Raw genomic sequence first — 72,089 nt, forward strand, 5'->3', positions numbered from 1 at the left:
TTTTTGGAACTAGTGAAAGTAACGCGCCAATGTATACTGAGATTTATTGATATAAATATGAACGTTATCAAACAAAACATACATGAATTGTGTAACATGAAGTCCTATGAGTGTCATCTGATGAAGATCATCAAAGGTTAGTGATTAATGTTATCTCTTTGTGCTTTTTGTGACTCCTCTCTTTGGCTGGAAAAATGGCTGAATTATTCTGTGAGTTGGTGGTGACCTAACATAATCGTTTGTGGTGCTTTCGCTGTAAAGCCTATTTGTAATCGGACACTGTGGTGGTATTAACAACAAGATTACCTTTAAAATTTTAATTAGGAGATTTCTGTTGTTTTGAATTTGGCGCCCTGCACTTTCACTGGCTGTTGTCATATCGATCCCTTTAACGGGATTGCAGCCCAAAGAAGTTCCAACTTCATTGTATTGCAGTCAAGGCTCATCCTATATAACTACTGCAGTACACACCTTTTATATTCATAACTGTCCTTAATGTCTATACACACCATCACATACATATATATATTGATATTCCAGACAGACATTGCTTGTTCTATATAATATTTATATATTTCTTAATTCCTTTATTTTTGGGATTTGCATGTGTGCACTACTAGGAACATGTTAGGTCACCACCATAAACAATTCACTACACCCGCGATAACATCTGCAAAATACAGTACGTTAGGTATTACTGCACTGCTAGGAACACAAACAATTCACTACACCCGCAATAACATCTGCAAAATACAATATGTGACCAATAAGATCTAATTTGATTTGAATAAGTTCAGGAGTAAAAATGTGCTTAATTAACAAGCCACATAATAAGTTGCATGGACTCAAACTGTGTGCAATAATAGGGTTTAACATATTTTTTAAATGACTACCCCATCTCTGTACCCAACACATACAATTGTCTGTAATGTTCATCAGTCAAGCAGTGAAGTTCAAACACAGATTCAACCGCAAAGACCAGGGAGTGTCACGTCTGCTCCCGCTCCCCCTCTACGGTGCTCGAGGTCACCAGTTCACTCATCATTACGCACACCTGCCACCATCGTTACGCACACCTGCTCTTAATTATGGGACTCACCTGGACTCCATCACGTCATTTATCTCCCCTATATCTGTCACTTCCTCAGTTTCCTTGCCGAGTCAGCATTGATGTTATGTTTCTCCTGTCGAGATACTGTTCTTGTTTTGTTTCATGTCTACGTATTATTAAATCCACACCCTGTACTTGTTGCTTGTCTCCCAGCATCTGTCGTTAGAGAACCGTTACTATACCTTGCAAAGAATGGCATCTATTGGTAAAGTGATTCCAATGTGTATTGATTCAGGGGGTTGAATACTTATCTAATGAAGAAATATATATATATATTAGTTTAATTTTCCATTAATAACATTTTTAAATGAATTTTTCACCCACTGACATTAGAGTATTGTGTGTTGATCATTGACAAGAAATGACAGCTAAATTCATTTTAATCCAACTTTGAAACAACAAAATGTGGAAAAAAGTCAAGAGGTCTGAATACTTTCTGAAGACACTATATAGAATAGCGTGTCATTTGTGACACATCCTCCATTCAAAGATCCTTACAAACAGACCTGAGAGAACTCAGAGGAAAAACACGGTGGAAATCATGTGGATGCTGTAGCAGCAGGTCAGAAGTGCTGTGTACCCTGTGGCAATACCATCAGGCTCATTTGCATGCCAGCCATACTGGCCCTTTGCCCCAGTCACATTAGCATTTCACAGGTGTAGCGTGGCTGCTGCAACCTCAACCGTGACACATCGATATGCCTTTGCTGTTGACCTGAATGGCTGCAATTCTGCACCATCGGTAACAGGTTGTGAGTGTGAGTGCCTCCATTGTAGCCCTAAAAAAGTAAAGAGAGGATAGAAGGCCAGGGAGGCAGACATCCCAGCTGTTTAATTAATTTGACCGACTGAAGAGAGGACAAATAGTGTTAAGTGGCCAGTGATAGATGATGCTGACATCTAGCTTCTTATAAAGGATGATTATTCCACAAGACCTTAAAGCTATCAAAAATATAAACACTCTTTACACAATAGACAAAATTGTTCAAGACCGTGTCAAAATCGAGATGGGAGGGGGCGAGGGGTCCAAGACCAAGTCAAGACCGAAACCAGAAAAATGTGAGTCCAAATTGCCACCATAATAGGAGTTCAAAATGCCCAGTATTTCTGTGTTAATTTTTCAGAAGAACATATGGATTCTTTAGACATTCAGAATGGTGAAAGAATGCATGCTGAGCTCAAATAGCGCCACTACAAACGATCACTAACCCAAAACAAGTCTAAAATTGCTAAAAATACAAAATTTTGTTACAAATTCCCCGTCTCCCCTTACTAATAGTGAGCGTGCAACTTTCAAACAATGTCCCCCCACACTTCCCTACCAGCGAATCAGTGAAATTCTGATGAGTGCGAGTGAGTTTTTCAACAAAAGTAAAGGACAGTGTTGTTACAGGTAAAGTAGGAAGCCCAGGTTTCAATAGGCGATAAGATATTCATGTGTCTTGAAATGTGTGTGGCTATTTGTCCTGGCAAACCGGTTTTATGGGCTGACTGAATGGGAACTGATGTTTTTTTCTTTCAATAAATTACGAGTCGTTATTGTCCGAGACAAGTAAAAATGTACCCGACACCAAGACGAGACCGAGACACTCAATGTGGTCTCAAGACTGGACTACTGTAACTACAGGACAACTACTGTCCGTCTCTCTCTGGTTGTCATTGTTACAGTCCTAATTAGTCAGTTTATTATCTGAAGTATAAGGCAACTCATGTTTGCTAGGTGTTAATGGTTGACATCAGTAGCTTAGGTTGGCTTGTATTACCTGATAGCATATTTATTGCTCATCACCACCTTTGAAGTTGAACAGTTTAGTAAGTATTGCGCTGTTTTTCTAACTTCCACTAGTAGCACAATCCGTATATCCAATTTATACAGGTAATACTCAATCTTTCCCCTTTGAAAGTGAATCTCCAAAAATGTGTCATAGCTTTCTGAATACCTCCCCAGCCTTGAACTTGTCAAGGAGATTTGGAGATGTTACATCATTTATCTCTGTCGAACTTAATGCTAGACGGTAATCCTCCGGTTAAGCTGTTAACCCCATGGTGAATTCACCTCTGTTAAAATTAAGGTTGAGGTAAAATAAGGGGCAGCTGGCAGATGTTACATACAGAAGGCAGAGGGAGAGGGAAGGAGAGAGAGTGTGTGTGTGTCAGAGATCCCTCAAACAGAATTCTGAATCCTGATTTAAATCTATTTCCCTGGATGTAGATGAGTCTTTATACCTTCCTGTCTCCCTCCCACAACACAAACACATATGCTATTGACTAAAAGACATGCCGGCGATGATTCTTGTTCACATTAAGAGTATTGTCATAATTAACCCATCAGATAAACCCAAGTGGGGATGTGTAAGGTTGCTGTGTCATCAACCAGGCTTATCTCTGACCCTCTTTAATGTTAATTGAATAATTTATTAAATCTGTGAGTGCGTCCCAAGTCTCACCCAATTCCCTATCACCTCCAAAATGATTTGCACCCTTGTTAAAATGAGCAAAAAAACTATATAAAATTAACAATACAAACAATGAGCAATATGTTATGCTCCAAAAATGTGCAATTTATAATATTTTATACTTTTACAATTGCTAAGAAAAATATATTTTGTTTAACACGTAATACAAAAAAATCTAAAAAAGATGGGTGTAAAAAATATTGACACCCCTGTTTTCAATTCTTTGTTACTTTGTGCACCCACCCTTGCAAGGATAATGGCTCTTAGCCTTTTTCTATAATGTTTTATGAGATTGAAGAAGACATTGAGAGGGATCTTAGACAATTCCTTCTTACAGAATATTTTCACATTTTTGATATCCTGCAATCCTCTTCAATTCACACCAAATTTTTTCAATGGGGCGGCAGGGTAGCCTAGTGGTTAGAGTGTTCGACTAGTAACCGGAAGGTTGCAAGTTCAAACCCCCGAGGAGACAAGGTAATAATCTGTTGTTCTGCCCCTGAACAGGCAGTTAACCCACTGTTCCTAGGCCGTCATCAAAAATAATATTTTGTTCTTAACTGACTTGTCTAGTTGAATAAAGCTAAAATAAAAAAATGCGGTTCAAGATCGCAAACTGAGAAGTTGAGCATTTTGAAGTCACCTAACTATTTCTTTGTGGATTTTGATGTGTGCTTGATGTCATTGTCTTGTTGGAAGATCCACTTGCGGCCAAGTCTCAGCTTCTTGGCAGAGACAACCAGGTTTTTGTCTCAAATGTCTTGGTACTTGATAGAGTTCATGTTGTAATTGACCTTAACCATGGCTCCAGGACCAGTGGATACAAAACAGCCTCATATATAATCAAATATCCACCACCATATATGACAGTAGGAATTAGGTTCTTGTCTGCATATGCATCCTTCTTTCGAGGCCAAATCTATTTTCGTCTCATATGACAACAGCAGAAAATTCCAGGCGTTTACATTTAGTTGTTTGCTCTCAATAAATACTTTTTTTCTGGCAACCCTTCAAAATAGCCAATTGGCATGGAGGTGTTGTCTAATTGTACATTTGGAGACTTAGTGACGCCAAGATGCAACCAAGTTCTGTAATTGTCCAACTGTGACTCTTTTGTAATTTTCTTTGCCTCCCGAACCATCTTCCTCACTGTGCGTTCGGACAAGTTACACTTGCATCCTCTACCAGGCAAGTTTACACATCTTAATTGATGCCCTAATAGTGGTAAGTGGTATATTTGTTTTTTTCAGTTGGTTTTTACCCATTGCCTGGTTTATGAGTCCACAACCATTTATCTATTTTCTTTTGTGAGTACTTTGCCTTTCCCCATGGTGAAGAATGAAAAAGGGATTTTAGCCATCAGCATACCCCTCTGCATCCCCTGCTAGCTTGCCTCTGAAGCTAAGCAGGATCTGGCCTGTTAGTCACTGGATGGGAGACCAGATGCTGCTGGTGTTGGTGTAGGTGGTAAGACATGTATAATAATTCTAAATTATGAATGTTCAGTAATACGTTCACATTTGACCTTAAGTAACACATTAAACAGATTCATAAATAGATAATTTACGACAAGACCATATATAAACTCAGCAAAAGATCATTCGTAAATATCCAAATAACTTCACAGGTCTTCATTGTAAAGGGTTTAAACACTGTTTCCCATGCTTGTTCAATGAACATGCACCTGTGGAACGGTCATTAAGACACTAACAGCTTACAGACGGTAGGCAATTAAGGTCATAGTTATGAAAACTTAGGACACGAAAGAGGCCTTTCTACTGACTCTGAAAAACACCAAAAGAAAGATGCCCAGGGTCCCTGCTAATCTGCGTGAAAGTGCATTAGACATGCTGCAAGGAGGCATGAGGACTGCAAATGTGGCCAGGGCAATACATTGCAATGTCTGTACTGTTAGACGCCTAAAACGGCGCTACAGGGAGACAGGACGGACAGCTGATCGTCCTTGCAGTGTCAGACCACGTTTAACAACACCTGCACAGGATTGGTACATCCGACCATCACACCTGCGGAACAGGTACAGGATGGCAACAAAAACTGCCCGAGTTACACCAGGAACGCACAATCCCTCCATCAGTGCTCAGACTGTCCACAATAGGCTGAGAGAGGCTGGACTGAGGGCTTGTAGGCCTGTTGTAAGGTAGGTCCTCACCAGACATCAACATCAACAACGTTACCTATGGGCACAAACCCACCACCGCTGAACCAGACAGGACTGGCAAAAAGTGCTCTTCACTGACGAGTCGCGGTTTTTTCTCACCAGAGGTGATGGTCGGATTCGCGTTTATTGTCGAAGGAATGAGCATTACACCGGGGCCTGTACTCTGGAGCGGGATCGATTTGGAGGTGGAGGGTTCATCATGGTCTGGGGCGGTGTGTCACAGCATCATCAGACTGAGCTTGTTGTCATTGAGGGCAATCTCAACGCTGTGTGTTACAGGGAAAACATCCTCCTCCCTCATGTGTTACCCTTCCTGCAGGCTCATCCTGACATGACCCTCCAGCATGACAATGCCACCAGCAATACTGCTCGTTCTGTGCATGATTTCCTGTAAAACAGGAATGTGTTGTCAGTGTTCTGCCATGGCCAGCTAAAAGCCCAGATCTCAATCCCATTGAGCTCGTCTGGGACCTGTTGGATCAGAGGGTGAGGGCTAGGGCCATTCTCCCCAGAAATGTCTGGGAACTTGCAGGTGCCTTGGTGGAAGAGTGGGGTAACATCTCACAGCAAGAACTGGCAAATCTGGTGCAGTCCATGAGGAGGAGAAGCACTGCAGTACTTAATGCAGTTGGTGGCCACACCAGATACTGACTGTTACTTTTGATTTTGCCCCCCCCCCTTTGTTCAGGGACACATTGTTCAATTTCTGTTAGTCACATGTCTGTGGAACTTGTTCAGTTTATGCCTCAGTTGTTGAATCTTATGTTCAGAAAACATATTTACACATGTTAGGTTTGCTGAAAATCAACGAAGTTGACAGTGAGAGGACATTTCTTTTTTTGCTGAGTTTGTATTTCTATTATTTATTTGTCTTTTTGCTCATCTTCATCAATGGTGCCAATCATTTTGGAGGAGACTTTAGTGCACCAGTTTTGACCATTGGGTTATTCATAGAGAATTAGAGTGCATTTCGGATGGAGCCAATGCTACTGCAACACCTGTCTCTTTCTTTTAAAGGTGTTTTCACTTTGGTTATCAAACTGTCTTGTAATTTTTTTATTGAAATTCATGGACTCGCTTTATGCCGGGGTGGGTGATTGCAGTGGGTATAGGAGATGTATCCCGGCTGGAAATGTAATCCTTTCATCTGCTTTAACCTGTTCAGGGAATTCACCCCTCCTTTTTGATATACACACTAATAATGGCAGAAATGGTTGCCACCCCACCCACACACACCAACCTATACATGTTTAAGCCAAGGCTCAGTAGTAAACTTGTGTACAGCAACATTGTAGCCTTGGTTTTAGTACTATTACTTTAACCCACTGAGACTTTTATTGTTAAGCACTTATTCCCAACAGAAGGCACCTGTGTGTGTCAGAGTGAGTGAGTGAAAATAAGCTTTGATGTTGGAGGTGATTCCTACTTCGTTCTACCTACGTTCTTGTTAATGGAAATATTAAAACGAGATCAAATACTTTCTGTTGTTATTTTTATTCTAAGGCCGACCCACACATCCTCGTCATGACACAGATTCACATTTCTGCTGCAATGCAGGTTCTCACATCTCTCACTGTTCTTTGAATCTTCTTTGAATTCACACCGCATAATATCTGAGTTCCACGGAGGGAAGACTTCAGTCCTCATCAGCAAGGCTTACAGAACTCCTGTTGAAACAAAGCAGGATGCATGGGAATCCCCGAGTTGAAAAGGCCTCTGACCTGAACTCAAGCCCAAGATAAAATGCTTATTTCTCAGATGATATTGCCAAAATGCACAGTACAATAAAGTCATGAAATCTATTTGAAGTAAGAACAAAAAATGTATATGTATTTTCATATGGAATATTGATAATGCAAGAGAGAATAAGAAAGGTATAGAGAGGAATGTGGACAGTATACAGTAGCTGCATTTGTGGGGCTTTGTTGTTATCATTGTATCACAGCTGAAAGTTCATCAATCAATGATACGTACTTCACTGACATTGAACAATATATTGCAACAATCTGTCTGCATCCCCATATCAGTTAGTCTACTAGCTCTTTGCCAGTCACTGCCATCCGAGAGTTAGGAGATTGATTGATAAGTCAGATTTAACAACAGGGTAAAGTGTGGATCAGATATTCACAGCACGCATAACCTTCTTCACCTTTCCACTCCGTTTGGAAGGCTACAGTATGTAATGGCCATAAGAAGTCTGTAAAATACTACACGCATATTCCAAACAGGCAGACGTTTTATCTGTGGAGGCAACCTTCATAACCGATACCAAAAAAGAGGGGGGGGGACATGGAGGCCTCTCAATTGGATCATTACCTTCTGCTGTACACATCTGATGCAGCGAAGAAGATGAAACTGATTGTTTGGAAATGAAGAGTGCAGCATGGCAGATACAGCATTCCTCCTAGCTCTATCTCCCCTTCAAGGTGTTTTTTCCAATCTTCACTGGGACACATTGACACGTGTCTATCTCAAATGGCACCTTATTCCCTATGTAGTGCACTACTTTTGACCCGAGGTCTACAGGCCATGGTCAAACTAGTAAGTAAGCTTTATAGGGGATAGGGTGCCATTTGGGACATATCAGCAAGCTCCTTCCAGCCCACGCACCACCTCTGTAAGGAGGTGAAAGAGGTAAAGGTGATTAAAAACACCACTGCCTACTTTGTAACTGTCCACTGAGCCTCTCTATCTCTTAACTTTATGATAGTTTGAGGGCTCACAGCATGTGAATGTTATCTTTATCTCTCTCAGTAGAATTTCTCTGTGGTCCCTAGTAGGCCAAGCAAGACAACATTATAGTACTTCGAAATGCATGGCACAGGTGTCAATCTACTGATGACACCCTGTAAGGACATTACTGCCAACGTTTTACCAATTCCATCACATAATAGATCCTTCTTTATATACAGTAGACCTTTAATTAAGCTATTCAAATGACCAAGTCGATGTTTGGCATTACGGATTTGGGTCTCAAGTTCTCTACCGTGAGTAGAAAGACCCTGTTTATTACCACACTAGATTTGCATGCAAATATTCTAAAATCCCCATAAAGAAAATATGCAAATTTTCACGCCCTGACCTTAGTTCCTTTTTATTGTCTCTATTTTGGTTTGGTCGGGCGTGAGTTGGGGTGGGCATTCTATGTTGTGTATCTATGTTTTCTGTTCTATGTGTTTGGCCTGGTATGGTTCCCAATCAGAGGCAGCTGTCTATCGTTGTCTCTGAGAACCATACTTAGGTAGACTTTTCCCACCTGGTGTTTGTGGGTAGTTGTTTCCTGTTTTCACCTTTCAGGACTGTTTCGATTTTCATTTCTTACATTCTGTCACGACTTCCGCCGAAGTTGGCTCCCCTGCCTGTTCGGGCGGCGGTCGTCGTCACCGTCCTACTAGCCACTACCGATCCCTTTTTCGTTTGTCTGTTGGTTTTGTCTTATTAGTTTCACCTGTGTGTATTTTAGTTTAATTAGCGTCCTTATATATAGAAGGTTGTCCCGCCCTTGTTTTGTGCAGGATTGTTTTTGTTACTCTGTTGTATGGTGGTTTTCGTGTATGTATTCTCCGGACTATTTTGGTCCTGTGGTTTTGGGCTGGTCAATTGTATGCGCCCTGTGTGTTGGCGTGACCGTTTTGTGCGCCGGAGAATAAATTGACACTCTGAACCCTGCTCTCTGCACCTGATTCCACCCACCACTCCTAGTATCTCGTGACAGAATCCCGCACCAAAACAAAGGCATCAGCAGGAGCAGCCGCGTCTCCTCTCCCATCGATGGAGGAGAGGGTCCTCCATCACACCAGCGTGCTTCACAGGATTGGTTCGGCCATGGACCAAATGATGGAGAGGATGGATCGATGGGAGAGGAGTGGCCTTCCCGCCTCATCTCCAGTACCCCCTCCTTCAGCACCTCCTGTTCCTGCAACCACATCTGGCTCCGGGGCTCTTCGGTTGACGCTCCCACGGGAGTATGACGGAACGGCGGCTGGGTGCCAGGGTTTCCTTCTCCAACTGGAACTGTACCTGGCTACCGTGCGTCCTGCTCCCTCCGGAGAGGAGAGCGTGAGTGCCCTCGTCTCCTGTTTGACTGGGCGAGCCCTCGAGTGGGCCAACGCAGTGTGGAATGGTCCGGACTCGGCGAGGGATAATTACCCAGAGTTCACCCGCCGATTCCGAGCTGTGTTTGACCATCCACCAGAGGGTCGGGCGGCGGGTGAACGGCTGTTCCACCTGCGTCAGGAGACGAGGAGCGTACAGGACTTTGCCCTGGAGTTCAGGACCTTGGCCGCAGGAGCAGGGTGGAACGACAGGGCCTTGATAGATAATTTCCGATGCAGTCTCAGGGAGGACGTCCGCAGGGAGCTGGCATGTCGGGACACCACCTTCACACTGGATGAACTCATTGACTTGGCTATCCGTCTCGACAACCTGCTGGCTGCCCGCGGGCGTTCGGATCAGGTCCTGTCGTTTCCACTTCCCAGCCCTCCTGCCCCTATCCCTATGGAATTAGGAGGGGCGACTTCGAGGGGGACCGGAGGAGGAGTGTCCTCCTGCACCAATTGTGGTCGACGAGGGCACACTGCCGACCGGTGCTGGAGGAACTCGTCTGGGAGTCGGGAGGGCGGAGCACTACTCGATCACCCCAGGTGAGTAAGCACCAGACTCACCCAGAGCTTCCTGTCGGTCATATGTATGTGTTGACTTCTTTCCCTGGGTTTTTTCCCTCTCTACAGCATAAAGCGCTAGTCGATTCAGGCGCAGCTGGAAATTTCATGGATCGTGGGCTCGCGTTAAGGCTAGGGATTCCCCTGGTGTCGTTAGACCTACCTTTCCCCGTGCACTCCTTAGATAGCCGACCATTAGGGTCAGGAGTAGTTAGGGAGGCTATGGTGCCGCTGGACATGGTAACGCAGGGGGATCATAAGGAGCAGATTAGTCTGTTCCTTATAGAGGGGGCTCTCAAGGGGTGGTCAGAGGAGTGTTCAGGCAGGTGTATAGGAGTTGCCGTTGGTGCGACTACGGTGGAGAGTCCAGACCAGGTTTCCACCGTGCGCATTCCCTCTGAATATGCCGATTTGGCTATCGCCTTCAGTAAAAAGAGGGCGACCCAATTACCACCCCATCGTCGAGAGGACTGCGCGATAAACCTTCTGGAGAATGCTGCACTTCCTAGGAGTTACGTGTATCCATTGTCCCAGGAGGAGACGGTAGCATATGTCGCTGAATCGCTGGGACAGGGGTACATTCGGCCCTCCGCATCACCCGTCTCCTCAAGCTTATTTTTTGTGAAGAAGAAGGCTGGAGGTCTGCGTCCGTGCATTGATTATAGAGGTCTAAATTCCATCACAGTGGGGTTTAGTTACCCACTACCTCTCATCGCTACGGCGGTGGAATCATTTCACGGGGCGCGCTTCTTCACAAAACTGGACCTGAGGAGCGCGTATAATCTGGTGCGTATCCGGGGAGGAGATGAGTGGAAAACCGCATTTAGTACTACATCTGGTCATTATGAGTACTGCGTCATGCCATATGGGTTGAAGAATGCTCCAGCCGCCTTCCAATCCTTCGTAGATGAGATTCTCCGAGACCTGCTCGGGCAGTGTACATCGATGACATCTTGATCTATTCTGCCACACGCGCGGCGCACAGTCCGTTTCCTTCCTGGGGTATCGTATTTCCACCTCCGGGGTGGTGATGGAGGATGACCACGTTACAGCCGTGCGTAATTGGCCTACTCCGACCACAGTGAAAGAAGTGCAGCGGTTTTTAGGGTTTGCCAATTACTACCGGATGTTTATCCGGGGTTTTGGTCAGGTGGCTGCTCCCATCACCTCACTGCTGAAGGGAGGACCGGTGTGCTTGCGTTGGTCAGCAGAGGCGGGCAGAGCTTTCAGTCGTTTGAAAGAGCTGTTCACCAATGCGCCCGTGTTGGCGCATCCGGACCCCTCTTTAGCCTTCATAGTGGAGGTGAATGCGTCCGAGGCGGGGGTCGGGGCCGTGCTGTCCCAGCGCTCGGGCGTGCCACCCAAGCTCCGCCCGTGTGCTTTCTTTTCGAGCAAGCTCGGTCCAGCGGAGCGAAACTATGACGTGGGGGACCGGGAGTTGTTAGCTGTAGTCAAGGCTCTGAAGGTGTGGAGACATTGGCTTGAGGGGGCGAAACACCCTTTTCTCATCTGGACTGACCATCGTAATCTCGAGTATATCCGGGCAGCGAGGAGACTAAATCCACGTCAGGCTAGATGGGCCATGTTTTTTACCAGGTTTCGGTTTACCATCTCATACCGGCCAGGCTCCCAAAACACAAAAGCTGACGCGCTGTCCAGCCTCTATGATACCGAGGAGCGGTCCGTGGAGCCAACTCTCATCATTCCACCGTCATGTCTCGTGGCACCGGTGGTATGGGAGGTGGACGCGGAGATAGAGGAGGCCTCACGGTTAGAGCCGGCCCCCCCTAACTGTCCAGTGGGGACTCAGTACGTGCCGAGGGGGGTCCGGGATAAGCTGATCCGGTGGGCTCATACAGCTCATCTCCCCTCCTCGGGTCATCCTGGCATCGAGAGGACAGTGCGGAGTCTTAGAGGGAGATACTGGTGGCCCACGCTGGCTAAAGACGTGAGATTTTATGTCTCCTCCTGCTCAGTGTGTGCTCAGAACAAGGCTCCTCGGCACCTGACTAGAGGGAAGTTACAACCCCTCCCCGTTCCACAACGGCCGTGGACCCACTTATCGGTGGACTTTCTTACCGACCTTCCCCCGTCTCAGGGAAGTACTACGATCCTGGTCGTTGTGGATCAGTTTTCTAAGTCCTGTCATCTCATCCCGTTGCCCGGTCTCCCTACGGCCCTGTTTACCCATGTCTTCCGGCACTATGGGGTGCCTGAGGACATCGTTTCTGATCGGGGTCCCCAATTCACGTCCAGAGTGTGGAGGGCTTTTATGGAGAGACTGGGGGTCTCGGTCAGCTTAACCTCAGGTTTTCACCCCGAGAGTAATGGGCAGGTGGAGCGCGTAAACCAGGATGTGGGCAGGTTTCTGCGGTCCTATTGCCGGGACCGGCCTGGTGAGTGGGCACGGTATGTTCCTTGGGCTGAACTCGCTCAGAACTCCCTACGCCACTCCTCAACTAACTTGTCCCCTTTTGAGTGGGTGTTAGGTTACCAGCCGGTCCTGGCCCCATGGCATCAGAGCCAGACCGAGGCTCCTGCGTTGGAGGAATGGGTACAGCGCTCCAAGGACACCTGGAAAGCCGTTCAGGATTCGCTAAGGTTAGCGGGAGAACGGCAGAAGAGGAGAGCTGACCAGCACCGCAGTGAGGCCCCTGTGTTTGCACCGGGGGACAGGGTCTGGCTCTCGACCCGAAACCTGCCCCTCCGCCTGCCCTGTCGGAAGTTGGGGCCGCAGTGTGTGGGGCCGTTCAAAGTCCTGAGGAGAATAAACGAGGTGTGTTACAGGTTACAACTTCCTAGGTATTACCGTATTAACCCCTCGTTTCATGTGTCTCTCCTCAGGCCGGTGGTGGCTGGTCCCCGGCAAGAAGGTGAGGTGCCTGAGGTCCCTCCGCCCCCTCTGGACATCGAGGGGTCCCCGGCATACACGGTTCGGGGCATTCTGGATTCGAGACGCCGGGTGGGGGGCCTACAGTACCTCGTGGACTGGGAGGGGTACGGTCCAGAGGAGAGATGTTGGGTTCCGGTGGGGGACATTTTGGACCCTTCTCTCCTGAGAGATTTCCACTGCCTCCACCCGGATCGCCCGGCACCTCGTCCTCCGGGTCGTCCTCGAGGCCGGTGGCGGCGCGTCAGGGGTGGGGTACTGTCATGACTTCCGCCGAAGTTGGCTCCCCTGCCTGTTCGGGCGTTGCTCGGCGGTCGTCGTCACCGTCCTACTAGCCACTACCGATCCCTTTTTCGTTTGTCTGTTGGTTTTGTCTTATTAGTTTCACCTGTGTGTATTTTAGTTTAATTAGCGTCCTTATATATAGAAGGTTGTCCCGCCCTTGTTTTGTGCGGGATTGTTTTTGTTACTCTGTTGTATGGTGGTTTTCGTGTATGTATTCTCCGGACTATTTTGGTCCTGTGTTTTGGGCTGGTCAATTGTATGCGCCCTGTGTGTTGGCGTGACCGTTTTGTGCGCCGGAGAATAAATTGACACTCTACTGAACCCTGCTCTCTGCGCCTGATTCCACCCACCACTCCTAGTATCTCGTGACACATTCACTTTGTTATTTTGTGTTCTGGTATAATAAATAATCATGGACACTTACCAGGATGCGTTGTGGTCCGATCCTTCCTACTCCTCATCCGATGAAGACGAAGATCGTTACACACATTTTCCCACCAGTGGTGTAATTCCTTCAAGCGGACTTATTGCAGATATTAATTAGTGCGTGGCGATGTAGTGCACACTAAATATACTTTTTCGCTCAAGTTTTCATGTACCAAATATAAATATTAAGTTCAATGTGTTTCCATCTCATTTTCAGCTCTACCGATAGTTTTGTCACAGAGCTGTTGAGTTAAATAGCAAATGTGCCTACTCTGGTCTTGGCATGTGCCCTTTAGCCAACAGCTCACAGATGCAGTGTGGGTAGGCTGTGAGGTTAGGCTAGTTTACATGATCACATTATCATGGATAAGAGCCAGAACAGGTTGTTTATTTGTCAAATGGCAGTCAAGCATCGATCATTCAATATGCTGCCCTGTATTAAGGATCTGAATGATAACAAAGAGAGTGGACATGATGTCAAGATGGCCCTAGAGTGGAGAAACAAATACAAATATTGGACTGAGCACCATAATGGGCTCTTCAAGGGAAAGGACTAGCTGTGAGGCTCAAGGTTGTCTGAATGTGAATGATGGTCAAATCAGACACACAAATACACACATGCTGAACTCATCCCAACAGACACCTACATGAGGGAAACTGGAGCACGGCTGAACAGAGTGGTTATAACCATGGAGTGAATTTACTTTAATGCCAGTGGTGGCCGCTGATTGGCTGATTACCCAGGGCGTGAGCTGGTTGGAGTTGTCAGCAAAGCAACAAGACAGAAATATGATGCCAAGTCTTCAAACTACCGGTAGTTTCTTTGAGAAAATATATAAAGTGATCTTTTGCACTTTTGCATGTCAAAAACCAAATGACCACTGCTGCACATGTTGCCACAGTGTTGAACAGATTGAAATATAATATGTAGAATGAGCAATCAAATGAAATCAAATTTTACAGATGCTATTGTAGGTGTAGTGAAATGCTTGTGTTCATAGCTCCAACAGTGCAGTAGTATCGAACAATACACACAAATCTAAAAGTAAAAGAATGGAATTAAGAAATATATAAACATTAGGACGAGCAATGTTGGAGTGGCATTGATTAGAATACAGTATATATATGACATTTGTAAAACAGTATGTAGACATTATTAAAGTGTCAAGTGTTCCATTATTAAAGTGACCAGTGATTCCATATCTATGTGCATAGGGCAGCAGATTCTCAGGTGCAGGGTTGAGTAACCAGGTGGCAGCCAGCTAGTGATAGTGCCTAAGTTCTGTGCAGGGTACTGGTTGCAGGGTACTGGTTGCAGATTTAACGGTCTGATGGCCTTGAGATAGAAGCTGTTTTTCAGTCTCTCGATCCCAGCTTTGATGCACCTGTACTGAAATCGCCTTCTGGATGATAGTGTCCATGGCTCGGGTGGTTTATGTCCTTGATGATGGCCTTCCTGACATTGGGTGCTGTGTGTCCTGGAGGGAAGGTAGTGTGCCCCTGGTGATGTGTTGGGAAGACCCTCTGGAGATCCCTGCAGTTGCGGGAGGTGCAGTTGCCATACCAGGCAGTGATGCAGCCCGACAGGATGCTCTAAATTGTTCATCTGTAAAGGTCTGTGACGGTCTTTGGGGCCAAACCAAATTTCTTCAGCCTCCTGAGGTGGACCATTTCAGATTTATCAGTGATGCGTACACCAATGAACTTGAAGCTTTCACCTTCTCCACTGTGGTTCCATCAATGTGGATGGGGGCGTGCTCCCTCTGCTGTCTCCTGAAGTCCACAAATAGCTCATTAGTTTTGTTGATGTTGAGGGAGACGTTATTTTCCTGACACCACTCCACCAGGGCCCTCAACTCCTCCCTGTAGGCTGTCTTGTCATTGTTGATAATCAGGCCTACTGCTGTTGTCTGCAAACTTGATGATTGAGTTGGAGGTGTGATTGGCCACGCAGTCATGGGTGAACAGGGAGTACCGGTGGGGGCTGAGCACGCACCCTTGTGGGGCCCCTGTGTTGAAGATCAGCATAGTGGAGGTGTTGTTTCCTATCTTCACCACCTGGGAGCGGACCGTCAGGAATTCCAGGTCCCAGTTGCACAAGGAGGGGTTCAGACCCGGTCCTCGAGCTTGATGATGAGTTTGGAGGGTACTATAATGTTGAAGGCTGAGCTGTAGTCATTGAACAGCGTTCTCACATAGGTATTCCTCTTGTCCAGATGGGATAAGGCAGTGTGCAGTGCGATGGCAATTGCATCGTCTGTGGATCTATTGGGGCGGTATGCAAATTGAAGTGGGTCTAGGCTGTCAAGTAAGGTGGAGGTGATATGATCCTTAACTAGCCTCTCAAAGCACTTTATGATGACAGAAGTGAGTGCTACGGGGCAATAGTCATTTAGTTAAGTTACCTTTCCTTTCTTGGGGACAGGAACAATGGTGGACATCTTGAAGCAAGTGGGGACAGCAGGGATAGGGAGAGATTGAATATGTCCCTAAACACTCCAGCCAGGTGGCAGCCTTGCGAGTGTTAAAACCTCTTAAGTCTACCCCTTCCTTTTTCGAACATTCTGTTAAAAATCGCGCAACTTTTCAGCGTCCTGCTACTCATGCCAGGAATATAGTATATGCATATGATTAGTATGTGTGGATAGAAAACACTCTGAAGTTTCTAAAACTGATTAAATCACGGCTGTGACTATAACAGATCGTGTGTTTCATTGAAAAACGCAAGAAAAACTGCTCTCTGAAAGCTAAAAATAATTTCCATAAGTCACTTTCATGGGTTGTTAAAAGGGCACAAAATGTATTATCGACCTGCATGCAATTCATACAGATTCCACACGATGTCGCCATTGTCGTCATTTTCAATGGAGTTTTTTGTTGGAAAATCCAACTAACTGGATTCCGTTTCTTCCGGTCTCCACCAGGATGTTTTCAATGTGCACATTGGCAGCCATTGATTTGCAGACGAGGAGCTATTGATTATACATCGCCCTGTAATCATTTTGATAGATTATAAACGTTTACTAATACCTAAAGTTGGATTACAAAAGTATTTCGAAGTGTTTTGTGAAAGTTTATCGTCAACTTTTTTAATTTTAAAAAATGACGCAGCGTTTAAAAACAATGTTTTTTTCTGAATGACACAGCTTCCATAGAAAGCTATTTTGGGTATATATGGACCGATTTAAACGAAAAAAAGACCCAATAGTGATGTTTATGGGGCATATAGGAGTGCCAAGAAAGAAGCTCGTCAAAGGTAATGAATGTTTTATATTTTATTTCTGCGTTTTGTGTAGCGCCGGATAAGCAAAGTCTTTGTTTACGTCGCATTCAGGCATTTTGGGGTGTTGCATGCTATCAGATAATAGCTTCTCATGCTTTCGCCGAAAAGCATTTTAAAAATCTGACTTGTTGGCTAGGTTCACAACGAGTGTAGCTTTAATTCAATACCCTGCATGTGAATTTTGATAAAGGTTTGAGTTTTAACGAGTACATTTAGCATTTAGCGTAGCGCATTTGCATTTCCAGGTGTCTACTTGAGACATCTGCGTCTCAAGTAGGAGCAAGAAGTTAACCAGCTCACAAACTGATGAACGAGTGCACCAGGGAGAACCCAACAAGCACGTCAATGCAATAAGTGAAAACAAATTATGTAACTGGGGATAGCTAGCTAACATAATGTCACAAAGCATGATGCACTAGCCAGTTAACTTTCATTTTGAAATAACTTTGTGTTTCCAAGTTAGTCAGATATTCGTTTTGAAAGTGAGCTAACTAGCTTGCAGCTTAGCAAAGGTAGATCATTGGATAATTTGACCAAAAAATCTACCAAACTAATTCTCAATGTTTCTCAAAATTTCTGTAGCTGGCTAATTAAGTTAATCATGCTTTGTGATACACCCGGTTTTATGCTGTTTTAGTCCACACAACATGTTGCCCTGTTACCTACAGTAAAACCTGATGAACAACATGAGGGGTAACAATAAGCCACCATCATGCTTTTGTCCTGCCATATCCACACTGAGAATGTTCTAGCTAGTGTATCCCTCTGTAGACTGATGTTGGATGTACATGTCCGGTTTATCAGGTCTCAGGCTCACCATGACTGTTATGATTATTTATTTACCAGTTAATTACAATTAGCTTTTTACTTTAGCGCCATCTGTACCTGATAAAGCAGAGCTAGTCTCACGTGCGGAAGTAAGCCGTCTGGCGCGAGTGATATATTGGGAGGGAGACTAAAGCCGACCCAGAAGTTCTGACTGAACGCACATCTGAGTGCGTCATGATGGTCCATTTATTTGTGCTGTTATTATTTATGCTAGCAGTTCCACCGCATAGCAAACAGCTGGCAAAACAATCCAAGCAATGTTTACACGCCTATATGTCCATAAATGCGGAGTGGCTGCAGGCTGTTAGGGGCAGAGTAGTAAGTAACTGAACAATATGTTTTGAACAGGAAAATGAACACATTTACCACACTTTTATGAGCATTTTAAACATAATCTATCAATTATATCATATGTCGTTTTTTAACTAATCACCAATGGGGTGTCATCACTAATGCCTTACTCTGCAGGCCACCACTCTTTGAGCATGATCATGTTTACCATTGACAGAGCATGGTTAGTTAGTGTTCATCCAATAACCACCTTATCCAGATCCAGGGATACAGATTATTTTCTTTGACTTTTAACATCTAAATCTATGTCAAAATGCAAGATGCTCTCATTTTATAATCATAATTTTGTCACAATATAATTATTTATTTATGTTTCCCCTTATAATGCTCCTCTGAAAAGCAAAGTACAATAAATTATATTACAGTGATGCTCTTTCTGTTGCTGTCCCTGTCAGATCATCCTGAATCTAAGGATTATGTCTGTTTGGGGAACATAATTTTTGTAATCTAGACATCTTCCGACATTTTTGAAATGCACTTCAGGAGTGTTGTGTTCCCTCCTAATTAGTAGCTTTCTCTTTGCCTCAAAATGCTACCTCAATTAAATGTAGATTTATATCTGATGCCGTTGTTTGCTTATACTGTTCCCCCAAAAAATATTACAGAATTTTCTAGGCACATTTTGTTAGGTAACGGTAATTTATGTGCTTTGAGGAATACTCCTACCACACGTAACCTTTAAAACTGAAAAGTGAGGCATGCAGTATTATATGGTCTAGGGCCTAGTAGAACAAGTAATTTCTTTTGCATTTTGTCATTCAGTTCAAGTTGAAGCTGTCCACTTCTGAGAGAGAGACAGCTGTGACATGGAGGATTAGCTTCTAAATCAGTGTTAACCAGAGTATTATGATGTCTTAGAGCATGTCCCATATGACACCCTATTTCCTAGATAGTGCACTGCTTTTGATCAGGGCCCAAAAGACTCTTGTCAAATGCAGTGAACTGTGTAGGGAATAGGGAGCCATTTGGAATGGACCCTTAATCACATTTAGTTTATGCATCCTAATGTCTTGTTTGATCGAAATTGAAAATGTTATGCCCTGTCACCGTTCTTATTTTGCAAGTCCGTGTTCCAGTTGAGCTAGATTTCCAACATGACGGTGCAAGAACTTACCTCTAAAAACACTAACCAGACACATTACATAGCTTGCTAAATAAGTACAAAGCAAAGAACAAGGTGGTTTTTGATTCTCTGAAAGTTGTCAGTCGAGGAGCAGAAACACTGTTTGTGTGCAAATGCCTTCCACCCTGCTCCAGCTAATCAAAAGGGTTTCCCTAATGATGACAGAAAATGGTTGAAGGCCCTCACAATCATGGATCAATAAATTAGACAGTTCTCCCTTTTGACGGGAGAAAATTACTTTGCCTGGATATTGTGTGTGTGTGCATATCAATTTCTCTAAGTTTGTGTTCACGGCCGACACGTCCCTAGTGTCCTACGTGCCAAATAAAGGCAAAAATGTTGTATTTATGAGTACGCTGCATAGGGATGGGAGAATCTGTGGCCAGGAACATCAATAAACAGAAATTATAATGGATTACAATGCCATAAAAGAAGGGGTGGACAATTTAGACAAGCTGGTGTTTGGCTACAGCTGCCAAAGAATAACCCTACCCTGGCCGTTTGTGATATTCTTCAACATCTTTGATATCTTGGCGTACAACACGTTTGTCATCTGGATGGCGTTGAACCCAGATTGGAACAGAGGGAAGCTCCAGAGGAGACAGCTCTTCCTTGAGGAGCTGGGCAAGGCATTGGTAAGACCTCAAATCCAGAGGAGGCAACATATCCCAAGGACCTGCAGCCATTGTGAGGAGGATTAAGGAGGAGGATACTGGTGCCCCATCCGCCCCATCCGGCCCACACACAAAACCAACAACTCCAATACCGGAAGTAAGTGTGAGTGATGTTGTTCCATGTCTGTGTGTCTGACTCTCCTACCTTGGTCTGCTCTAACTCTATATGAGTGAGTGAGCGAGATGTTAGTAACATTTCTGATCTAAGAGTTTTCATCATTCTAGATTACAGCCGGTGGCAACGAGAAGAAGCGCTGTGATGTGTGTGTGGGCCCAAGAAGGACAGGAAGACACAGTACACATGCATCAAGTGCAATAAATACATTTGCAACACACACGGTAAAACTTTGTCCCTCAAGTGGTGTGTAGACTTAATTTGTTTTCAATCGGGCGCCTTTATCATTTCCATAAAAGACTGTGTGTAAAATTTGTCTTTCCAATTTGTTCAGTTCAAAGCAATAAACATCAATAGTGATGAAAACTTTGTTTAATGTATATTTGTTCAAGATAAACATGATTTATTCCACCCATGACTTGATTATAATAGATTTCTGCTAACAAAAATCAAATGTTATTAAAAAAAACGAATAGTACTTTTATTGATAAATGCGATCTAGCAGAGGTAAATGGCAAATATTAACCATGTATGCTGTCTATATTGCTTGTAATTGATATAAGTCAACATCTAAGTATTAAGTACTTTTACGTAAATTGTTATGTCTGTATTGTTTTAAAAAACCAATAGTGTTGTGGGTCCATTAGACCTGTGAACATTGGGTAAATAACAAAAACATGAACACCACACAAGGGTTAACAACCTGTTGGTAGATGAGCATGCATGCATGATTAAGTTATTAATTATTATTTGTATGGTGTATCAATACACCCATTCAATACAAAGATACAGGTGTCCTTTCTAACTCAGTTGCCAGAGAGGAAGGATGGTGACTTTACAACAGATTACTGAGTACCACTCTCCATATTTTCAAGCATTGTGGTGGCTGCATCATGTTATGGGTATGCTTCTAATCGTTAAGGACAGTGGAGTTTTTCAGGAAAAAACGGAATGGAGCTAAGTACAGGCAAAATCCTAGAGGAAAACCTGGTTCAGTCTTCTTTCCATAAGACACTGGGAGATTATTTCACTTTTCAGAGGGACAATTACCTAAATCACAAGACCATATCAACACTGGAGTTGCTTACCAAGAAGACAGTGAATGTTCCTGAGTGGCCGAGTTACAGTTTTGACTTACAGTAATGTACTTGACCTGAAAATGGTTGTCCAATTTAACAGAACTTGAATAATTTTGAGGTGATTCTACAAAGTAATGACTCAGGGGTGTGGATAATTACATATTTCTGTATTTCATATTCAATAAAAAAAAACATAATGATCTAAAAACATATTTTCACATTGTCATGTGAAATTGTGTGTAGATAGGTGAGAGAAAAAATCAATTTAATACATTTTGAATTCAGGCACAACAAAATGTGGAATAAGTCAAGGGGTATTAATGCATTCTGAATACACTGTAGCTGTCCAGGGTTTTCCGTCAAAATGTAATATTACTTCTGTGGAAACTTTACATGGGTTTCATTTACCTTGTAATAACTTCATCGTAAACCGAAATCTGACATCACACAGCCAGTTTAAGTCATTTGCCTCAGTCAGTCTGTATAATAATACAGGTATGGAGAAAAGTTAGAATGATATATAATAATACATGTATGAAAAACGCTGATGAAAAAAAGCACACAGGTGAGGTAAGATCCACAGTTAAGATAGATGGGTTCTTGGTTTGCTAATAGCACAGATGTGTGTTGTAATTCGTCCAGGGATATTTGCGAGGTATATGGAGTGTCTGTCAGTAAAAAAAAAAAATTTGAATCCAATATTGTTTTTCAAACTCAATCTCATTTATCACTGTGAAGTGATGCGGTTAGCCAGTGGAAATACGTGGGGAAATACGTGCTCTCAAATCTAATCAAGACAGAGTAATACACCTGGGAAGAGTTCATCACTGTACAACCACATGAAACGATTGAAAAAATAAACAGCTAACAACATAAAGCTGCATTTTTACAGTCTTGCTTATTGCCAATGTTCTGTAACATATTGGTGTTTTTTTTTAATCTAAAATCACAATTGAACTCTACAGAGTGATACTGGACCCATTACATCTATTGTAGGTTAGTGTAGTGCAGGGATCATCAACTAGATCAGCCGCGGCCAATTTTCTTCTTGAGTGGATGATCGGGGGGCCAGAACATAATTACAAATAATTTGTGAACTGCAAATTGACCACAAGAAGCCAAAACAGATATAAAATTTGACTCAAATATAATAATTTCAAACCCTGTCAGCATTATTATGCATGGAAATACTTGGGAACAGACTTACAAAATTAAAATCACTTGGAGCTGATTTCAATTGTGTTTTTACAGTCTTATGTCCAACAATACAATTTGGAGACAAAAAAACACAGTTGGGGAACCATGGTGTAGAGGATATTGTACTGAACACTTGAATTATGTTATACATTTTGTAGCGAGCATACCCCTTTCAATGTTATAAATATATTGAAATTAGCTTTAAATTGAAAACTACTTGCTTTCTTTTTCATTTTTCTCCTTTCAAAATGAGCTCAGTGGCTACTCTCAATACCTCCACATATTAGTGCTGCCTCTTCCAAAACAATCATTATCTTCTCTACCTTCCCAACATGTATGATTATTCTAAATTATGAATGTTCAGTAATACGTTCACCTTTGACCTTAAGTAACACATTAAACAGATGCATAAATAGATAATTTAAGACCATATATAAACTCAGCAAAAGATCATTTGTAAAAATCCAAATAACTTCACAGATCTTCATTAAAAAGGGTTTAAACACTGTTTTCAATGCTTGTTCAATGATCCATGAACAATTAATGAACTTGCACCTGTGGAACGGTCATTAAGGCACTAACAGCTTACAAACGTTTGGTAATTAAGGTCACAGTTTTGGAAACTTAGGACACGAAAGAGGCCTTTCTACTGACTCTGAAAAACACCAAAAGAAAGATGCCCAGGGTCCCTGCTCATCTGAGTGAACGTGCCTTAGGGATGCTGCAAGAACGGACAGCTGATCATCCAGCTTCAACTGTTTTGCCTGCGGCTATGTAACCCTGACCTGTTCACCGGACGTGCTACCTGTCCCAGACCTGCTGTTTTCAACTCTCTAGAGACAGCAGGAGCGGTAGAGATACTCTCAAAGTTTGGCTATGAAAAGCCAACTGACATTTACTCCTGAGGTGCTGACTTGTTGCATCCTCGACAACTACTGTGATTATTATTATTTGACCATGCTGGTCATTTATGAACATTTGAACATCTTGGCCATGTTCTGTTATAATCTCCACCCGGCACAGCCAGAAGAGGACTGGCCACCCCTCATAGCCTGGTTCCTCTCTAGGTTTCTTCCTAGGTTTTGGCCTTTCATGGGAGTTTTTCCTAGCCACCGTGCTTCTACACCTGCATTGCTTGCTGTTTGGGGTTTTAGGCTGGGTTTCTGTACAGCACTTTGATATATCAGCTGATGTAAGAAGGGCTACAGTGCCTTGCGAAAGTATTCGGCCACCTTGAACTTTGCGACCTTTTGCCACATTTCAGGCTTCAAACATAAATATATAAAACTGTATTTTTTTGTGAAGACAAACACAATCATGAAGTGGAACGACATTTATCGGATATTTCAAACTTTTTTAACAAATCAAAAACTGAAAAATTGGGCGTGCAAAATTATTCAGCCCCCTTAAGTTAATACTTTGTAGCACCACCTTTTGCTGCGATTACAGCTGTATGTCGCTTGGGGTATGTCTCTATCAGTTTTGCACATCGAGAGACTGAATTTTTTTGCCATTCCTCCTTGCAAAACAGCTCGAGCTCAGTGAGGTTGGATGGAGAGCATTTGTGAACAGCAGTTTTCAGTTCTTTCCACAGATTCTCGATTGGATTCAGGTCTGGACTTTGACTTGGCCATTCTAACACCTGGATATGTTTATTATTGAACCATTCCATTGTAGATTTTGCTTTATGTTTTGGATCATTGTCTTGTTGGAATACAAATCTCCGTCCCAGTCTCAGGTCTTTTGCAGACTCCATCAGGTTTTCTTCCAGAATGGTCCTGTATTTGGCTCCATCCATCTTCCCATCAATTTTAACCATCTTCCCTGTCCCTGCTGAAGAAAAGCAGGCCCAAACCATGATGCTGCCACCACCATGTTTGACAGTGGGGATGGTGTGTTCAGCTGTGTTGCTTTTACGCCAAACATAACGTTTTGCATTGTTGCCAAAAAGTTCAATTTTGGTTTCATTTGACCAGAGCACCTTCTTCCACATGTTTGGTGTGTCTCCCAAGTGGCTTGTGGCAAACTTTAAACGACACTTTTTATGGATATCTTTAAGAAATGGCTTTCTTCTTGCCACTCTTCCATAAAGGCCAGATTTGTGCAATATACGACTCATTGTTGTCCTATGGACAGAGTCTCCCACCTCAGCTGTAGATCTCTGCAGTTCATCCAGAGTGATCATGGGCCTCTTGGCTGCATCTCTGATCAGTCTTCTCCTTGTATGAGCTGAAATTTTAGAGGGACGGCAAGGTCTTGGTAGATTTGCAGTGGTCTGATACTCCTTCCATTTCAATATTATCGCTTGCACAGTGCTCCTTGGGATGTTTAAAGCTTGGGAAATCTTTTTGTATCCAAATCCGGCTTTAAACTTCTTCACAACAGTATCTCGGACCTGCCTGGTGTGTTCCTTGTTCTTCATGATGCTCTCTGCGCTTTTAACGGACCTCTGAGACTATCACAGTGCAGGTGCATTTATACGGAGACTTGATTACACACAGGTGGATTGTATTTATCATCATTAGTCATTTGGGTCAACATTGGATCATTCAGAGATCCTCACTGAACTTCTGGAGAGAGTTTGCTGCACTGAAAGTAAAGGGGCTGAATAATTTTGCACGCCCAATGTTTCAGTTTTTGATTTGTTAAAAAAGTTTGAAATATCCAATAAATGTCGTTCCACTTCATGATTGTGTCCCACTTGTTGTTGATTCTTCACAAAAAAATACAGTTTTATATCTTTATGTTTGAAGCCTGAAATGTGGCAAAAGGTCGCAAAGTTCAAGGGGGCCGAATACTTTCGCAAGGCACTGTATATAAATACATTTTATTTGATTTGATCCTTGCAGTGGCAGACCACGTGGAACAGCACCTGCATAGGATTGTTACATCCGAACATCACACCTGCGGGACAGGTACAGGATGGCAACAAAAACTGCCTGAGTTACACCAGGAACGCACAATCCCTCCATCAGTGCTCAGACTGTTCGCAATAGGCTGGACCGATGGCTTGTAGGCCTGTTTTAGCCAGATCTTCACCAAACATCACCGGCAACAACGTCACCTATGGGCACAAACCCACTGTCGCTGGACCAGACAGGACTGGCAAAAAGTGCTCTTCACTGATGAGTTGCGGTTTTGTTTCACCACGGGTGATGGTCGGATTCGCGTTTATCGTCGAAGGAATGAGCGTTACACCGAGGCCTGTACTCGTGAGATTGATTTGGAGTGAGATTGATTTGGAGCTGGAGGGTCCATCAAGGTCTGGGGCGGTGTGTCACAGCATCTTCGGTCTGAGCTTGTTGTCATTGCAGTCAATCTCAACGCTGTGCGTTACAGGGAAGACATCTTCCTCCCTCATGTGGCACCCTTCCTGCAGGCTCATCCTGACATGACCCTCCAGCATGACAATGCCACTAGCCATACTGCTCGTTCTGTGCGTGTTTTTCTGCAAGAAAGGAATGTCAGAGTTCTGCCATGGCCAGTGAAGAGCCCAGATCTCAATCCCATTGAGCACGTCTGGGACCTGTTGGATCAGAGGTTGAGGGCTAGGGCCATTCCCCCCAGAAATGTCTGGGAACTTGCAGGTGCCTTGGTGGAAGAGTGGGTTAATATCTCACAGCAAAACTGGCAAATCTGGTGCAGTCCATGAGGACGAGATGCACTGTAGTATTTAATGCAGCTGGTGGCCACACCAGATACTGACTGTTATTTTGGATTTTGACCCCCCTTTGTTCAGGGACACATTCCATTTATGTTAGTCACATGTCTGTAGAACTTGTTGAGTTTGTCTCAGTTGTTGAATCTTGTTATGTACATACAAATATTTAAACATGTTAAATTTGCCGAAAATGAATACGGTTGACAGTGAGAGGATGTTTCTTTTTTTGCAGAGTTTATAAAGTGTGACTCATCCAAAAGAAGCAACTTCTCCTTTTCAAAAATGGTCTTAGTGCCATTGAGTCAGAAACAATTATTCTGTGTCAAAGTGTCAAAATTGACTATAAAGTGTAAATTGGATCATTTTAGTCATTATGTAAATCTCATCCAAAATGGAGATTTGCTAGATAATTAGGAAAAAAATCATAATGGAATGAAGGGTACCGTAACAGTTTTGCTTGGATTTTTTCAATCCTGCCCAAATGCCCACAGCTGGCAGCACCCTAGTAATACTTATTTTCCACCATAATTTGCAAATAAATTCATTAAAAATCCTACAATGTGATTTTCTGGATTTTTAAAAATCATTTTGTCTGTCATAGTTGAAGTGTACCTACGATGAAAATTACAGGCCTCTCTCATCTTTTTAAGTGGGAGAACTTGCACAATTGGTGGCTGACTAAATACTTTTTTGCCCCACTGTATAGTCTCATTCAAGGCATGCCTCAAAATATGTTAATGAGTCAGAAACAACAATACCATGGACCCACTAGTGGTCAATAGGTTTTTGGTGCTCCAAAGATACTGTATGGTACTGTTAAAATACAGCAATTCTTTGCCCTGCCCAGACAATGTTTCCACAATGCACCATAATTTACAGTATGCTGCAGTAAAAAGTTGTGTTTCACTGTTCATAAAACCCAAAATGACCATATTACTTACAGTTTTTGGTCACAGTGATTTAACTGGGCAGCCTCAAATACCCATCTATTTTGTGACCATGACTTTAGGGGTCAAAAACAAATTTTCAGTGCATAGGGTACTTGCTTTTCTTTAGGGTAAAATATTGCGTTCACCTGTTGGGAGAATGTGTGCATGGTACTTCAAGATGTCTCAAAGGTGTCTAGCAATTCCTTGTTAGAAGAAAACAAATAGTACTATACTTTTGGATAAATCAAGTATATACCTATAATACCCCTTTAAAAGTTAAGGCAAAACATATTTTAAATACTTTATCCAAGGTGACTAAACAAGGACATTTATAGAAGCACATGCCATATAGGCAAAGGCAAAAAATCACACCACAGTATATGATTGAACACTGTTACGATTTAACAATGACATATTTTCATCATACAAGGATTGACCTTTTGCCGTGGAAATAAAACTAAATTATGTTTATTATTTTTGTAGCTTTACAATTCATGGTGAAGATCTGGATGCATATCCCTTGAGATGTGGTCCATTGTTCTTTATCTCTCCCCAACCTTACACAGAATGACTGGCTCGAAAATAAGTCATACCCCCTGTCCTGAACATGTACTGTATGTAGAAAGACTTATGTTAGGTAGTACAGTATGCCAGAGGGCTACATGTGGAAGAGCAAAAACACTGGTTTGAAGGGAATAGCATGAAGTGCTCCAACTAAATAAGTTACAAACAATGGCAAAAAACAAACAAAATTGCACAGTTGGTTAGGAGCACGTAAAAAAGCAACCATCCCCTCCGGCACCATTATTTCATTGTAAAGCTGGGTTCATACAGATTTTCTTCCTGGAAGCTACTGTCCTGATAAAAATGTTGACAGAAAGAAAAAAAGACCACCTTTTTATTTGCACAGTAGCTTACGGATGAAAATCTGTATGAACCCCGCTTTATGTTGAAATAATAGCGCTGGAGGGATTATTTGTAATTTATATTGAACATAAAGTTGCTGCTGCCGTCTCTTACGATCGAAAATAGCTTCTGGACATCAGAACAGCGATTACTCACATCGAAATTGATGACGATTTTTTTCTTTAATGATGTGGATGTGGCAGGGCTTGCAAACTATTACGGACTACAAATGGAAATCCAGCCATGAGCTTCCCAGTGATGCGAGCCTACCAGACGATCTAAAAGCCTTTTATACTAGCTTTGAGGCAAGCAACACTGAAGCATGCATGAGAGCCACAGCTGTTCCGGACGACAATATAATCATGCTCTCTGTAGTCGATGTGAGCAAGACCTTTAAAACAGGTCAACATTCACAAGGCCGCGGGGCCAGAAAGATTACCAGAACGTGTACTCAGAGCATGCTTGAACCAAATGACAAGTGTCTTCATTGACTTTTCAACCGCTCTCTGACTGAGTCTGTAATGAAGTCGGAGGTCAGAAGTTAACATACACCTTAGCCAAATACATTTAAACTCAGTTTTTCAAAAATCCTGACATTTCCTCTTAGTAAAAATTCCCTGTCTTAGGTCAGTTAGGATCACCACTTTATTTTAAGAATGTGAAATGTCAGAATAAAAGTAGAGTGATATATTTCAGCTTTTATTTCTTTCATCACATTTCCAATGGGTCAGAAGTTTACATACACTCAATTAGTAGTTGGTAACATTGCCTTTAAATAGTTTAACTTGGCTCAAATGTTTCAGGCAGCCTTCCACAAGCTTCCCACAATAAGGTGGGAATTTTGGTCTAGTCCTCCTGACAAAGCTGGTGTAACTGAGTCAGGTCTCCTTGCTCGCACACGCTTTTTCAGTTCTGCCAACATAGTTTCTCTAGAATTGAAGTCAGGGCTTTGTGATGGCCACTCAAATACCTTGGCTTTGTTGTCCTTAAGCCATTTTGCCACAACTTTGGAAGTATGCTTGGTGTCATTGTCCATTTGGAAGACCCACTTGCGACCAAGCTTTAACTTTCTGGCTGATGTTTTGAGATGTTGCTTCAATATATCCACATAATCCCATCTATTTTGTGAAGTGCACCAATCCCTCCTGCAGCAAAGCACCCCCACAACATGATGTTGCCACCCCGGTGCTTCATGGTTGGGATGGTGTTCTTCGGCTTGCAAGCGTCCCCCTTTTTCCTCCAAACATAACAATGGTCATTATGGCCAAACAGTTCTAATTTTGTTTCATCAGACCAGAGGACATTTCTCCAAACAATATTTGTCCCCATGTGCAGTTCCAAACCGTAGTCTGGCTTTTTTAAGGTGGTTTTGGAGCAGTGGCTTCTTCCTTGCTGAGCGGCTTTCAGGTTATGTCAAAATAGGACTCGTTTTACTGTGGCTATAGATACTTTGTACCTGTTTCCTCCAGCATCTTCACAAGGTCCTTTGCTGTTGTTCTGGGATTGATTTGCACTTTTTGCACAAAAGTATGTTCATCTCTAGGAGACAGAACGCGTCTCCTTCCTGAGCGGTATGACGGCTACATGGTCCCATGGTGTTTATAGTTGCGTACTATTGTTTGTACAGATGAACGTGGTACCTTCAGGCACTTGGGAATTGCTCCCAAGGATGAACCAGACTTGTGGAGTTCTACAAAAACAAATTCTGAGGTCTTGGCAGATTTCTTTAGATTTTCCCATGATGTCAAGCAAAGAGGCACTGAGTTTCAAGGTAGGCCTTGAAATACATCCACAGGTACACCTCCAATTGACTCAAATTATGTCAATTAGCCTATCAGAAGCTTCTAAAGCGATGACATCATTTTCTGGAATTTATCCTAGCTGTTTAAAGGCACAGTCAACTTAGTTTATGTAAACTTCTGACCCACTGCGATACAGTGAATTATAAGTGAAATAATCTGTCTGCTAACAATTTTTGGAATGCACAAAGTAGATGTCCTAACCGACTTGCCAAAACTATAGTTTGTTAACAAGACATTTGTGGAGTGGTTGAAAAACGAGTTGTAATGACTCCAACCTAAGTGTATGTAAACTTCAGACGTAAACTGCATAAAACATTTCTTACCGAGCCTTTCCAAGTCCACGCAAGTTTCAACAACTGTCTCCTGACTGTAAATAGAGTGATGTTGATGTCGTGCCATGATGCCAGCAGATTATAGATTGCCTTTGCCCGATCGCTCATCACCTTCATGAACATAAGCACGTGATGTCTGCTAAATAATCAAGTTTGATTTATTTGAGAAACCTTTCTGAATACCAAACTGGCTATATTTACAGATTTGTGAGAATATCTCACCCCATGTTCAAGAATTACCCTTTTCTCTCTCACTCTAGGTTAAATGAAAACAAAATCTCCAGAATATTGTTTATTTTTAAACAAAGCAATTATTATTGAAGCGTCTCAGAACTATCTCAGATATTCTCTCAGATCTTAATGGAAAATGCCCCTTAGATATTAATTTAGAGTCCTCCACTCCTCTAAATGTAATTATTGGCAGAGAGTCACGTCATTTAATTTTTTCCCCCCGATATACTGTGGGCCTACCATGGACAAAATGAGTCTCACTAGTGTCGAGTAATGTGCTGTTAATTCTTGTGACTCTCAAAACCTTGATCCGGGAGCGTAATCATCGCCTGACACGAATTAGCATAACGCAACGGACATAAATCTTCCTAGAAAATATTCATAATAATGAAAATCACAAGTGAAATATATTGGAACACAGCTTAGCCTTTTGTTAATCACCCTGTCACCCTGTCATTTTCAAAATATGCTTTACAGCCAACGCTGGACAAGCATTTGTGTAAGTTTATCGATAGCCTAGCATAGCATTATGCCTTGCTAGCAGCAGGCAACCTTGTCATGGAAATCAGAAAAGCAATCAAATTAAATCGTTTACCTTTGATGAACTTTGGATGTTTTCACTCACGAGACTCCCAGGTAGACAGCCAAAGTTAGATTTTCCCAAAAGATTATTTGTTGTAGGCGAAATAGCTCCGTTTGTTCTTCACGTTTGGATGAGAAATCGCCCGGAAATTGCGGTCACCACAACGGTAAAAAATATTCCAAATTAGCTCCATAATATCGACAGAAACATGGCAAACGTTGTTTATAATCAATCCTCAAGGTGTTTTTCTAATATCTATTCGATAATATATCCGTCGGGACAATTGGAGTAATGGCTACCTCTGTATTTTACGCGAGAATCTCTCTCGGAGCCACCATGTGACCACTTACGGCTATTCTTCAACAGAAATGCGTAAAACTACGTAAAACTACGCTTTCTACGTATTCCTTGGGGAATACGTAGAAAGCGTAAGCTCGTTGATGGTACATTCACAGCTGAATAGGGAGTCATTGGAACGCAGCGCTTTCAAAACCTGGGGCACTTCCGGATTGGATTTTTCTCAGGCTTTCTTCTGCAACATCAGTTCTGTTATACTCACAGACAATATCTTTACAGTTTTGGAAACGTTAGAGTGTTTTCTATCGAAAGCTGTCAATTATATGCATATTCTAGCATCTTTTCCTGACAAAATATCCCGTTGAATACGGAAACGTTTTTTTTCTAAAAATGAAAATACTGCCCCCTAGCACCAAGAGGATTTATTAAAAATGTATTTATTATTATTATTATTATTTATTAAAGAGCCTATAAAGTTAGAATCAAAGCCTACGACTATTTTAGCACCATTTAGCGCTGCTCTGGGGCAAGCATGGGGATTGGTTGTGTCACGACTTCCACCGAAGGTGGCTCCTCTCCCTGTTCGGGCGGCGCTTGGCGGTCGTCGTCGCCGGTCTACTAGCTGCCACCGATCCTTTTTCCTTTTCGTTTGGTTATGTCTGTCTTGTGTTTCACTTGTGTTCTATTTGAGTAATTAGGGGGGGGTGTTTAAATCTCGCCATTTCCTCTAGGTTTTGTGCGGGATTGTTTCGTTTGCTGTCATTTAGTTTTGGGTTCTGTTGAACAGGTGTTTTTTTCCCCGGATGGTGTCTGGGTGGTTTGGTGCTACTGTTGTAGTCCTGTTTTTTCCTGTTCTTTGGACTTGTTTATTAAACGCCCTTTTCGAAACTTGCTTTCTCCTGCGCCTGACTCCACACCCACATCGCCTTTGGGAGATAATTTACAGGTTGTAAGGAGTGCGTACTGGCGACAGAGAAGTCAGACGCAGGAGAGCAAAAACTATGTTTCCAATGGCGCAGTTTAATAATAAAAACCACCGGAAAACAGAACAATCAATAAATGGGTACATAACCCGACGCACACCAGACATAACGTGCACAAGCACTTACAAAAAACAATACCAGACAAGGACATGGGGGTAACAGAGGGTAAAATAGACAACATGTAATTGATGGAATTGAAGCCACGTGTGTGGAAGACAAGACAAAACAAATGGAAAATGAAAGGTGGATCGGCGATGGCTAGAAAACCGGTGACATCGACCGCCGAACGTCGCCCGAACAAGGAGAGGGACCGACTTCGGAGGAAGTCGTGACACTGGTCTTGATAAATAAATTAGATTTTTATTTTCACTTCATCTCTGTTTGGGTATTGGTTAGACAAGAATTAGAAAATAAGGGTGCAGAAATGTTAAGCGCTTAGTGTGACCTTTATTTGACTAGGCAAGTCAGTTAAGAGCAAATTCTTATTTACAAGGACAGCCTTGTACCAGTCAAAAGTTTGGACACTCATTCCAGGATTGTTCTATATTTTTACAATTTTTGATGTTGTCGAATAATAGTGGACTTCACAACTATAAAATAACCCATATGGAATCAGTTAAGAACAAACTGTTAAGAATCCTCCAATCCTGTAATCTACTCCCGACCGTCACATTGTACAGTGACATGTTTTCCTTTCCATCCTAACGGAAACCCTGAGGGTTTTGTTTTTAGTTTTTCTCTGTATAGAAAAACCATAATATTAATCTAATTAATTAAGCCACATTTCTTAAAATCAATGTTATTACAAAAAAGTGTTAAATTCTCTGATAATGCCAATACGGAATACTATCAAATGCTTCTCAAAGATGTCTAGCAATTGCAATAACTAGCAATAACTTACAGTGACAGAAAAAACGGCTGACAATTAAATGACACAGCACACAAAGTGTGCCGCAGTATGACACAACTTTTAAAGGAGGAACCACCGTATGAAACAAGATTCTATCCACTTCCTCATTCTGTGCCGTTGTCGCATAGAGATCGCAACATTGTATCTGTCTCAATAGCGCTGCACGTGCGCTCACAGACTCAATGAAAAGACAGATAAAACGTTGCGAGCTATATAAACTCAGCAAAAAAAGGTGGGGTCAAAATCAAAAGTAACAGTCAGTATCTGGTGAGGCCCACAGCTGAATTAAGTACTGCAGTGCATCTCCTCCTCATGGATTGTACCGGTTTCACAAGTTCTTGCTGTGAGATGTTACCCCACTCTTCCACCAAGGCACCTGCAAGATCCCAGACATTTCTGGGGGGAATGGTCCTAGCCCTCACCCTCCGATCCAGCAGGTTCCAGACGTGCTCAATGGGATTGAGTTCCGGGCCCTTCGCTGGCCATGGCAGAACACTGACATTCCTGTCTTGCAGGAAATCACACACAGAACAAGCAGTTTGGCTGGTGCCAGTGTCATGCTCGGGAGTCATGTCAGGATGAGCCTGCAGGAAGGGTACCACATGAGGGAGGAGGATGTCTTCCCTGTAAGGCACAGTGTTGAGATTGACTGCAAGCTCAGTCCGATGATGCTGTGACACACCGCCACAGACCATGACGGACCCTACACTTCCAAATCGATCCCGCTCCAGAGTACAGGCCTCGGTGTAACACTCATTCCTTTGACGATAAACGCAAATCCGACCATCACCCCTGGTGAGACAAAACCGCGACTCGTCAGTGAAGAGCACTTTTTGCCAGTCCTGTCTGTTCCAGCGACGGTGTGATTGTGCCCATAGGCGACATTGTTGCCTGCCTTACAACAGGCCTACTAGCGCTCAGTCCAGCCTCTCTCAGATTATTGCGAACAGTGGGCATCTTTATTTTTATTTGTATTTATTCATCGGACTGAGCTTGAAGATCTGTGAAGAGCTAGCTAGTAGTTCCTGCAGATTTCCTGCAATTGTGCTATGCTAACAATATGCTACCACACAGATACATAAAAATGGTCTCCATGAGTTCATGTGACTTAGGATAAGTGGGAAAAATACTTAATTACCTATCCCTTTAAAGGGGAAGTGAAAACTATGGGAAAGGCTGGGTAACACTTAAGATGAAGTTGTTCTTAACTGTGTAGTAACCCTGTAATTACTCTATAGTTATCCTATTCGATAACACTTCACCATTAAGTTCCCCTTATATTTATGTAATAACTGTAGTGACAAACAACACTAGTTACTAGACACTGCTATTCTAACACCAGTAACACAAAAAGGCTTTTCCTATTCTCTGTGTAATACACTGATGGAATCCTAACTACAGAGCTGCAGAGTCAGAAGGAGTCATATATAGCACGAACACACAGTTTGTGTCCTTCATCATATTTACTGCAATGTTTGTCATATTCTTTTTTAACCTAACAGAATACTAGGTAATGTCCCCAGTCCTGTCTGACTCCAGTACAATACTGTACGTTTACACACCTGAGCTCAACCAAAATCTACTCGACTCAATTAACACTTCTTATTCATTATTTTAATACATTGCAACTACCTGTTCGCTGTCAGAGTAAGGGCCCTCTCTACCTGATTCCTGTGTAAAGCAGGGCACAGGTGTAATCCTACTTGGTGCCACGACATTGAGATGCACAGTGTAAACCAACCAATCACTCCTCTGTTTGCTGTGACCTTGGAGAAACTCACCCTATCGGATCATCATTCAGCCACAGCCATAGCATTACCAGGGTTTATTTGCCTAGCATCTATTATTTTTTTGTCATCGTATGTGTTTATTTAATAGTGTGCTCACGCAGGCAGCCTGGCGTATTATGAATCCTATAATTACAGAGGATTTGTGCACAATGAGCAGCAATCTAATAGTGGAAGCCACAATAAAGCACATAAGAGGCATCCGATTGTGGCTGTGTAGTATAGAGAAGGCATGGTTGTGGCTTTGTAGATAGCCCTGTGTTTAGAGGGGGCTTACACTCAGGCAAGGCTGCAGACTCGACTCGTCATAGGAGTCTACAGCCATTACTTGGTTAAGAGAGAGCCCTGGTTGTGATTCTGTACATACTGTAGCCCTGTGTATAGAGAGAGATTGGCGTCTTATTGTACTTAACTCATGGTAAGCTTTCATGATGATAGCATCTTTAGCCATGCCATCATGTTGTAGACTGAATTTGCCCAGGTTGAAGAATGACTAATGTTAACAACACCATTGACTGAGTGTTTAACCATTAAACTGTCGTTCTTGCCCTCGAGGGCAATTACACAGAGCACATTAATCCACAACGTACGGATATAGCTTGCCTCCTCAAGCTCCTTCTATAGTGAATGTGTGTGTGTCACATCAAAATCAAATCTAATTTTATTCTCCACATGCTTTTTAAACAACAGGTGTAGACTAGCAGTGAAATGCTTACTGTCGGAACCTTCCCAATAATGCAGAGAGAGATAGAAAATAGAGCAATAATAGAAAGGTAATGGCATGTAATAATACAAGTAATAATAAATGCACAATGAGTAACTATAACTTGGCTATATACAAGGGGTACCAGTACGGAGTTGATGTGCAGGGGTACGGGGTAATTGCGGTAGATATCTACATATAAGTAGGAATAAAGGGACTTGGCAACCGGATAGATAATAAACAGTAGCAGCAGTGTATGTGAATCAAATAAGTTAGTTCAAAAATGGTCAATGCAGATTGTTCAGGTTAACTATTTAACCTCTTTGATCTCTAGGGGCGCCATTTCATTTTTGGATAAAAAACGTTCCCGTTTTAAGCGCAATATTTTGTCACGAAAAGATGCTCGACTATGCATATTCTTGACAGTTTTTGAAAGAAAACACTCTGAAGTTTCAGAATCTGCAAAGATATTGTCTGTAAGTGCCCCAGAACTCATTCTACAGGCGAAACCAAGATGATGCGTCAACCAGGAAATGAGCAGAATTTCTGAAGCTCTGTTTTCCATTGTCTCCTTATATGGCTGTGATTGCGCAAGGAATGAGCCTACACTTTCTGTCGTTCCCCCAAGGTGTTAGCAGCATTGTGACGTATTTGTAGGCATATCATTGGAAGATTGACCATCTATTAGTAGATTTGGATAGAAAACACTCTGAAGTTTCTAAAACTGTTTGAATCATGTCTGTGAGTACAACAGAACTTATGTAGCAGGCGAAACCCAGAGGACCTTTTTTGAGGTCAATGCGTTTTCATTGGGATTTCTAAGGGACCTTCTTGCAGTCCATAACACTTCCACTGGATGTCACCAGTCTTTAGAAATTGGTTGAGGTTTTTCCTTTGTGTAATGAAGAAGTAGCCCTGTTCAAAACGAGAGTCACTTCAAGTGTACTGTTAGATAGAGGCGCGTGACAAGAAAGGTAGCGTCAGTTTGTTTTCTTCCTGTCAGTTTCTTTCTTCCTTTATCGATTATTTACTTTAAAAAATACCTAAAGTTGTATTACAAAAGTAGTTTGAAATGTTTTGGCAAAGTTTACAGGTAACCTTTGAGATATATTGTAGTCACTTTGCGCAAGTTGGAACCGGTGTTTTTCTGGATCAAATGCGCCAAATAAATGGACATTTTGGATATATATTGACGGAATTAATCAAACAAAAGGACCATTTGTGATGTTTATGGGACATATTGGAGTGCCAACAAAAGAAGCTCGTCAAAGGTAAGGCATGATTTATATTTTTATTTCTGCGTTTTGTGTCATGCGTGCAGGGTTGGAATATGGTTTCTCTCTTTGTTTACGGAGGTGCTATCCTCAGATAATAGCATCATTTGGTTTCGCCGAAAAGCCTTTTTGAAATCTGACATGTTGGCTGGATTCACAACAAGTGTAGCTTTAATTTGGTATCTTATGTGTGATTTCATGAAAGTTCGATTTTTATAGTAATTTATTTGAATTTGGCGCTCTGCATTTTCACTGGCTTTTGGCCAGGTGGGACGCTAGCCTGCCACATATCCCAGAGAGGTTAATACAAAGCTAAACTGACAGGTCTTTGCCCTACTCATGACCTGAATTTATTTACAATACAATCAAAGGAATACTGAGAGTAGAAGGTGTCGTGAACATTATACAGTAATGTATCATACTATCTATGGGACTGTGGGTGTCTATAGCAATCTCACCCACAGTCAGACTACAGTAACAGGAGATGATTGTTGTTGTTGTTGTTGTTGTTGATTCTCATCACACATCTTGAATACCTTGAACAATGGCAAGAAGCTGTGTGTGCGAAATTGGATCTAACAGTACCTCTAACAGTGGTCCCTGTCTGTCTCGATTCAAACAGAACAACAGGATTCTAAGATTCTAAGAACGGATTGAAGCTGGAATGGTAGTGATTGTCTAATGTAGGGAGACTAGGAGGTAGTATGGCACTGCCTATTCATCCACATTATAATGGAAAGGGGGATACCTAGTCAGTTGTACAACTGAATGCATTCAACTGAAATGTGTCCTCCGCATTTAACCCCTTTGAATCATCGACCCTGAATTAATACTCTAGCACCACCTCAGTGTTCCACGCTTTGCATACAAACATAATTGTAGTGCTCCATGAGTAGGTGAAGTGAATACCTGAGTCATAGTGTTGAGGTACCCTTGAGAGGAGAAACAGAGATAAAGAGGAAAGGCAGAAAAGAAGAGCGAGAGGGGGGGGGACGAAGAAAGGGGGAAAGGAAGAGACTGAGGAAAAAGAGGGAGAGAAAGACATGTGCTTGTGGTCAAGGCTATAGGTCACTGAATTACAGACCCGAGTCACAAACTGTAAGATTAGGCAAGCAACCAACATTTCACCCAGGTTGAGAGAAATTACTAAAAACATCACAAGGAGTGATAATGTATGTTAGAAAAGTGAGAAATGAATCGGGCTCAGGCTCATCAAGCCATGGTTTGGCCTGAGGGTATGATGCCCGTGTGGGCCCCTGCAGTCAAACTGTGTTGGGTAGACAGACAGACACATCGCATCACAGTCAACTGGCAGAGTAAAAGAGGCGGGAGAGGGAGAAAGAGTATTGTCTCCAGGCAAAGGGAGCCTGGCGAAAAGCTGAACTGGCCAGATTGTGCATGTGTTTGTACGTGTGTGTGTGTCATGTGGGCCTGATTATATCAAACACACATACACAGAAACAGTCTCTCAGAATTGCATGACATTTGCACCATAAGCACACACATTACTGTGACACACAAACACTCACATGCATAAACGGTATCCTTTTGCAATACATGAAGGAGGAAATTTGCACCTTGCCTGTCTCTTCAATTTCCTCAAACATTACTTGCCTACATAGCCTGAATGCTAAAGTGTACAGAGAGAGTACAATTTAGACAGGATACAGAATAACATTATATATGGAGGGAGTCAACCAGTGCATAAAATGCCACATTTTCCACACAATTTACTGACAACATCATGGTCAGGACCAGAAAACACTTAGTTCCTATATGCCAGCTTGCTTTTATGACCCCTGTAATGGACACCATTATGCACGCATTAGATCAGGGCATCCTGTATTAGATTTTGCTTTTGAGAGAGTTTTATGGTGCCAATTTCCAAAGCAAGTGTTGGTTTGTGGCTGAGCCTCAATGACCTTATGTTTATGCTAATGTGATGTATACAGTGTATACGTGTGTGTGCATAAATGCATTCGTGCATATCTGTGTGAGTCACTTGTGCAGTGTGTGTGTGTTTTTAGACTAATGAGCCTCTACATAAAGGTTGGCTGTATAGAATGACAGGCTTGATTTACGCGACTGGTTGGATGATCAGCTGGGAGTCCCTGAGCAGTTCTCTGCTGCTGTCAGCACCGATATTCATTCCTCACACACAAACACGATTTTAACAGCAAACATTACTGAAACGCGTTGCAAGATGAGTGTTTATCGCTGGAATAGTAGTAACTTCTACATGTTCACTTCGGCTTTGAGTTGGGGAAGTGTCAGTATGTTAAGTTTGACAAGAGAGAGGATAGGCATATATCAAATTCAGTATATTTATTTTTACGGAGTGGCTGCGGATCCAACTTTTTTGGACCCCTCGTCCCGACAGCTAAATGTCCCAAAGTTTCTGCGCATGTGCCGGATTGAAAGCCTCTGCCTTATTTTTAACCGATGGTACAACAGAAGTTGCACGACTCGGATCAAGATAAGGAAATTTGTGTGATGCATTGCAACAGCCAAGTGGGAGATGGGTCTGTTGTTTTTTTGTTTGTTTATGGGGCCAGTCTTTGACAGTGTTTTGACTGGACTTTTCTTAACTGCTGGCTATGACTTTGCCGATGACTTATTTATTAAGTGAAAATGTGTTTACTACGACTGTGATATTTGGTTATTTGTAAGTCGCTCTGGATAACAGCATCTGCTAAATGACTTTTTTTTTTATATAATAGTAAAACGTTGAACCAACTATCCTCTCAACACAGCAGCCTCCACACTTGTGAAATTCAGTGCTTAGGTCCCAAATAAATCATATTTCTGTCTCTTTCTCTATTTATCCATCCTTCTCTCAGGCCAGGTGAGGTGAGCAGCCTCTTTCAGCTCTGCTCTACCAAAGACATAATGGTGTGTGAATGATGTCTGTGGAGGAGTGTAAATACCTTGTCATGCCAAGTTGTTTGTATCAGGCCTAGCTTTGTGCAATCGGATGCTTTATAAACTCGGGGCTAGGCTGGGCCGTGTGTGTCCGTGTGTGCGTTTGTGCGTGCGTGTGTGATGCCAGGCTGGCGGGAGATTGGGTTGCCCTGTCACTGCTACTGAAGCCCTGAGAAGAAATTATGCTTTTAGTGCCCTGCTAGGGAGGGCCGGGAGAAACGTAATAGTGCGAAAGAGTGTCACTTCACTTTGACTGATAAAATGGCTCACAGAAGTTATACATCTGATATGGCAGCATCTCGGCCCGGGATAGAGGAAGGCCTATTGAAGCATGCAGATCAATTGTTGGTTTGAAATTACTGGGAGGATATTAAATCAACCGATCGCTATCATCTAAATCTAAATCCAAAATAAAGCCGGGTTGAGAATACAATTATACACCTGCTTAAACTCATCTGTCAAGGTCAAACATTACATTCACAGTTGGAATAAGTTTCACTTATCAACACATTGACCTTGTAAAACAGAGTCAAAGTTGTTCAGCAGTTTGTTGGGATTATTACAACACCGACGGATGCCGTTTAGCTTATCCTTTTCCCCCAACAGACGTAGTTTTAATCCATGTGCTGTTTACCTTTCCACGGAAAAGGGAGGGTGGGCCTAGTAGGGCAACAGTTCAGTGTATTTATTCAACATTAAACCAATCAGGGCGAACAGCAGAGGTAATCAACGGTGAAATCACATCGCTCACCTCACTAGAATATGGATAAGCAGTGGTCCGTGAAACTGTTTGATGAACAGGTTTCCGTAAAGGGCATAGGAGAGGGCACCGGAGAGGAGAGGATCTCAGCACTGTTCTATAAAGATGGAAATGTGGACATGTTTATAGGAGCCGTGTGTTTTATTCCTCTTCCACAGCCTGGGATCATGGCTCTCTGTCTCCTATTAATGACAGGTTGCCCTCCAATTCCCTTACTCTAAGTCTCTTTAAGTTCTTCCAGACTCTCTTATGTTTTGGGGCTCCCGAGTGGCGCAGCGGTCTAAGGCACTGCATCTCAGTGCTAGCGGCATCACTACAGACACCAGGCTGTGTCACAACCGGCCGTGATTGGGAGTCCCATAGGCCAGCGCACAATTGGCCCAGTGTCGTCTAAGTTAAATAAAGGGAAAAAAAATTTTTAAAAACGTTCTGTGTCCCTAATAGGTGAAAACGGGTCCATAATTTAGCATAGGCAACCTTATCCTCTCACATCCAAATGGAGGGCATGTTTTCTAGCACCTTTGTTGGAAAATGTGCCTTCCATTTAGAAGTGCCACTGACAGCAGCTGTGTCACTGCCACCTATTAGAAGTTAGGTCCCGCTTTAAACGAAGTCCACCTATGAAGGCTTCATAAAGCCTTCATAAGCATTACATAAATGTGTTACACATAATACATCTTCCTCAGTACACAAACACGCAGACAACAATATAACAAGCCATACCGTCAGGTCTTTGACACATTCGCCCTCTCCCCCGTTGAAAGATCAGCCACAAAATGTTGGCGCCATTGTAGCAGGTTGTGGTCAAGCCCTGGTCTCCAGCATGGGAACAGAAGAGGAATATCTGGTGGCTAGGTAGTCTCAAGTAGGACTTCTCCAAATCATCTTGGCTCTGGCACACGCACAGACACACATACACACAGAAATGCAAGCAGGTCTATCAACCCATCTAAATACACCTCAAAGCCTACAGTGACATGCAGATCATGAGAGAACCTTCAAAAACGGCAGAACGTTGACACTTAATGTAAGTAAATAATACATATTTTGGTGGGTGCATACATCGCCGAAGTCAAGGATCGGTAGGAGAGTCAGTTTTACGAGGGTATGTTTGGCAGCATGAGTGAAGGATGCTTTGTTGCGAAATAGGAAGCCAATTCTAGATTTAATTTTGGATTGGAGATGCTTAATGTGAGTCTGGAAGGAGAGTTTAAAGTCTAACCAGACACCTAGGTATTTGTAGTTGTCCACATATTCTAAGTCAGAACTGTCCAGAATTGTGATGCTGGATGGGCGGGCAGGTGCGGGCAGCGATCGGTTGAAGAGCATGCATTTAGTTTTACTTGCATTTAAGAGCAGTTGGAGGCCACCGAAGGTCAGTTGTATGGCATTGAAGCTTGTCTGGAGGTTAGTTAACACAGGGTCCAAAGAAGGGCCAGAAGTATACAGAATGATGTCTACTGCGTAGAGGTGGATCAGGGAATCACCCGCAGCAAGAGCGACATCATAGAGAGAAAAGAGTCGGCCCGAGACTTGAACTCTGTGGCACCCCCATAGAGACTGCCAGAGGTCCGGACACACTGAACTCTGTCTGAGAAGTAGTTGGTGAACCAGGCGAGGCAGTAATTTGAGAAACCAAGGCTGTTGAGTCTGCTGATAAGAATGTGGTGATTGACAGAGTCGAAAGCCTTGGCCAGGTCGATGAAGATGGCTGCACAGTATTGTCTTTTATCAATGGCGGTTATGAAATCGTTTAGAACCTTGAGCGTTATTCTGGTGCACCAATGACCAATTTGGAAACCAGATTGCGTAGGAGAGAAGGTACGGTGGGATTCGAAATGGTCGGTGATATGTTTGTTAAACCTCACTAGGATAGGGGGGACTATTTTCACCTCCGGATGAAAAGTGTGCCCAAAGTAAATTGCCTGCTAGGATATGCATATAATTAGTAGATTTGGATAGAAAACACTCAAAAGTTTCTAAAACTGTTAAAATAATGTCTGTGAGTATAACAAAACTTCCATCTAGGAAGTGGGATTTTTTTATGTTTATAGTTTTCCATTGACTGCCTATACAGATTCCATTGACTTAGGACTCAAATTGCACGTCCTATGGCTTCCACTAGATGTCAACAGTCTTTAGAAATTGTTTCAGGCTTTTATTCTGAAAAATGAGGGAGTAAGACCAGTCTGAATGAGTGGACACTGCAGTGTTCCAGAGGTTTTTCATATGTGCAACCGAGAGCACGCCTTTCTTGTTTTCCTTTTATATTGACAAAACCTTTGTCTGGTTGAAATATTATTCATTATTATGACTAAAAACAACCTGAGGATTGATTATAAATATCGTTTGACATGTTTCTACAAACTTTACTGATACTTTTCGGATGTTGTGACTGCCTTTGAGCCTGTGGATTACTGAACAAAACACGCAAACAAAACAGAGGTTTTTGAATATAATGAGGGACTTAATCGAACAAAACGAACATTTATTGAGTAAATGGGATTCTTGTGAGTGCAACCATATGAATATCATCAAAGGTAAGTGATTCATTTTATTGCTATTTCTGACTTGTGTAGCTCCTCTACTTGGTTGGTAACTGTTTGTAATGATTTGTTTGCTGGGCGCTGTTCTCAGATAATCGCATGGTATACTTTCGCTGAAAAGCCTTTTTGAAATCTGACACCATGGTTGCAATAACAAGAAGTTAATCTTTAAACCGATGTATAACACGCTACCGTCCCACACCCCCTCGAGGGGTTAACTTGGCTTTCGAAGATCTTAGAAAGGCAGGGTAGGATAGATATAGGTTTTTAACAGTTTGGGTCTAGAGTGTCTGCCCCTTTGAAGGGAAGGATGACCACGGCAGCTTTCCAATCTTTGGGGATCTCAGACGATACGAAAGAGGGGTTGAACAGGCTAGTAATAGAGGTTGCAACAATTGCGGCGGATAGTTTTAGAAAGAGACGGTCCAGATTGTCTAGCCCAGCTGATTTGTAGGGGTCCAGATTTTGCAACTCTTTCAGAACATCAGCTATCTGGATTTTGGCAAAGGAGAAGCTGGGGAGGCTTGGGAAAATAGCTGTGGGGAGTGCAGGGCTGTTGACCAGAGTAGGGGTAGCCAGGTGGAAAGCATGGCCAGCCGTAGAAAAATGCTTATTGAAATTCTCAATTATTGTGAATTTATTGTGGTGACAGTGTTTCCTAGCCTCAGTGCAGTGGGCAGCTGGGAGGAGGTGCTCTTATTCTCCATTGACTTTACAGTCCCAAAACTTGAATTGCCTAACGTCTGTAAGCTGTTGGTGTCTTAACGACCATTCCACAGGTGCATGTTCATTAATTGTTTATTGAACAAGCATGAGAAAGTGTTTAAACCGTTTGCAATGAAGATCTGTGAAGTTATTTGAATTTTTACAAATTATCTTTGAAAGACAGGGTCCTGAAGAAGGGACATTTCTTTTTTTGCTGAGTTTATGTATGCGGATGACTCAACAATATACATGTCAGCTACTACAGCGACTGAAATGACTGCAACACTCAACAAAGAGCTGCAGTTAGTTTCAGAGTGGATGGCAATGAATAAGTTAGCCCTAGATATTTCTAAAACTAAAAGCACTGTATTTGGAATAAAACACTCACTAAACCCTAAATCTCGTAATAAATAATGTCGAAATTGAGCAAGTTTGAGATGACAAAACTCCTTGGAGTAACACTAGATTGTATCTGCCATGGTCAAAACATATTGATGCAGTAGTAGCTGCATCAAAGCGATGCTCTGGCTTCTTAACAACACTATGAACAAGGCAGGTCCTACAGGCCCTAGTTTTGTCACACCTTGACCACTGTTCAGTTGTGTGGTCAGGTGCCACAAAAAAGGACTTTGGAAAATTGCAATTGGCTCAGAACAGGGCAGCACGGCTGGCCCTTGGATGTACACAGAGAGCTAATATTAATAATATGCTTGTCAATCTCTCCTGGCTGAAAGTGGAGGAGAGATTGACTTCATCACTACTTTTATTTATGAGAGGTATCGACAACTTGAAATGCACCGAGTGCTCTGCCTAAACTACTGGCACACAGCTCGGACACCCATGCATACCCCACTAGACACGCCACAAGAGGTCTCTTCACAGTCCCCAAGTCCAGAACAGACTATGGGAGTAACACAATACTACATAGAGCCATGGCTACATGGAACTCTATTCCACATCAAGTAACTGACACAAACAGACAGATAAAAAAACACCTTATGGAAGAGCGGGGACTGTGAAGCAACACAAACATTGGCACAGACATGAATACACGCACACATACACACACATACACATGGATTTAGCACTGTAGATATGTGGTAGTGGTGGAGTACGGGCCTGAGGGCACACAGTGTGTTGTGAAATCTGTGAACGTATTGCAATGTTTTTAAAATTGTAGAAATTGCCTTAGTTTTGCTGAACCCCAGGAAGAGTAGCTGCTGCCTTGGCAGATCCATAATAAATCCGAATACAAAACACAAATCACATCCCTACACAGGCTCAGGTGCCTCTGCAGTCCCAAAAAGCTCTCAGCCGCAATCACAATGATGCCTAATTTCTCTGATTTTCTCACCGCTTGCACTGTGCAGTTGATGACAAGGAATATCATCTTGTCTCTGCTCCTACTAACATTGTCTTCAACTTCACTCCTTTCAAATCAAATCTTATTTTATTGGTCACATATACATATTTAGAAGATGTTATTGAAGGGTGTAGCGAAATGCTTGTGTTCCTAGCTCCAACAGTGCCATAGTATCTAACAATTCACAATAATATACACAAATCTAAAAGTAAAGGAACGAAATATAGAAATATTAGGACGAGCAATGTCAGAGTGGCAATGACTAAAATACAGTAGATAGATATAAAATGAGTAAAGCAGTATGTAAACATTATTAAAGTGACCAGTGATTCCATGTCTATGTACATGGGTCTCTAAGGTGCAGGGTTGAGTAACCAGGTGGTAGATTGTCAATGATGTGTACGCCGAGGAACTTGATGCTTTCCACCTTCTCCACTCCGGTCAAGCAAAGAGGCACTGGGTTTGAAGGTAGGTCTTGAAATACATCCACAGGTACACCTCCAATTGACTCAAGTTACGTCAATTAGCCTATCAGAAGCTTCTAAAGCTATGACATCATTTTCTGGAATTTTCCAAGCCCTTATAAAGGCACAGTCAACTTAGTGTATGTAAACTTCTGACCCACTGGATTTGTGATACAGTGAATTATAAGTGAAATTATCGGTCTATAAACAATTGTTGGATAAATGACTTGTATTATGCACAAAGTAGATGTCCTAACCGACTTGCCATTAACAAGATATTTGTGGAGTGGTTGAAAAATTAGTTTTAATGACTCAAACGTAAGTGTATGTAAATTTTGTATGACTAGACAGAAGAACTCAATGTATACAGTGCATTCGGAAACTATTCAGACCCCTTGAATTTTTCGACATTTTGTTACGTTTCAGCCTTATTCTAAAATGGATTTAAAAAATATATCCTCATCAATCTACACACAATACGCCATAATGAAAAAGCAAAAACAGGGTTTTATAAATTGTTGCACTTTTATTATTTCTACAACTTGATTGGAGTCCACCTGTGGTAAATTCAATTGATTGTTCATGATTTGGAAAGGCACACAGTTGACAGTGCATGTCAGAGCAAAAACCCAGCCATGAGGCCGAAGTAATTGTTCGTAGAGCTCAGAGACAGGATTGCATCGAGGCACAGATCGGTGGAAGGCTACCAAAAAACTTCTGCAGCATCGAAGGTCCCCAAGAACACTGTGGTCTCCATCATTCTTAAATGGAAGAAGTTAAGAACCAACAAGACTCTTCCTAGAGCTGAGAAAGCAGGGGAGAAGGGCCTTGGTCAGGGTGGTGACCAAGAACCTGTTGGTCACTCTGACAGAGCTCAAGAGTTCCTCTGTGGAGATGGAAGAACCTACCGGAAGGATAACCATCTCTGTAGCACTCCACCAATAAGGCCTTTATGGTAGTGGCCAGACGGAAGCCACTCCTCAGTAAAAGGCACATGACAGATTGCCAAGATTCTCTGGTCTGATGAAATCAAGATTAAACACTTTGGCCTGAATGCCAAGCGTCACGTCTGGAGGAAACCTGCCACCATCCCTAAAGTGAAGCATGGTGGTGGCAGCATCATGCTTTGGGGATGTTTTTCAGTGGCAGGAACTGGGAGAAGTCTGGCGGAAGTCAGGATTAAGGGAAAGATGAACAGAGCAAAGTACAAAGAGATCCTTGAGGAAAACCTGCTCCAGAGCGCTCAAGACCTAAGACTGGGGCGAAGGTTCACCTTCCAACAGGACAACGACCCTAAGCACACTGCCAATCCAATGCAGAAGTGGCTTCGAGTCAAGTCTCAATGTTCTTGAGGTGCCCAGCCAGAGCCCAGACTTGAACCCGTTCAAACATCCCTGGAGAGACCTGAAAACAGCCGTGCAGCAACTTTCCACCATCCAACCTGACAGAGCTTGAGAGGATCTACAGAGAAGAATGGGAGAAACTCCCTACATACAGGTGTGCTAAGCTAGACTCCTGCAATGTTCTACTTTCCGGATACGCAGATAAAGCACTAAATAAACTTCAGTTAGTGCTAAACACAGCTGCTAGAATCTTGACTAGAACCCCAAAATTTGATCATATTACTCCAGTACTAGCCTCTCTACACTGGCTTCCTTTTAAGGTAAAGGCTGATTAAGGTTTTACTGCCAACATACAAAGCATTACATGGGCTTGCTCCTATCTCTCTGATTTGGTCCTCCTGTACATACCTACACGTACGCTATGGTCACAAGACGCCGGCCTCCTTACTGTCCCTAGAATTTCTAAGCAAACAGCTGGAGACAGGGCTTTCTCCTATAGAGCTCCATTTTAATGGAATGGTCTGCCTATCCATGGGAGAGACACAGACTTCAACAAAGTACTGAGTCAACGGTCTGAATACTTATGTTAATTTATTTTATTTAACTAGGTAAGTCAGTTAAGAACAAATTCTAATTTATAATGACGGCCTACACCGGCCAAACCCTTGACGACGCTGGGCCAATTATGAGCCTCAATATGGGACTCCCAATCATGGCTGGTTGTGATACAGCCTTGTGTAAATGTAAATGTGCTTTGTCATTATGGGGTGTTGTGTATAGATTGATGAGTAAAAAATAACAATTTAATACATTTTAGAATAAGCCTTTATTGTAACATAATGTGGAAAAAGTCAAGGGGTCTGAATATTTTCCGAATATAGTGTTAAAATAGGTTTCCTGGATATTGCGAACAGTGTCCCGAAGGGGTCGATTCTTGGTCCTGTACTTTTTTATTGTTTACATAAACAATATCGACTTGACTGTAAAAAAAAATGTATCCTCCATGTCGATGATACTGTTGTTTACCCTATCACCCCTCTTCAGTTGACAAGGCTCTATCTGAACTACAGTTCGCCTTCATTGTATTACAGAAAAACTTTATTGATTTGAAATTTGTGCTGAATGCAGGTAAAACTAAGTATATGTTGTTCCCTATAGCGCATAAAAATAAGTTGTCTGATTTAAGCATATGTACTTTGGCTGGTGTACATATTGATCATGTCCCTGCTTATAAATATCTGGGCATCTGGACAGATGAATGTCATGCCTACTTCCGTTCCCCTCTGATGGTTATGATTGTGCCAGGCACCATCATTGTGTGCACCTGCTCCCCATCATTACGCACACCTGGACTTCATCATCACCTTTATTACTCTCCCTTTATTTAGCCCTCTGTAGCCTAAGTCATCAGGCAGAATTGGTTTTGTTCACGTACAGGACGCTTCTCCCATTTTGTTTATCTGCACCGTTCATGTTTATTCAACTTTCCTTCTGCACCTGCTTCCTGACTCCAAGCGCATACGGTACAATGAAAAGGCGTCTTTTAATAAAAAGCATATTGATGAGTTAGTTAAGAGTCTGAGAATTATAATGGCCTTCTATAGAAATAGGTCCTGTCTCTCTCTAAATAATAGAAAGCGGATTATTCATTCCACGTCCCTATTGGTCCTAGACTATGGCAACATCATCTATATGAACGCAGCTGCCACTTCATTGAAGCCATTCGATACAGTTTATAATAGCGCACTACACTTTATTACGGGCAACAATTTTAGTACTTATCACTGCATTCTCTACCAGAAAGTAGGTTGGCCATCTTTGATGTAATGTAGGTTATTTTATGTAATGTAGGTTGATTGATACATTGCTATGTTTTCATTTATAAAGCTCTTTTGCAAAACGTCCCACTGTACTGTCGTGGAAAATTACATAATTAGTCATGCTATCCACGTGTTTTACTGCTTAAAGAATAGTTTCTTGTTAAATGCTAGTGTTTTTTTCTTTACCTGATACAAACTTGTCTTGGTGTGACTTCGTTATGAGACTGGGCTTAAGAGATGTTGCAACCGCAGCATGTGAAATCCCCTGGGTTTACGATCTGCAGAAAGTCACATGTATGGAAACTTGCAGAAAGGAGTACAATATAGCATTCACAACAACAAACAGTATCTTAAAGTCTGCACAGACAACTAATGACCTTTTACATACAATCTGCTGACTGCCACGTATATAGAAAAGGGTTGTATTTTCTCTATAAAAGCAGAGACCCTATGTTTGTTAAGCTTTCTACTCTGAACCATTCTAGGTGATGTTGATTGCTTCATTTTTGCAAATCTTATAATTAAGCAGCTGTTGGAAGAATCTAGTCTCACTCTTCCTATAGAATTTCCCTGACAGTACCTAACATCACTACTAAACTTTAGACATATGAGTTACCACACCCGTTTTCAGGGATGGCTAAGTCTGTAAATTCCTTTGGTCTCTAATGAGTTAGTTCAATCAGATGGCCCTCCATTTCTCACCACTACACTGAATATGGACCACTCTCACCTGCATTGGAACTCCCGCTCCAGAAGACACACATAGAGAGAGTTCAGGGACCTCACTTGCACTGTTAGAGATCTGAATAGTTCTAAGGGGTACTCCATTTATTTAAAGGTTGCGTCCGTTTATGAACTATTTTTGTGGAGTGTCATTTTTTTTGCGTGTCATCCTGCAGCACGGCACTTTGGGGATGAGGTCAGGTCCAATATTGGCTATGCACCCAAGAGGTAAAGAGATTAGGCCATCCTAGAAATGTTTGACATAAGGTTCTAGATGCTTTGTGAAGCCTCAATTTAATATGATTTTAAGTGGTGCTTATGTAACACTTTAAAAAGCACAGGTCATATTTGACATAGTGGGTATGTCACATTTGACATTGGTATTTGGTAGTGTGACACATTTATGAACCCTTTATAGAGACTGACATACGGCTATAGATTATTTGTGACACATTTATGTAGTGCCTATGAAGCCTTCATAAGTTGCACTTTGTTTAAAGTGGGACCAGAAGTTAGGCTTTCACTGAATTGATATAGTACTCTGCATCTTGTCTCTCAATGACATTATGCCCTCAGTACACCATTGACCTGCTGACTTATTCAAGCTTTGTCTGACTAACATTTACAGAGAGTGAAGTGTGGGGTCAAAGTTGATAATTACCTCAATGGCTTCGTCTGACTCAGATCCTCTAATATCTAATATGCAATGTTGATGGTTGCATGATATATTATTGATGTCATGTCTGCCTTGCGCCATTCAGCCTGATCTTTAAAGGGCAGCAGTATGTCTCAAATGGCACCCTATGTCCTCTGTAGTGCGCCACTTTTGACCAGGGCACATAGGGCTTTGGTCAAAAGTAGTGCACAATATAGGGCATAGGGTGCCATTTGGGGCACAATCCGGCTTCGCACTTTGACCATGAGTGTCCATCACATGGATATTTTCGCAGAGCCGACTGACCACATGAACATTCCATTACCACTTCCATTAGGCTATAGGAAATTGGATGTACGGTTAAAAGCATGGTGTTGGTAGGCTATGGAAAGAGGATATAGGAGTAAGTATAGAAACTATAAGATTCTGGTTTTGCGTATGAGCTGCAAGATTTAGTACGAATCCCTATTTTCAATTGTCAGCTTTGACCTCACGTGCTTCTGCAGTGACATAAGTCACCGACATCTTATTCTTACTGTTATCTCCCTAACAGATAAAATAAGTACAAAACATCTCAAGAAGGAGAACTTTTTGCTGTCATATTTTGTACTATGATATTTATCTTCACTATTGATATGACATTACATATTGGCATCTGTCATGTAGCAGACTGTAGATGCAGATTATACTGAGTCATGCAACCTAGTTGGTTAATTATGAACCAGAATATTTCTGGAAGAGCATGTTGGGAGTATATAGTCTTTTCATTTTATCCTCTACATTTTCTGTGCACTATTCTTCGTCATGATTTGATCAGTTTCAATCTAAAGCCAGAAGCCTGGCTTAGCTTTTGTTCTGTCAGGTGAGTGGGGAAATGCAGAGCCACAGACGTGTGTCCTTGGATAGGCCATTGATGAATTGTGTACAAAGTAAATGATTTGACAGTGTATAATATAATGCTGAAAAGATGTCTGATGTCTGCGCTCTCTGGTCCAAGTTTGTGTCTGTCTGCTGTCTTTGTAGACAGAACAAAAAGGCCTGCGTCTGCTCCCTCCCTCAATCTCTCCCTGCCTACCAGGTGCATGGCTTGGCGGGGCATATGGTACCATGGCCTTGCTATCTGTGTCACTGAGCAGCCCAGGCCTTCCAGACTGATGATGGAGGGCACTGATTCTTGGCAGATCCTCCAGAAGCTGTGAAGAATAAACTCCTTCTCCTCTCTGCCTCTCTCTCTCTGCAGTCTGTCCTTTGTTGTTGTAAATAACCCTGGATCTATCATCCATGATGCACTGCTCGGGCAGATGCCCCCCTTCACCGAACACTCGCCGCCTGAACCAGCCGCTGCATACACTGTGGGCGTCTCTGCGTCTCTTCCCAGCAATAGCTTGTTTCAAAATAAGAGGGATGCATATCAGACCAAATATGGGTTTATTACATCCCTAGTAGCATCCTGAGTCTTTTTATAAAATATGTCTCAGATAGTGAATTCAAATATTTCACTTTTAAGTCAGGCGTTCTCTATGAGAACTCCTTAAAAAAAGAGTTTTGGGAATGGGAAATACAGTGGAAAAGACTGCCCTCCCCCTCTCTGGAAGATAAGTGAGGTATTGATAAGCTTTTACCAATTCCATGCCACCACTCTAAAACACTCGCCCGCAGCCTCTCAAGCAGAATCAGTGCCCTCGATCTCCAGAGTGGAGAGTATTCCTGTAATACCCATACAACAGTAAAAGGCCATTCAGACAAAAGCCATCCCAATACCCCCAGTACTCTCTAGCCCGCTACCACTGTTTCTCCCACATCCCCTTGTCACGGTTGCCGTAAGAATGGGACCAAGACGCAGCGATGTTGAGTTCCACATTTTTATTTCAAAGTGAAACTTAAAGCAAAACAATAAATCAATAAACGAACAACAAAACGTGACTACGTGGTGCACATGCATAAACACAAAACAATATCCCACAAAGCAGGTGGGAACAGGGAACCCTTAAGTATGATCCCCAATTAGAGACAACGAACATCAGCTGCCTCTAATTGGGAACCATACCAAGAGCACCAACATAGAAATATATAACCTAGAACACCCCCTAGTCACGCCCTGATCTACTACACCATAGAGAACCAAGGGCTCTCTATGGTCAGGGCGTGACACCCCTTCCTACCACACTCCCTCTCTTTCACTCACTCCATCTCTCTCTCTTTCACTCACTCCGTCTCTCCCACCCCCTCTCTCTTTCTCTCTCAATTTTTCTCTCAGCCCTCTCACTTCTCTCTTTCCCCCTCTCTCTAAATCTTTGTTTGTACATGGTCTGCTGCTGAAGGGTCGTTTCTTTCTCTTAGTGTTAGCATAATCAACATTCTAATTCATTATACAGTGTTACACAATCCATCAGGCAGCTAGGTAATTAACTTACAGACGCACAAATATCATACCCGCCCCAAAAATGCTAATCTCCCCTGTTATTGTGATGGTGAGAGGTTAGCACTTCCTGGGGGTATGATAATTGTGCATCTGTAACTTTCTCACTCATCATTATTCACGATTCATTCAGTATTTTCCATAATCACAGTAGCATCCACATTAATATAGTAGTATTCAGGAACATGTTCTATTCTTGTGTATAATAAAGTGACTCCAAAATAGCACAATACAGTATTTGGCATTAATTTCTATTGGGCACAAAATAATCTGAAACACAACCAAAACAAATAGCAAATGCATGCAACAAGTTTGAAGAGTCAAATCAAATCAAATCAAATATTTTGTCACATGCGCCGAATACAACAGGTGTAGACATTGAAATGCTAACTTACAAGCCCTTAACCAACAATGCATTTTTTTTAAGTAAGAGATAAGACTAACAAATTATTAAAGAGCAGCAGTAAATAACAATAGCGGGGCTATTTACAGGGAGTACCGGTATAGAGTCAATGTCATTGTGCGGGGGGGGGCACCGGTGTCGAGGTAATTGAGGTAATATGTACACTATTGTTCAAATGTTTGGGGTCACTTTGAATTTTTTTTGTTTTTGAAAGAAAATCATTTTTTGTCCATTAAAATAACATCAAATTGATCAGAAATACACTGTAGACATTGTTAATGTTGTAAAATACTATTGTAGCTGGAAATCGCTGATTTGTAATGGAATATCTACATACAGTAGGCGTGCAAAGGACCATTATCAGCAACCATCACTCCTGTGTGCCAATGGCATGTTGTGTTAGCAAATCCAAGTTTATAATTTTAAAAGGCAATTTATCATTAGAAAACCCTTTTGCAATAATGTTAGCAGCTGAAAACTTTAGTCCTGATTAAAGAAGCAATAAAAATGGCCTTCTTTAGACTAGTTGAGCATCTAGAGCATCATCATTAGTGGGTTTGATTACAGGCTCAAAATGGCCAGAAACAAAGAACTTTCTTCTGAAACTCGCATCTATTCTTGTTTTGAGAAATGAAGGCTATTCCATGCGAGAAATTGCCAAGAAACTGAACATCTTATACAAAGCTGTGTACTACTCCCTTCACAGAACAGAGCAAACTGTCTCTAACCAGAATAGTGGGAGGCCCCAGTGCACAACTGAGCAAGAGAACAAGTACATTAGAGTGTCTAGTTTGAGAAACAGATGCCTCACAAGTCCTCAATTGGCAGCTTCATTAAATAGGACCCGCAAAATACAAGTCTAAATGTCAACAGTGAAGAGACGACTCCAGGATGCTGGCCTTCTAGGCAGAGTTGCAAAGAAAAAGCCATATCTCAGAAGTTCCAATAAAAGTAAAGATGTGCAAAAGAACACAGACACGACAGAGGAAAATTGGAAAAAGTGTTATGTACAGAAGAATCTAAGTTTGAGGTTTTCGGATCACAGAGAAGAACATTCGTGAGACGCAGAAAAAATGAAAGATGGAGGAGTGTTTGACGCCATCTGTCATCCATGTTGGAGGCAATATAACAGGCTGGGGGTGCTTTGGTGGTGGTAAAGTGGGAGATTTGTACAGGGTAAAAGGGATCTTGAAGAGGAAGGCTATCACTCCATTTTGCAACACCATGCCATACCCTGTGGACGGTGTTTAATTGGAGCCAATTTCCTCCTACAACAGGATAAATGACCCAAAGCACAGCTCAAAACTATGCAATAACTATTTAGGGAATAAGCTGACTGTTGGTATTCTGTCTATAATGGAGTGGCCAGCACATTCACCGGATCTCACCGGATCGCTTCGGAGCCGGTGTAGTACGATTCGAAGTTAGTCCTGTATTGACACTATTGACACTGGTTTATCGGAGGGCATAGTGGGATTTCTTATAAGCTCCTTGAAAGCTGCAGCTCTATCCTTTAGCTCAGTGCAAATGTTGCCTGTAATCCATGGCTTCTGGTTGGAATATGTACGTACAGTCACTGTGGAGAGGACGTCATTGATGAGCTTACTGATGAAGCTAGTGACAGGAGGATAAAATTATGGTCAGATTTGCCAAATGGAGGGCGAGGGAGGGCTTTGTATGTGTCTTTTTGTGTGGAGTAAAGGTGGTCTAGAATTTTTTTTCCTCTGGTTGCACATTTAACATGCTGATAGAAATTAGGTATAACTGATTTAAGTTTCCCTGCATTAAAGTCACTGGCCAGCAGGAGAGCCACTTCTGGATTGGCATTTTCCTGTTTGTTTATGGTTTTAGTGCCAGCATTGATCTGTAGTGGTATGTAGATAGCTACAAAAAATACAGAAAACTATCTTGGTAGATAATGTGGTCTACAGCTTATCATGAGATATAATACCTTACCAGAGACTGCTGTTCTGTCCTGCCGATGGTTTTAATGTCGTCGTTCTGCCACAACTCAGTAAAACATAAGATATTACAGTTTTTAATGCCCCGTTGGTAGGATATAATTTTATTTATTTTTCCTTTATTTAACTAGGCAAGTCAGTTAAAAGAACAAATTCTTATTTTCGGTGACAGCCTAGGAACAGTGGGTTAACTTCCTGTTCAGGAGCAGAATGACAGATTTGTACCTTGTCAGCTCGGGGATATGAACTTGCAACCTTTCAGTTACTAGTCCAACGCTCTAACCACTAGGCTACCCTGCCGCCCCGTAAGTGTTTTCAGCTCCTCACATTTACGAAAGGCAAGGGCAGATTAGCCACCTGTCGCCTGATCCTCACAAGGCACCCGGATCTTTTTCCACAAAATCTATGTTTCCATCTTCAGCGAATCATGGGGATCTGGGCCTGCTCCGGTGTCTGCAGCACTATATCCCTCCCGTCTGACTCATTGAAGAAGAGCTCTTTGTCCAGTTTGAATTGAGCAATCCCAGTTCTGATGTCCAGAAGCTCTTTTCATAAGATACGGTAGCAGCAACATTATATACAACACAAGTTACGAACAATGCGAAAAAACAAACTAAATAGCATGGTTGGTTGAGAGCCGATAAGACAGTAGCCCTCCCCTCCAGCGCCATCGTAATTCCATCAGATGAATACATCTCCCAGTGTCTGATGGAAAGCAGACTGAACCAGATTTTCCTACAGGATTTTGCATCTTACATGTCAGTTGCTTGATTTAGTTATTCCATGCTAGGAATATGGGACCTAATACTAAACTTTTGACTACTTCAATACGCATATAAGTTCATTTGTTCCAAAACTTTATGTCTTCAGAAATGAGGGGACTATGTACAAAAAGTGCTGTAATTTCTAAGCAGTTCACCTGAAATTAAAGCTGCCAGTGTACACTTTAACCCTTAAAGTCATTGAATCATTTCAAATCCAAAGTGCAGAGCCAAAACAGCAACACATGTGTCACTGTCCCAAAGTTTTTGTAGCTCACTGTAGCTCTTCCATATTTATTTTTTTACTGGTACCGGGCTAAGTTCTGACAAGTCTTCTGAGGCTTGTGGGCGTCCTATAGCAAAACAACCGACATGTAAGATGCAAAATCCTAGAAGAAAACCTGGTTCAGTCTGCTTTCCATCAGACACTGGGAGATGTAGTCACCTTTCAGCAGGACAATAACCTAAAACACAAGGCCAAATCAACTATAAAGTTGCTTACCAAGAAGAAAGTGAATGTCCCTGAGTGGCAGAGTTACAGTTTTGACTTAAAAGTACTTCAAAATCTATGGAAAGATCTGAAAATGGTTGCCTAGCAATGATCAAAAAAACAATTTCACAGACCTTAAAGAATTCTGAAAAGAATCATGGGCAAATGTTGCACAATCCAGGTGTGCAAAGCTTTCAGAGACTTACAGAGCAAGGTCATTTTAACATGTATTGACTCTGGGGTGTGAAAACTTAAGGTAAATTCGATATTTCTGCATTTCATTTTAAATAAATGTGAAAAAAAATTCTAAAAACATGTTTTCAATTTGTCATTACGGTGTATTGTGTGTAGATGGGTGGAATTTTTAAATATTTAATCAATTCAGGATGTAACACAACAAAATGTTGAAAAAGTCCAGTGGTACTAATACTTTCTGAAGGGACTGTATGTGTGCATGTCTACCACAATTATCTCGTACCCCTGCACATCGACTTGGTGCTGGTACCTTGTGGATGTAGCCAAGTTATCGCTACAAATGTCGTATTTATTACTTGTGTAATTACCCTTCCATAAGTCCACACCTGTTGTTTACGGAACAAATAACATTTGAATTGATTAGATTTTCTGTCAAATGACCTGTGAGTTAATTTTAGGTTGCTGAACCCACCGTCCATGAAAACTACAATACAGAACTCAAAAACCATCCAGAAAATATACCTAACTCTGCTCACATTACTCACGCTTAAATATCAAACCTTACGCATGTTTTCACTAAGTAAAAGTCCCCAACCATGAACATTGATTGACTCTTGAGTAGAGGTAAAGCCATGTAAACTCAGCAATAAAAGAAACATCTCTCACTGTCAACTACGTTTATTTTCATCAAACTTAACATGTGTAAATATATGTATGAACGTAACAAGATTCAACAACTGAGACATAAACTGAACAAGTTCCACAGACATGTGATTAACATAAATAATAATGTGTCCCTGAACAAAGGGCAGGTCAAAATCAAAAGTATCATTCAGTATCTGGTGTGGCCACAGGCTACATTAATAAGGCTTCCCGCTAGCGGGACAACTTTCGGTTGATCTGGAGGGCGCGCAATTCAAATAAATATTCATAAATATGATGGATATTAAACATTTATGTACATACAAATGTCTTATATCGGTTCAAAGCTTAAATTCTTGTTAATCCAACTGCATTGTCCGATTTACAGTAGGCTTTACAGCGAAAGCATGCCATGCGATTGTTTGAGGACGGCGCCCGACATCAAAATACTTTTCCATTGGCACAGGTTTCATGAATTCACAAATAGCGAATAAATATTCACTTACTTTAAAAAAAATGTGTCATCATGAAGGAAAAAGGAAACCGCACACTGCTCTTGATAGTATCAGCGATCTTTAATAAGCTTACGTATCGGCCACACGGCCTTCGTCAGAGCTTTAGGGATTTTTTGAAAGTTGCACCATTATGTGGACCTGGCCCCACCCACATCCGTTCTACACATCGAAGGGGGTTGGAGGCAAAGGAAAAATAAATAAGTGCTACCAAATATAACAATATGCATTTCATAAATATTACAAAAGTGTATAAATAAGGCGTATTAAACACGTCTGTAAAATCTCAATGAGGACATAGCAAGTTTTCATTAGTCATAGGGTACATCATACGAAAAACGTCAGAATAATTTACAAGAGGCACATATGTCATGTTCTAATTCACAACATAACATACAAAGGCATTTCATCATTAAGTCCTTTAAGAAATAATGTCTGGAGGGTAAAAATCCAAAACATTCTCTTTTACTCAGAGTATTATTAATATCTCCTCCCCTGTCTGATATCTGAACTTTCTCTATGCCACAAAATCTAAAGGTGGAAATGTCATGCTTCAGGTCATTGAAATGTACAGCGACTGGATAATCCCTGTCATTTCTCCTGATTTAACTTTTATGTTCACTAATTCTCTGTTTGAGAGAGCGGGTGGTTTTACCGACATAACAGAGCCCACGTGGACATTTAATAATGTCAATAACATGAGTGGTGGAACACGTAATAATGTAATTTATTTGGAACTGTTTTCCTGTGTGAGGGTGGCAGAAATATTCACACTTTATCATGTTGTTGCACTGTGCACATCCTCTGCATTTATAGCTACCATTTGGTAGAGGGCATAAAAGAGCTTGGCTAATTTTATTTTGTGGCTGGCAGTTGGCATGAACCAATTTATCTCGTAAATTGCGACCTCTCCTACACACAATACGTGGTGGATATTTAAATTCAGCCGGCTAAACTGGATCCGATGATAAAATATGCCAGTGTTTCTTGACCACACCTCCCACTTTTCGCGAATTCAAAGTATATGTAGTTCTGAACATTACGGAGTGTTCTTTGGCTTTAGCGGGTCTTTTTTGTAGCAGTTCATCTCGTGTTTTTTCCAATGCCAAATTATGAGCTTCATCCACACATTGTGAGGGATAGCCTCTTCTTAGAAGCCTCATGCGCATCTCCGCTGCTTTTTCTAGATAATCCTCTGTGGAGTGGAATATGCGGCGCAGTCTAAAAAACTGGCTTCTTGGAAGTCCTCTTTTTAAATGGCTCAGGGTGGAAGCTGTCACTCTGTAGTATTTCTTGTGTTTTTTTCTGTACAGAGTTGTAACTAGGGTTCCATTTGATTTCTCAATCCACATATCAAGATAGTGAACACGTTGAGTGTCACGTTCAATAGTGTTTTTGAGATTAGGGTCGGTGTCATTGAGTAGTGCCATAAAATCTGACAATTCTTCTTCAGTTCCTTCCCATATACAAAAAATGTTGTCAATATATCGATACCACTTCAGGACTTTATTCAAAAATGGATTCTCGTTTACATTATCAACAAAACGTTCTTCAAAAAGACCCATATAGAGGTTAGGATAACTCGGAATGTAGAGCCCATCGATGTTCCATTCGTTTGGAGGTAGTATTCATCATCAAACCTGAAATAGTTGTACATTAAAACATGTTCAGCCAATTCTATAATGAAGTTTGTTGGGGGATATTCATTAGTATCTCTATCTCCCAAATAGTGTGCTAGTGCTGCCAGCCCCCCCACATGGGGAATGCTGGTATATAGACTCTCGACATCTAATGTGACCAAAATAGGGTCTTCTTTTAAACCCGTTAATGGTGAGATCTTGTTTATAAAGTCTATAGAGTCTTTTACATATGATGGCAATGATTGCACATGAGATTTAATAAAAGAGTCTACACATTTCTACAAAGGCTCTAGCATTGAGCATCCGGTAAAATATATATGCATGGACGTATGGCACATTTACAGCAAAGATATTCATATTCAGGTTTTGAGATCAGGTTGTTTAATAGGGCTTGCTCCAGATTCGAGCATATATCCCTTTGGAACACCTGTGTGGGATCAACACTCGGTTTTCTATAGATACGTTCATTGCTGAGTTGTCTCTGAATTTCTTCTTTATATTTTTCATAGTCTAAAACAACCACAGCACCGCCCTTGTCTGCAGGTTTTATAACCAAAGATGAATCTTTCATTAATTCATTGAGTGCCAGTTCTTCTGTTCTAGTGAGATTCTTCTGAATATGGTTTGTTTGTCTCGTATATACTGACATGGCTTCTTGTTCGACTAACCTACAATAGGTGTTAATCGAGGAGTTGTTAACCATGGGACAAAATTGCTTTTGGGCTTAAAATGGGTACCAGTTCTTTGATCTGTTTCTAGGCCCGAATCAGTGTTTTGCCGAAACACATGCTTAAGTTTAATCTTGCGAAAGAATTTAAACAGATCTACTTTCGTATTGAATGGTTTATCTGTACATGTAGGTACAAAAGAGAGGCCCTTAAATAAGACTGAGACTTGAGCGTCAGTAAGGTCTTTTTTGGAGAGGTTAATTACCGTGTCCCGCTGTAGCTCCGTGTCCACGGCCTGTGTTCCTGGTCTCCTCTTCGACGGCTTGCCTCTCCTGCATCGTTTATTTTCTTTCGTGGAGGCCTCTGTTGCTTCCAGGCTAAAAAAACGGACTGTGTGCCATGGTAGCTGGAGTCACTGTCTGTAGGGAATTCGCTCTCGGTGGATGCTTCTGTGTCCAAGTTTCCATGTCCTCCCGCTGCTGCATATCTGTGTCCCCCATCAGCGTGCTTCCCTCAGTGAATATATGTGAATATTTCTGCCACCCACACACAGGAAAACGGTTCCAAATAAATTACATTATTACGTGTTCCACCACTCATGTTATTTACATTATTAAATGTCCATGTGGGCTCTGTTATGACGGTAAAACCACCCGCTCTCTCAAACAGAGAATTAGTGAACATAAAAGTTCAATCAGGAGAAATGACAGGGATTATCCAGTCGCTGTACATTTCAATGACCTGAAGCATGACATTTCCACCTTTTAGATTTTGTGGCATAGTGAAAGTTCAGATATCAGACAGGGGAGGAGATATTAATAATAATCTGAGCAAAAGAGAATGTTTTGGGGATTTTCACCCTCCAGACATTATTTCCTAAAGGACTTAATGATGAAATGCCTATGTATGTTGTGAATTTGAACATGAAATATGTGCCTCTTGTAGATTATTCTGACATTTTTCGTATGATGTACCCTATGACTAATGAAAACTTGCTATGTCCTCATTGAGATTTTACAGACGTGTTTAATACGCCTTATTTATACACTTTTGTAATATTTATGAAATGCATATTGTTATATTTGGTAGCACTTATTTATTTTTCCTTTGCCTCCAACCCCCTTCGATGTGTAGAACGGATGTGGGTGGGGCCAGGTCCACATAATGGTGCAACTTTCAAAAAATCCCTAAAGCTCTGACGAAGGCCGTGTGGCCGATACGTAAGCTTATTAAAGATCGCTGATACTATCAAGAGCAGTGTGCGGTTTCCTTTTTCCTTCATCTTGTTCAATTGTTGCCATGGACCTGCAAATTAGATTGCTCAGATGTGCGAGTGCCTTTTGAATCTGATTTGTCATCCAAAGGGTCCCAGTTATAACATGTAGTGTCGTTTTGTTAGATGAAATCCTTCTTTATATCCCAAAAGTCTGTTTAGTTGGCGCCATCGATTTGAGTAATCCACTTGTTCAACATGCCAAGATAGGAATTCGAAAATCTACCCTGAAACTTTGTTTCAACAAGTCACTATGTTTCTATTTAATCCTAAGATACCCTAAAATGTAATTAAGCTATAATATTTCATACGGAAAGAAGTATGTTCAATAGGAAAGCGATATTAGCAGGTGCGCCTTGTCTTCATGGCGTGCGCACACAAATTTCCAAGCAGATGTCCTAAAATGTACTAAAACTCATTATTCTTACTCGTTTTGGAAGAAACAAGCCTGAAAACTTGAACAAAGACTTCTGACATCCAGTGGAAGCCATTGGAATTGCATACTGGGAGCTAGATTTAATTATTTCCCTACACGTTCCATTGTAAGAGCATGGGCTCTCAAAAATACATGTCTAGTTGGTTTTTCTTTGGAATTTCTCCTGCCATATCTATTGTGTTATAGTCTCATACATTATTTTAACATTTCAACAAAATTCAAAGTGTCTTCTTTCCAATGACACCAATTATGTGCATATCAGGGCCTGAGCAACAGGCAGTTAGTTAGTCATGCGGAAATTGAGAAAAAAGTTTTAAGTACTGCAGTGCATCTCCTCCTCATGGACTGCACCAGATTTGCCAATTCTTGCTGTGAGATGTTACCCCACTCTTCCACCAAGGCACCTGCAAGTTCCCGGACATTTCTGGGGGAATGGCCCTAGCCCTCACCCTCCGATCCAACAGGTCCCAGACATGCTCAATTCGATTGAGATCCGGGCTCTTTGCTGGCCATGGCAGAACACTGACATTCCTGTCTTGAAGGAAATCACGCACAGAACGAGCAATATGGCTCGTGGTATTGTCATGCTGGCGGGTCATGTCAGGATGAGCCTGCAGGAAGGGTACCACATGAGGGAGGAGGATGTCTTCCCTGTAATGCACAGCATTGAGATTGCCTGCAATGACAAGCTCAGTCCGATGATGCTGTGACACACCGCCCCAGACCATGACGGACCCTCCAAATCGATCCCGCTCCAGAGTACAGGCCTCGGTGTAATGCTTATTCCTTCGATGATAAACGCAAATCCGACCATCACGCCTGTGAGACAAAACCACGACTCGTCAGTGAAGAGCACTTTTTGCCAGTCCAGTCTGGTTCAGTGACTGTGGGTTTGTGCCAATTGTTGTTGGTGATGTCTGGTGAGGACCTGCCTGACAACAGGCCTACAAGCCTTCAGTCCAGCCTCTTTCAGCCTATTGTGGACAGTCTGAGCACTAATGGAGGGATTGTGCATTACTGGTGTAACTCGGGTAGTTGTTGTTGCCATCCTGTACCTGTCCCGTAGGCTTGATGTTTGGATGTACCGGTCCTGTGTAGGTGTTGTTACATGTGGCCTGCTACTGCGAGGACGATCAGCTGCCCGTCCTGTCTCACTGTAGGGCTGTCTTGGGCGTCTCACAGTATGGACATTACAATTTATTGCCCTGGCCACATTTGCAGTCCTCATGCCTCCTTGCAGCATGCCTAAGGCACGTTCACACAGATGAGCAGGGACCCTGGGCATCTTTGTTTTGGTGTTTTTCAGAGTCAGTAGAAAGGCCTCTTTAGTGTCCTAAGTTTTCATAACTGTGACCTTAATTGCCTACCGTCTGTAAGCTATTAGTGTCTTAACAACTGTTCCACAGGTGCATGATTATTAATTGTTTATGGTTCTTTGAACAAATCATGGGAAACGTTAAACCCTAAACGTAACCCTTTACAATGAAGATCTGTGAAGTTATTTGGATTTTTACGAATTATCTTTGATAGACAGGGTCTTCAAATTCAAGGTCCTGAAACAAGTTAATTTTTTTGCTGAGTTTACAAGCTGGGGACCTAGGAGGCCATTGACCAAATGGGGACTAGACTAGAGCCCCTGTACTGTGTATTCAACCCTGGAACCAGACAAATTGCCTTAAATGCCAGGCTCACTTTAGGGGAAGTCTGGAAGACATTTTTCTGCTCTATCCAAAGCCGCCTCTCTCTGTCTGATTTAACTTTTTTTATTTACATTTTTCTTCCACCCCTTGCCAGTGGTAGTCTTAAGGCTATATAAAACTGAGACTTCCTACAAATAGCATAAACTTCCATGGTAGGAAGAGAGGCGAGATCAGCGCACATTTCCCCTTACAATAATGGCATTTAGATTTATTTTCACCTACCAGTGGCACTGGTAAAATATCAACTTTATAAAAGGGAAACACACCAGGCTATCTCCAGGGCTTGGCTATCGCCTCAGGTTACCTTTACTATTGTAGGTATTTGTACCATTTCTAACTGATTGAGAATTCCTATATGTGCTTCCCACTCCAGGAGTCACCAGGGTTTGTTTATACGGCTGTTAATGTAATTCATTCACACGGGCATTGTGGGATTCTGAAAACACTAAAGTGGTCACCCGCCACTTGTTTTGCTAAACAGCTGAATGCCCCTTTAATGCAGTTGAGACTATAATCTCCAACTGAAACACTAGATTCTGTTGGAGGGGAAGTGTGTGTCTCTTTGTTAACAACAGCTGGTGCACAATCTCTAATGTTAAGTAAGTCTTAAGGTTTTGCTCGCCTGAGTTAGAATACCTCATGATAAGCTACAGGCCATACTATTTACCAAGAGAGTGTCATCAATATTTTTCGCATCTGTCTATTTACCACCACAAACCGATGCTGGCACTAAGACCGCACTCAACAAGCTGTATAGGGCCATAAGGAAACAGGAAAATGCGTATCCAGAAGCAGTGCTCCTGGTGGCCGGTGATTTTAATGCAGGGAAACAAATACATTTTTACCTCAATTTTACCTGTGCAACTAGAGGCAACAACACTCTAGATCACCTTTACTTCACACAAAGAAACGCATACAAAACTCTCCCTCACCCTCCATTTGGCAAGTCCGACTTTAACTCTATCCTCCTGATTCTAGCTTACAAGCAAAAACTCAAATAGGAAGTACTAGTAATGCGCTCAATATAGAAGTGATCTGATGAAGCTTCGCTAGCACAAACTGGAATATGTTCTGGGATTCATCTGATAACATTGAGGAGTTTACCATATCAGTCACCGGCTTCATTAATGAGTGCATCGATGAGGTCGCTCACCCAGTGACCATACATAAATATCCCAACCAAAATCCATGGATTACAGGCAACATCCGCATTGAGCTTTAGGCTCCAGATGCCGCTTTCAAGGAGTGGGACACTAGTTCGAGTGCTTATAAGAAATCCCGCTACGACCTCTGACAAGCCATTAATTAAACCTCTTAAGGATCCACCTATTTTTTTCAATTTTTGCCTAAAATGATATAACCAAAACAAACTGCCTGTAGTAAAGATATGCATATTCTTGAAACCATTTGAGAGGAAATATTTTGAAGTTTGTGAAAATGTTTAATTAATGTTGGAGAATATAACACATTACACTGTACCCAAACCGGCTGCGCGTGCCATCGTGCGCAATTGATTTTGTCCCCCCACACCAAATGCAATCACAAACGTATTTTTTGTACCATCATCTTTGAAATGCAAGGGAAAGGCCATAATGTATTATTCCAGCCCAAGCACAATTTAGATGTTTGCCACTAGATGGCAGCAGTTTTTTGTGTGCAAAGTTTTAGACTTATCCAACGAACCATTGCATTTCTGTTTAAAATCTTGTATCAAGACTGTCCAAATGTAACTAATTGGTTTATTAATACATTTTCAACTTCATAACTGTGCACTTTCCTCAAACAATAGCACCGTTTTTTCACTGTAATAGCTACTATAAAATGGACAGTGCAGTTAGAATTACAAGAATTTAAGCTTTCTGCCAATATCAGATATGTCAATGTCTTGGGAAATGTTCTTGTTATTTACAAGCTCATGCTAATCATATTAGCCTACGTTAGCTTAACCGTCCAGCGGGGGACCCACTGATTCTGTAGAGGTTTTAAACAGTCAAAACATGACTAAAATCGAATCCTACTATGCCAGCTCTGTTGCTCGTCGGATGTGGCAGGGCTTGCAAACTATCCCGTATTACAAAGGGAAACCCAGCCGTGAGATGCCCAGTAAGGCGAGCCTACCAGACGAGCTAAATGTCTTCTATACTCGCGTCGAGGCAAACAGGCAAACAACACTGAACCATTTATGATACCACCAGATGTTCCGGACGACTGTGCGCTCTCGCTCTCTTCTATCACTCACATCTGTAGCCATGAAATGGTTTGAAAGGCTGGTCATGACTCACATCATCCCAGACACCTTGGACCCACATTCCACCCCAACAGATCCACAGATGACGAAATCATACTCCACACTGCCCTTTCCCACCTGGACAAAAGGAACACCTATGTGAGAATGCTGTTCATTGACAACAGCTCAGCGTTCTGCACCATAGTGCCCACAAAGCTCATCACTAAGCTGAGGACCATGGGACTAAACACCTCCTTCTGCAACTGGATGCTGGACTTCCTGACGGGCCTCCCCCAGGTGGTAAGGATAGGCAACAATACATCTGCCATGCTGATTCTCAACACTGGGGCCTCTCAGGGGTGCCTGCTTAGTAGAGTGGGTCGAGAGTTTCAAGTTCCTTGGTGTCCACATCACCAATTAACTATCATGGTCCAAACACACCAAGCCAGTTGTGAAGAGGCCACGACAACACATTTTCCCCCTTACGAGACTGAAAAGATTTGGCACGGGTCCCCAGAACCTCAAAAAGTTATACAGCTGCACCATCGAGAGCATCCTGACCGGTTGCATCACCACCTTGTATGGCAACCGCTCGGCATCTGACCATAAGGTGCTACAGAGGGTAATAAGTACGGCCCAGTACATCACCGGGGCCAAGATTCCTACCATCCAGGACTTATATACTAGGCGATGTCAGAGGAAGACCCCAAAAAATGGTCAAAGACTCCAGTCACCCAAGTCATCGACTGTTCTCTCAGCTACCGCATTGAAAGCGGTACCGCAGCGCCAAGTCTAGGTCCAGAAGGTGCCTTAACAGCTTCTGCCCCCAAGCCATAAGACTGCTGAATAATTAATCAAATGCCCACCCGGACTATTTACATAGACCCCCCCCCCCCTGCCATTTGTTCTTACACTGCTGTTTATTATCTATGCATAGTTACTTTACAAATTACCTCGACTAACCTGTACCCCCGCACATTGATTCGGTACCGGTACCCCCTGAAAAATAGCCTCATTATTGTTAAGGACTTGTATGTAAGCATTTCACAGTGGTGTATGTATTTACTAAGTAGCTGGGACTACTAGTGTGTGTGTCATAAACACGCCTAATAATGTTATGTAAAAATGTGTGCATAATGAATGACATGTATAGCAAATACATACATTTTTCACAGATGGCTTGATTACGGCTCAATGCTTTGATCATATCCTTCAACACTCATTCATAGGCACAGACTACTTCATCTCAAGTCCCAATGTTCTAATCCTAAAAACCAACATATTAATAATGGATTCAGAGAGAGAGAGAGAGAGATGTACCCTCTCAGGGATCGTGGCCACCGTTGTAGAGGAGAGTAGAGAGGAGGAGAGGACAGAGTGGAGTTTCTGTGGGGCTAACCTCTGTCTTTGACGAGAAGAAGAGAGGAGAGGAGAGTCGCGTGAGATGGCAGTAAAAGAGAGGAGATGAGAGGGGTTGTCAGGCTGGAGAACTGATAACAGTGCTCCACAGAAAGCCCAGCCACAGAGCCCAGCCACAGAAAGCCCAGAGTGGACAAACATGCCAGAGCAGAGACCCTCCAGTGGGCTTAGTAAGCCCAGGCTCTCTGCTCCGGGTCACCACCCTGTTTCTGCTCTTTCCAGTGAGGCAAAGATTTAGAGCTGCCAGTAGCACTCTGCCTATGCCATAAAAGCCAACTCCACAACATGGGATTGTACTCACGCGCGCAAGAGAGAGAGTAAGAGAGACGTGTGTGTAATATTGTAAACTGTAAAAAATGATGTACAGTTTTTCCCCGTGCAAGATGCAAGAAAATATAAAGGTAGCGATTAACTCACACACTAACACAAGCAATATTCACAGTATTCACAATAAGCTTTTGTACTGTAAATGAGCCACCCAAGGTTTGTAATGTAGAGGGTTAAAAAAGGAGGGATGGAGGGAGGGACAGGGGAGTGGCCGTACCCCTTGTTTCTGTGATTGCTAACTGTCCTTCACTTGCTCTGTACATAATACATATTCTCAATGAACTGCTGCAGGCCGGCAGGGGCTCTGCTGCTGAAACATAGGGAGCGATGTCCCTGTGGCACAGCTACAGCACTGGAGTCAATGCACTGTAGGGGAAATGGCGAGATGGAGAGGAAGAAATACGACAGAAAAAATATGCAAAAAAGAGGCAGAGATGCTGTGCGCCAATGCTTCCCACCCACAATTTGTAATCTACAGGGATGGAGATAGGATAGTATCAGGAAAGAGGGGTTGTGCAGTGGAAGAAAGGCTGACAGTCTCTCCTCTTCTGCCCCCTACTGCACAGAGTAGGAAATGGAGAACGGATGATAGGAGAAGCGTATGACACTGGACAGCTCAGCAGTGATGGACCTGTTTTATATAAGTTAAGGTTTGGTTGCCCTTTCTTCAAAGTTCTCATCATAATGCCTACACATGATTTCACACTACATGATATTGTCACATGCAAAGACTAACATGTAATGGGGATATACACTTAGTGTACAAAAACATTAAGCACACCTGCTCTTTCCATGACACAGACTGACTAGGTGAAAGCTATGATCCCTTATTGATGTCACTTGTTAAATCCACTGCAATCAGTGTAGATAAAAGGAAGGAGACAGGTTAAAGGGAGATTGTTTATCCTGAGACAATTAAGACATGGATTGTGTATGTGCCATTCAGAGGGTGAATGGGCAAGTCAATAAGAACAAGGTATGGTACGGGGTATGGTAATAGGTGCCGGTCCAGGTGCACCGGTTTGTGTCAAGAACTACAACACTGCTGGATTTTTCACGCTCAACAGTTTCCCAAGTGTATCAAGAATGTTCCACCATCCAAAAGACATCCAGCCAACTTGACACAACTGTGGGATGTAATGGAGCCAACATGGGCCAGCATCCCTGTGGAATGCTTTGAACACTTTGTAGAGACCAAACCCTGATGCATTGAGGCTGTTTTTCTGGGCAAAATGGGGGGCAGTGGGGTGTAACTCAATATTTTATTTTTCTTTAACCTTTAGTTAACTAGGCAAGTTAGTTAAAACTTCTTGCTCCTACTTGAGACGCAGACGTCTCAAGTAGGCACCTGGAAATGCAAATGCGCTACGCTAAATGCTAAATGTACTCGTTAAAACTCAAACGTTCATTAAAACACACATACAAGGTATTGAATTAAAGCTACACTCGTTGTGAATCTAGCCAACAAGTCAGATTTTTAAAATGCTTTTCGGCGAAAGCATGAGAAGCTATTATCTGATAGCATGCAACACCCCAAAATGCCTGAAGGCGACGTAAACAAAATAATTAGCGTAGCCGGCGCTACACAAAAACGCAGAAATAAAATATAAAACATTCATTACCTTTGATGATATTCTTTGTTGGCACTCCTATATGTCCCATAAACATCACAAATTGGTATTTTTCCCGATTAAATCCGTCCATGAATGCCCAAAATATCAATTTGTATAGCCTGTCTGCATCACGAAAAAAGCTCTCTTCCAACACGCAACGTCATGTTTAAAAATTATATAAGTTGCCTATATTCTTTGACAAAACACTTCAACCTACTTATATAACCCAACTTTAGGTATTTGTAAACGTTAATAAGCGATCAAATTGATCACTGGGCGATCTGTATTCAATAGCAGCTACAAAAGAAAACAGTGTCCATTTTTCAATCTTCCAAAATCGATTGAGGTAGGCTGGATGGAATTTGTCAATGAAAATGACGTTTTTGGCGACATCGTGTGGAAGCTGTAGGAATTGCATCCGTCTCCATATTAAATTTGGTTTCCTTTAAATAATCCATGAAAGGGGCGCATGGATGCTTTTTTCAGATATTAGTGACCAGTTTTTCTTGCGCTTTTCGATGAAACACACGCTCTGTTATAGTCACAGCCGTGATTTAACCAGTTTTAGAAACTTCAGAGTGTTTTCTATCCACACGTACTAATCATATGCATATACTATATTCCTGGCATGAGTAGCAGGACGCTGAAATGTTGCGCGATTTTTAACAGAATGTTCAAAAAAGGAGGGGGTAGGATAAAGAGGTTAAGAACAAATTATTATTGACAATGACAGCCTACCCAGGCCAAACCCTAACCCTAAGATGTTATGGAGTTATTTGGAAAAAAGTTCGCTGTTGTAATGACTGAATTTTCGGGTTTTTTTCTTGGCCAAACGTGATGAACAAAACGGAGCGATTTCTCCTACACAAATAATCTTTTTGGAAAAACTGAACATTTGCTATCTCACTGAGAGTCTCCTCATTGAAAACATCCGAAGTTCTTCAAAGGTAAATTATTTTATTTGAATGCTTTTCTTGTTTTTGTGAAAATGTTGCCTGCTGAATGCTAGGCTTAATGCTATGCTAGCTATCAATAATCTTACACAAATGCTTGTGTAGCTATGGTTGAAAAGCATTTTTTGAAAATCTGAGATGACAGTGTTGTTAACAAAAGGCTAAGCTTGTGAGCCAATATATTTATTTCATTTCATTTGCGATTTTCATGAATAGTTAACGTTGCGTTATGGTAATGAGCTTGAGGCTATAATTATGCTCCCAGATACGGGATTGCTCGTCGCAACAGGTTAATCTTTAAACCTATGTAAAATATGTTTTCTTTTCTGAATTTTATAATGAGCATTTCTGTAATTGAATTTGGCGCTCTGCAACCTCACTGGATGTTGGCCAGATGGGATGCTAGCGTCCCACATACCCTAGAGAGGTTAGGTAAAAAATACTTTAAACTACTACTTAAAACTTAAAACTTATGGCTGCAGGGGCAGTATTGAGTAGCTTGGATGAAAAGGTGCCCAGATGTGCCCAGAGTAAACGGCCTGCTCCTCAGTCTCAGTTGCTAATATATGCATATTATTATTAGTATTGGATAGAAAACACTCTGAAGTTTCTAAAACTGTTTGAATGATGTCTATGAGTATAACAGAACTCATATGGCAGGCAAAAACCTGAGAAGAAATCCAAACAGGATGTGAGAAATATGAGGTTGGTCGATTTTCAACCCAGGCCCTATTGAATTCACATTGGGATATGGATGAAGTTGCACTTCCTATGGCTTCCACTAGATGTCAACCGTCTTTAGAAACTTGAATGAGGCTTCTACTGTGTTGTGGGCCTGAATAAGAGCTGAATGAGTCAGGTTACTGGCAGAGAGCCATTTCCTGGTCACACGCATTCCACATGATATCGACCTGCGTTCCATTGCTTCTCTAGACACAAAGGAATTCTCCGGTTGGAGCTTTATTGACGATTTATGACAACAGCATCATAAAGATTGATTCTATACTTAGTTTGAAATGCTTCTTCGACCTGTAATATAACTTTTTAAGTTTTTGTCCAACGTTCGGCTCGACCTGCACTTTCGCTGGCTGTTGTCATATCATCCTGTTAACGGATTACAGCCCTAAGAAGTTTTAAGTAGTTTTTGGGGGTATCTGTACTTCACTATTCATGTAGACGAAATGCTTCAGTCTAGTTTTAGACCCCATCATAGCACTGAGACTGCACTTGTGAAGGTAGTAAATTACCTTTTAGTGGTGTCAGACCGAGGCTCTGCATTTGTCCTCGTGCTCCTAGACATTAGTGCTGCTTTTGATACCATCGATCACCACATTGTTTTGGAGAGATTGGAAACCCAAATTTGTCTACACGGACAAGTTCTGAACTGATTTAGATCGTATGTGTTGAAAATATATAAGTTTGTCTCTGTGGATGGTTTGTCCTTTGACAAATCAACTGTACATTTCAGAGTTTCTCAAGGCTCCATTTTAGGACCACTTTTGTTTTCACTCTTTATTTTACCTCTTGGTGATGTCATTCAGAAACATAATGTTAACTTTCACTTCTATGCAGATGACACACAGCTGTACATTTCGATGAAACATGGTGAAGCCCCAAAATCGCCCTCCCTGGAAGCCTGTGTTTCAGACACAAGGAAGTGGAAGGTGGAAAATGTTCTACTTTTAAACTCAGACAAAACAGATATGCTAGTTCTAGGTTCCAAGAAACAAAGAGATCTTCTGTTGAATCTGACAGTAATCTTGATGTTGTACAGTCGTCTCAAATAAAACTGTGAAGGACATTGGAGTTACTCTGGACCCTGATCTCTCTTTTGACGAACATATCAAGACTGTTTCAATGACAGCCTTTTTCCATCTACGTAACATTGCAAAAATCAGAAACATTCTGTCCAAAAATGATGCAGAAAATTAATCCATGCTTTAGTCACTTCTATGTTAGACTACTGATATGCTCTACTTTCCGACTACCTGGATAAAGACTTAAATAAACTTCAGTTAGTGCTAAACACGGCTGCTAGAATCTTGACAAGAGCCAAATAATGTGATCATATTACTCCAGTGCTAGCCTCTCTA

Source organism: Oncorhynchus clarkii, chromosome 6 (assembly GCF_045791955.1).
Source record: "Oncorhynchus clarkii lewisi isolate Uvic-CL-2024 chromosome 6, UVic_Ocla_1.0, whole genome shotgun sequence".
Taxonomy (NCBI): domain Eukaryota; kingdom Metazoa; phylum Chordata; class Actinopteri; order Salmoniformes; family Salmonidae; genus Oncorhynchus; species Oncorhynchus clarkii.